The 63,373-nt window shown below is 35.7% G+C and overlaps 4 protein-coding genes across 9 annotated transcripts; 1 reads left to right on the forward strand and 3 right to left on the reverse strand.

Moving 5' to 3' along the window:
- Window positions 1-2,232: 2,232 nt before the first annotated feature.
- On the reverse strand, window positions 2,233-16,286 carry LOC129948808 (vigilin). 4 transcript variants are annotated; one of them, XM_056059858.1, is made up of 5 exons: window positions 16,234-16,286; window positions 15,667-15,741; window positions 7,199-7,279; window positions 6,977-7,128; window positions 2,233-6,902 (listed from the first exon to the last, which is right to left on the reverse strand). In XM_056059858.1, exons 3-5 carry the CDS (start codon window positions 7,227-7,229, stop codon window positions 3,396-3,398), a joined length of 3,690 nt encoding a protein of 1,229 aa, XP_055915833.1. In that variant the 5' UTR covers window positions 7,230-7,279; window positions 15,667-15,741; window positions 16,234-16,286; the 3' UTR covers window positions 2,233-3,395. The 4 variants fall into 4 exon arrangements, with proteins under 4 accessions (XP_055915833.1, XP_055915834.1, XP_055915835.1 ...); XM_056059859.1 differs by having other exon boundaries at window positions 15,667-15,738; window positions 16,234-16,255; XM_056059860.1 differs by lacking the exon at window positions 16,234-16,286 and adding an exon at window positions 16,124-16,208 and having other exon boundaries at window positions 6,977-7,125.
- Window positions 16,287-17,590: 1,304 nt separating this feature from the next.
- LOC129952086 (vacuolar protein sorting-associated protein 51 homolog) lies at window positions 17,591-20,488 on the forward strand. Its single transcript, XM_056064513.1, has 10 exons — window positions 17,591-17,749; window positions 17,813-18,439; window positions 18,498-18,622; window positions 18,675-19,180; window positions 19,244-19,371; window positions 19,433-19,579; window positions 19,635-19,997; window positions 20,055-20,167; window positions 20,230-20,333; window positions 20,457-20,488. The coding sequence occupies exons 1-10, from the start codon at window positions 17,669-17,671 to the stop codon at window positions 20,459-20,461; spliced, it is 2,199 nt and encodes a 732-aa protein (XP_055920488.1). The 5' UTR covers window positions 17,591-17,668; the 3' UTR covers window positions 20,462-20,488.
- A 4,635-nt stretch (window positions 20,489-25,123) lies between these two features.
- LOC129949946 (transcription factor grauzone) lies at window positions 25,124-27,358 on the reverse strand. 2 transcript variants are annotated; one of them, XM_056061695.1, is made up of 7 exons: window positions 27,156-27,358; window positions 26,813-27,095; window positions 26,662-26,742; window positions 26,202-26,604; window positions 25,935-26,138; window positions 25,506-25,881; window positions 25,124-25,444 (listed from the first exon to the last, which is right to left on the reverse strand). In XM_056061695.1, the coding sequence occupies exons 1-7, from the start codon at window positions 27,264-27,266 to the stop codon at window positions 25,214-25,216; spliced, it is 1,689 nt and encodes a 562-aa protein (XP_055917670.1). In that variant the 5' UTR covers window positions 27,267-27,358; the 3' UTR covers window positions 25,124-25,213. The 2 variants fall into 2 exon arrangements, with proteins under 2 accessions (XP_055917670.1, XP_055917669.1); XM_056061694.1 differs by having other exon boundaries at window positions 26,662-26,745.
- An 18,339-nt stretch (window positions 27,359-45,697) lies between these two features.
- On the reverse strand, window positions 45,698-50,928 carry LOC129951262 (odorant receptor 43a-like). 2 transcript variants are annotated; one of them, XM_056063346.1, is made up of 7 exons: window positions 50,583-50,928; window positions 50,377-50,515; window positions 46,495-46,765; window positions 46,334-46,433; window positions 46,152-46,253; window positions 45,943-46,050; window positions 45,698-45,875 (listed from the first exon to the last, which is right to left on the reverse strand). In XM_056063346.1, exons 1-7 carry the CDS (start codon window positions 50,877-50,879, stop codon window positions 45,774-45,776), a joined length of 1,119 nt encoding a protein of 372 aa, XP_055919321.1. In that variant the 5' UTR covers window positions 50,880-50,928; the 3' UTR covers window positions 45,698-45,773. The 2 variants fall into 2 exon arrangements, with proteins under 2 accessions (XP_055919321.1, XP_055919322.1); XM_056063347.1 differs by having other exon boundaries at window positions 45,761-45,875; window positions 45,943-46,061.
- Window positions 50,929-63,373: the final 12,445 nt, after the last annotated feature.

Here is a 63,373-nt window from a genome sequence, read left to right on the forward strand (position 1 = left end):
GCATTATGAGTTCCACTCTCATAAACTGTCTTTTTATAAAACGAATATTTTCTCGAATAATAAAATAGCATACTGTGCGTATGTGAAACGTTTAGAACTTTTAGCAGGTCAAAAACAAATCAATGTAAATTATTGGCTTTTTTCTGGTCTTCCTTAAACAGTTTATGGCTCATTTCTTTCTGTTGGGAACATTTTAACATAAGACGGGTATCAAAAAAGCAGTTAAAAAGCTTACATCGTTTACAAAGTGCTTTACTTAAGCTCAAAAAAGAAGCAAGATCAATTCAAATCTTCGAGGCAATTATTGTCGCCTGTTCAGGGAATATAACTATTTAAAAAAGTTTTTATATAAAAATTATTTATGATCCATTGAATCAAGGATCAAAGATGATTCTAAATCCTTTTGGAAATTTTATAATGAAAAAAGGAAATCGGTAAATCAAACATGAGTTACAATGATAATGTAAGTAGTGATATTAATGAAATATGTAATATGTTTGCAACGTTTTTTTCAATCAAACTTTATGGTTGATACTTCAATTAATAATATTTTGATGAATCACTCTGAAATAATCGATATAGGTTCAATATTTATATCTGAAGAAGAGGTTTATAATGAACTTTTAAGTTTAGAAACCTTTGCATTACATATTCAACTTATCTCTTCAAAGTGGTGAGTTTATGATGATTGGAAATTTTCATATATTACACCCATTTATAAATCTGGTTCAAAGCAACATGTGGAGCATTATCGACCCATTGCCAAGTTGCAACTGATTCCTAAGATCTTTGAATCGATTGTGAAGAATAAAATCTATGAAGTGGTGAAGAATCATATATCTGTTTACCAACATGGTTTTGTCCAACGTCGATCGACTGCGACCAATTTGACTCTTTTTGTAAAATTGTGCCTAAAAAACATAGAAAACAAATGCCAAACAGATGTAGTTTTCACTGATTTTTCAAAGGCATTCGATAGGTTTAGCCATCGAATTTTATTGAAAAAACTGTCATTCTTAGGTTTTCACTCAACACTCCTTAAATGGATCAGTAATTACTTAAGTATCGCTCACAGTTTGTTAAAATTGGATCTTAATTATCTGTCAAAATTAGAAATTTCTTTGGTGTGCCTCAGGGCAGTCACTTTGGACCCTTGTTATTTCTACTTTTCATTAATGATTTACCCACGGTGATTAATTTTTCAAGATGTCTGATGTGAAAATCTTTAAGTCAATTGCTGATAGCTTAGACTTACAAAAAGATATCGATGTTGTTTGAATACTTTAAACCTAAACATAAATAAATGCTCAGTTATGTCTTTTTCAAGATCCACTGTTCCAATATTTTTTTTAAGTACAAGATGGTAGATACTGCATTGCAAAAAGTTGTAAGTCAAAAGGATTTGGGAGTTATCTTTGATTCACAACTTTCTTTTAATGTACATATTGATTATGTTATATCGAAAGTTAACGCTATGATTTGTATTTAGGTACTCCCAAGAATTAAGGGATCCTTATACCTTGAAATCCCTTTTCGTAACATTAGTTCGCTCAATTTTGGAATATTGTTCTATTGTATGGTCTCCTCTTTTTAAAAAAAAGATTTGACTCGTATTGAGAAAATTCAAAAAATACTTACTAAATATGCGCTTAGAAGACTGAATTGGTCTGCTTGCTTGCCATCGTATAATAGTAGGTGCTTATTAAATGGCATATAGCCTTTATCTTGTAGAAGATCTTACTTTTCGATAGGATTCGCAAGGGATGTCATAACGGATCATATAGACTGTCCTCCTCTTCTAGCTTTGTATGGTATATATCCGCCTTTTAGAACCTTAAGAACTAGAAGTAATGGTTTTTTGTATATTTCTCGACATGCAACTAACTATGGTCAAAATGAGCCAATCACTAATGCTTGCATACATTTTAATCAATATGCAAAAGAAATATTTTCAAATCCATTATTATGGAAAACATTGTATACAGCTATTTTTCATTATAGTAGTTTTTAAGAAATACAGATATACTTAATCTGAGAGAGTTATCATACTTATAGATGTAAATAAATAAGTACTCGTAATAGGGGTATAAAAGAACAAAACTAACTCACCACTTTCAGAATGTTAAAAATTGTCTGTCCAAATTCTAATATTCCGGTCTTTTTGATGAAATAATCGCTGAACTATTGCTGATCTCTTTAACTTACGAACCACAATAACCATAACCATGAAAATAGATTTTTCATTACTTTTTGATTTTATTTTATTGATATAAAAAATCTGTTGAATTGTCCTCATAACAAATGTCTTTTTGCAGTCACAATCAAAATGATAATAATTATTTAATTATTGATATATATATTTATATAATAGTTTTATTTTGTTTCAAACAAAGATTTCTTTATTATTATATAATTTTTGTAGTATTAATTTCATTTTTTTTGTTTTGTTTTGTTTTTTCTTTTAATTTATTGTAGTTTTTGTTTTCATTTATTTGTATTATGTTGTTTTTCATACTCTCACATTCGGAATAGGAAAATAGATATTTTATATTATAACGAATTTTTTTATTTTTATCAATTACTTTCTTTCATTTTTCTTCTCTTCAAAAAAATAAAAAAAATTAAACAAAAAAACAGTTGAAGAAGGAAAACCAATCGATTTTTGATGTAACCTCGCAGGAGCATGAAAAATAAAATTGTAAAATATTATTGTATTTAGTTTTAACTTTTAAACTTTTTTGTTTGTTTTATTAATAGAAAAAGTTTTATTTCTTTTAATATATATATATATTTTTGTATATATTATATATAATAAATTGTATATCATTTTTTTTTAATTACATTACTAAACTTGTATTTTCGTATATAAATTTCGTTTAGATAAAATTAAATTTTTTAGCTTAATGAAGAAGTATATATTTTTGTTTTTATTAACTTAACATTAAGATTGACAAACTAAGAAGAAAATATAGATTTGGGATTTTATAATTTTGTTTTTGTTGAAAGAAAACATATTTTTTTCATAGGTAACGTAAAAAATTGCACAAAAATTGAAAATATTGGAAACTAAAAAAAAATTAAACAAATATAAAACATTTAATAATTTCGTGACAAACTGTTGGCAGAGTATCTGGATTGGATTCAAGACGGACAAAAATCATGATTGAGAGGTGCAAAACCGACCGGCGCTTCTTTTTTTCTAGTACCTAGTAAACTCTTGAACTCTTGGAAAGAACGAATTTCGATATTTTTAACGGGCTTTGTTGTTAATTTATGTTGTGGTGTATATTAGTGTGTTGAGTTTTTGAGGAAATTGGTGAGAAGAGGGAGGAGAGAGAAAAAGAGAAGGTGAGGGTAGGTTTGAGTAGGGAAGGGTGAAGAACAAGAAGAAGTTTTTAGCCCTTGGGTCCCCAAGCTGAAGATACAGGAGCTGGTGCACCAAAGTCAGGAAAATCTTCCTGTGATTGAGTATTTGGGGCTCCTTTGTTTCCACGTTCCCACGGCGCATCCTTGAGGATGAAGCCATTCTCGGTGGCGGTATTGTTGCCAAATATGGCATTCGTACCGGTGTTGGACGGTGGTGGGAGTGTGTCAACAAAATTGCTGATGTATTCCTCAGCGACGGAGAGGATGTGCTCCTTGGCGTTCTCGACATCCTCTTCTTTGCCAATGATTGTGACTGCGTCCTTGTTGGCGTCGGTGGCTGTTGGGAATCTAACATCAACCTTGTAGTCTTCGATGATGGCGCGAATATTCCGTCCACGGTGTCCGATAATATGTGAGTGCACTCGTTGGTCAATTTCAACAACCTCCTTGTACAAATCGTCCAGATCATGGACCATCTTTAAAATGGCATCGCGAGCGGCTTCGGCATTGGCTTCATAACCGACAATTGAAATGACGTGCTGGTTGTCGTCGACGCGTTTTGGCAGCGAAATATTAACATCATGGTCTGCGCGAAGCTTGTTAATGACGGCACCTTTGCGCCCAATGATCTTCGGGTGGTAGATAGGATCGACTTCGATCTTGAGCTCGAAAGAACGCAACTCACGATCCTTGCGATCGCCCTCGAGTTCTTCGACCTTAGCAAGCAATGCTTCCTTCGCCTCGGCAACATGATTAGGAGTACCTGTGATCTTGATTTGATCTAATTGAGACTCTGGGGGAGCCAGTTCGATGTGTACGTCGTAGCGACTCATAAATTCACGAACATTGCTTCCCTTTTGACCGATTATCAAACGGTGGAGGTCGAAGGGTACGCTTATCTCCTCCGTAATAGGAATAAGGTTGATCAATGCCTGCTTTGCGGCATCACACTTCTCAACACGACCTGTGATTCTGATGATGTCACAATGACGAACCACCTCGTCACCGCCATTGAACATGCCTTCGACTGGGTCGGTAGCTTCGCGATCAGGGAACTTAATTTGCACATCATACTCGGATGTCACATTCTGCACCTTAACACCTCGGGCGCCCATAATGGTACGATGTAATCTCTGTGGAATGACAACTTCAATAGTTACCTGTGCCTCTAAGTCGGCTACGATCTCCTGAATTCGTTGTTTGGCTGCTTCAATACAGTCCTTGGCACCTTTAAGCGTTACGCGGTCGCTATCTACTCCTGGTCGTGGGAAGGATATCATTACACCACCACACTCCTCAGAAATGCGATGAAGAATTTCTCCACGCTTGGCAACAAAATGTTTATGGTATTTGGGGTCGACGGCAATCTCACCCTCAAACACCTGATCAATATCCTTGATTATTGCTTCTAGCTGCTCCTTGGCTGCCTGTACACTCTCCTCCTTTCCAATGATGGTTATTACTTCCTTGTCTTCGTCATCGTTGTTGGGGAAAATGATTCGGGCACCGGTCGAGTCTCGGATCTTTCGAATTGAAGCTCCATTCTTGCCGATAAGGAATTTATGGTGTTGTTGTTTGGCACGTACTTCAGCAGTGAATGAAGCCAACTGGCGCTCGCTGGCCAATTCCAAAAGTTGACTCTTGGCTTTCTCTACATCATCCTTTGGCCCGCGAATAGTAACCTTATCGCTCTTCGACTCGCTGGTTGGGAACTTAATCGAAACACCACCGCATTCCTCCATGATGGAAGATATCAACTTGCCACCAGCTCCGATGAGTGAGTTATAGAATTTTGGAGAAATCTGAACGTCCTCGGTAACAATGTCCGACAATTCATTTTGGATTTTCTGAATGCGGTCTCTTGCTTCGATTACATTCTCCTTCTTGCCAGTGATCAAGATGACTTCGTTGGTATCACCCTCGTCGGGAAGATCGATCTTGGTTTGAGTTTCATCACGGATCTTCTTGATGTTGGCTCCTCCCTTGCCGATGATAAACTTGTGGAATTGCTTAAAGATTGGCACCTCGATGATATGCGAAGACTCTTGAATCTCCTTGACCAACTTCATAAGGTCCTTATAACACTTGTCGACTTCGTCTTTTGGTCCACGAAGCTTCACAATGTCGGTGTTCTCGTTTGGTGAAGGAATCATAATAGTCACCTGGCGGTAACGGTCCTTAATCTCACGAATTTTTTCACCCTTGGAGCCAATAATCGAACGGTGCAGACGACGATCGATGATAACGTCCTTGGACTTCTCGTTTTCCAACTTGTCGATTTTTTCTTGCAGCTCGAGGTGGGCTTGGGCAACTCCGTCTTTGGGGCCCTCAATACGAATGTTGTTTGTGCCCTCGCGTTCTTCAATACTTATGTTTACATTCAGTTCGTCCTTAAGGCGGTTCACATTGGCGCCAGCTTTGCCAATAATGTGCTTGTAGTAGCTTGGGTTCACGGTCATTACAACATAGGTATAGTTTTCCAAATAGTTTTTAATAATATTATCAAGGTAAGCAACGGCCCTTTCGACGCGTTCTGGATCGCCTTCGAGCTTGATCTTGTTGTCCAAGTAGTTAACATTGACATTGGGGCAATCTATTTCGAGCTCCTTCATGTTAGCGCCCTTCTTACCAATCACGTATCTGTGAATCCAGTTCGGCGCATCCATTTCAAAGGATTTCACCGAATTGGCTTTTTCATAGACAACGGTTAAGGCATTACCCAAGGCGTTTTGGGGACCACGCAGCGTGATCGTTTCGACGGGCGAATCGGATGGTGGCATTTCAACAGACACACCAGTTAATAGGAAGATCTCTTGAATGGTCGATCCCTTTGGACCGATAACGTAGCGGTGCTGTGCCTTGGCCACCTCAACACTAACAGTAGAACACTTCTTTTCCATCTCCTTGTAGATTTGTTCAACTTTAGCCTTGGCTGCCATTACGCACTCCTTCTCACCGGCTATGACAATCTCATCCTTTTGCACGTTCTGTGGAGGCACATTGATTTTGGCACCAGTTTCCTCGCACAATTTAATGAGATTTTCATTGCTTGGTCCCACAATGAAAGGATGATAGATTTTCGGAATGGAAATTCGCTCAAATGTCCTCTTGAAGTATTCCTGAGACATGGTACAAATTTCATGTTCCGCCTTCTCAATACCTTCCTTTGTTCCCGAAATAGTGATGGTATCACTTTCCTCACCAATATTGGGCACATTAATTTTGGTGGCTGTCAAACGCTCAAGCTCACGCAAACGATCACCCTTCTTACCTAAGATAAGACCATGGTGTTCCTTGGGGATAGCAATTGTCTTGCTCGCTTGAGTTTGGAAATGAATGAGAATTTTTCGTCGTGCATCGAGTACTTCACTTGGCTTGCCCTTAATTAAAAAGGTAAGCGACTGATTTTTACCGCTCGATATCTCAATATTGGCTCCGGTTTCCTTGGTTATATTTTGACATATACGCTTTGATTCTCCTTCGCCGAATTTTTCAGATTCGGTGGATTTACGCTCTTCTCCCGGCACGTGCAATACCTTTTTTAAAATAATTGAAATACAAATTATTAGAGCAACAATAAATTAACATTTGGAATTTTTTTTTAACATACTTGAGCCACAACAGAGCTGCCAACACGCATACTTGCTGGGGTTGCTTGACTTGCTACCGGGGCTGAAGTGTTTTGGGGTAAAGCCGGGAAAAGATCATCATAGCTAAATGCTGGAGTTGTTTCCTGGGTTTGAACAGTTTCGTTCACTACTACTATAATATTATTTTAAAAAAAAAATTAAATTAGTTTATTTAAAAAGAAATATGTTTTTGTTTTATATACCGTTAGATTCATCCATCGCTGCTGCTTGCATTACTTATAAAAAAGAAGAGTCCTTTTTCGTTCCAAGTCGTTACAGTACCACTAAAAAAAAAAAATAGAAAAAAAATGAGTAATCGAAAGAAAATGGTTTTAAAAAGGTCCCTAACAAATTGATTGTGCTATCACAGGCTGGAATAACAAAATGTTGCACAGGTGCCAACCCATCGACCATCAGATTCCTTTATTTGTGTTACTTAGTCTTACTTTTCAAACCCTACTAATGTTCTCGACATAAGTCCGGTCCTTGCTCACATGTTAAATTCAAGAGGTCCCTAACTACTTCCAAATTGAGTAAATCAATTGATACTATAGTCGTTAACTTAGCCATGACATAAACAAACAGGGAACTTTATGAGATGAGGTGTGGAAGTGACCTTGGTTAGGTTAGATTAGGTTGAAGTTGTTGTCATGGATGGAGTACGACTCACTTAGGCCATTGTTGGCCCTTTTTGAAACCCAATGATTCTTGATATTTTTTTATTTTTAAGCTCAATCAAACAAATTCTAGAACTTACGAAGCTTAAAAAAGTCTGAAGATTGTATGCCTGAGATCATTTTGAAATCTATAACAGAATTCTAATAGGTAAACCCTATGTTTTTGAGCTAGAGTGGTCTATGTACAAAGACGATAAAGGATTGCAGGTGTTTATGTTATTCCATCTTACATTGGTTCTCTTTACAAAAGCAAATATTGTTCCTTGAATATCCTTGTGACCTCACAGCAAGCAAAAGCAAATATTGAACTGCTGTAAAATCTCCATAAGAGTCTGAGTGCTTTTTAGGTGATCCTAAAAAGTGAAGAATTATGGAATGGCCAATGTTGAGGCATAAACTAAATGTAAATGGTCTTATTTTAAACTTATCTATATAATCACACAAATCAACTTTAAAACAGGTTACCAAATTGACAAGGAAATACCAGTTTCTAGTTTAACAATGAGGTTTTAGCCTTCAACTAAAAAAAAAAAGAAATACACTGGGCTTTGTATATGTTCTTTAACAAACTGTGCAACCAGTGCAGCATCTAATTTTGTTTTATTTAGGTCAGAAAGGCAGATGGCTACAGATTTGTTTTTGTTTAGCCGGTAGTCAAGAAATCACATTAATCACATAAATTTATGTCGTTTGCTGACATACATATATATATTTTATTTATTTTTTTTAATAAGAGATTAAAAACAAAATTCGATAAGATTTATTTTTTTATCTCATCTTGAAGATGGAAGTCTTTGGAAATTTATGTATCACGTTCTTCAAAAATCAACTGACTGCTCTTGGGTTTATTATCAGCATTTTATCAAATTAAAACCAAACTCTTACATAATAATTTGTCATGAATCTTTTGTGTGAATACATTGTGAAAGTCGAACGTGGGAATTTGCCCAGAGAGAGGGGCACAATTTGTTATTCAATAAAAAAAAACATTTTATTATTTATTTCGTGTGTTTGTTTTGTATTCTTAAAAAAGACATGCAGATCATATGAAGAAATTAGCAATTGTTAAAATGTTTTCATTTTTGGATACATTTTGAAACATTTGAATATCCGAAAAAATGTTTGGTTGGCAAAAACCACTCCCCCCGCCTCCTCTGGAATTCTATGGCAACACATTTGTTTTTAAAAATAAGCCCTAAATATTGTTTCTCTTTTTCAACAAAAGTTGCATGAATTTAAATTGTACACAGGACAAAAAAATTATTTTGTTTTGAAGTGACACAAGTTTAAAACACTTGAGCAAATATTAATTTAAAACTTTTATTGTCAGAATAAAAACGTTGCAAAAAAACACAAATTGTGTGTTTTTTATATGCATAAGTTCTTCGTGTCAAAATAAAAAACATTTTAGTGTTCAATAATTTGAGTTTTTTTTAATTAATCAAATAAATTTCTTATTGTACACATTTTTTCCATTTAACAAAAAATCAAACGATTTTCTTGTATGTGTATTTATTTGTCCTGCAGATAACAATGTATTTAAAAATGACCTTTGTTATCAGTTTTTGGTTTTGAGAAAAGATATGCTTTTTTTGTGGACTGATAAGTACCTATATTTTATTAATGCAATAATATTGTTATCTTATCTATATGTGAAATAAATCACTAAAAATCTAAAGCATTTTTTATTTTTTTAAAATCAAATATACGACTTTTTTAAAGATATTTTTTAGCTATACACAGATTGTGTGATGATTATAAAAATTTACAAAAAAAAACGCTTGTAAAGTCAGCCATATAAGGCTCCGAAATATTTAAACTTCTTGGATTTATTTTCTTGAAAGCAGTCTAACTCAATTGGATTTTAAATCCAAATATTTTCAAATACTCTACTCTGAGTCCAATCACCGAGTCAAATTGGTTCGGTAAGCTGTTAAAAAACTAATTCTTCATATGAATTTTAGTCTATTTTATTGATCAAGATCAAATTTACGTAAAAAGGAAAGTGAAGTTTTTTCTAATTTAAACAAAATTTGATATTTTATATTGAATAGACTTATTTCTGAAAATGCAAATCGTGCAAACTATTTTTTTTTGTATTAGTACCCTTTATATGTTTATATTTAAACACGAGCATTAGGAAAATATGGAAGGATTTAAAAGGAGATACCGGTGCACATTGGTCTTAAAGTTCTGAAAATCAAAATGGGAGAGAAAAACAGAGTTGGCTAAAGCATTCCACATTCTCGATGTGCGATTTAGGAAAGAATCTCTATACTTGACAATACGCCCGAAATTGAGCTCAAGGGCAAACTGATGAGCATTTCTGGAAGTGCGAATATTACGCCTGAATCGTTTAAGGGGTGGTATGCAACTGGACTGACTAGTTTGACAAAACATTGTTTGTAAAAATATCGATAAAACAACGAAAGGCATGAAATATTGCGGTGTTCTAGCGATGTAAATGTATCATTTTTAAAGCCCTTTTTTGTATTCTATCCAAGAGATTATAACTTGTTTTAGGGGCACCTGCCCAGATATGCGAATTATATTTAAGCTTTGGACGGATGAAGGCTTTGTGAATTACAGCCAGATCAGAAGGGACAAATTTCTTGCACCGTCGGAGAAATCCTAAGCTGCTGGCAACATTTTTGGCAATATCTGTGATACACATACCGAGTACTGTTGTCGGCGAAACAGTTTAATGGATTAGAATTGGCATAAGATCATTTATGAATATAAGGAATAGAGTCGGAGACGAAACGGAGCCCTGGGGGACACCAGCATTTATTTTATGAATTTCATACTTCAAACCATCCAATACAACTTGTATTGAACGGTTAGAAAGGTAATTTCGAATCCAACGAAGAAGAGATTCATCAATACCAAAAGCACGCATTTTCGATAAGAGAGCTTGGTGCCAAACCCTATCAAATGCTTTTGAAATATCAAGTGCAATAATCTTAATTTCTCCAAAACGATGTTAAGATTTGTTCCACTGTTCTGTGAGATAAACCATGAGATCACCAGTGGATCTATTGCAACGAAAGAAATACTGCAGGTCATTAAGGAGCTTGGGTTCTTCGAGATATTTCTTAAGCTGATAAATCGGTGTTTCCATGACCTTTTAAAGAAGGGACGTGAGTGCTATTGGACGATAGTTACAGGGGAGTAGGATTCGCCTCTTTTAGGGACAGGCTGTACAAATGCTATTTTCTATCCGGTCGAAAAGATACCTGTAGAATAGGACAGATGGAAAAGCTTATGCAGTGATTTTGCCAGCGTTGAAAAACACATCTTCAGAACAATAGCGGGGATACTATCTGGGCCAGCGGATTTGTGTATGTTAAGATCTTTCAGTACTCTTGCAACTACACGAGAGCGAAAGAAGATTCGTCCCATAGAATCATTTACGCTCTCAAGAACAGGAGGATCCATGACACTATCCGATAGGGTCGAAATAACAAACTGTGCTGCAAGCGAATTGGCTTTATTTAGGGAGTGTCATTGTGGAAGAGCGTTGGAACCGAGGATGACGTGGTGTTTCGTACGTTTTTTTACAAATGACCAGACATTTTTACTACCTTTGGGACATTGTAGTATTTTTTGCCTTAATTTCTGATCATGAAAAATTTGGTTCGTCGAATATGACCATTACAGGTCTTTCTAGCTTCTTTGAACTTATTCCGGCTTTGTCAGTCGGGTTGGTTTTATAACAACGTAAACTTACATCTCTGAACCTAATACCTTTTTTACAGCTCGAATCAAACCATGAGTTTTCTTTGGGTTTGAATTTCGGGATAAAATTTCTCATTCCACAAGTAATTAAATTTGTTACCATATCTGCGCTGGAATCCACGCGAATGCATCGATTTATTGAAGGAAACTTTTGTGCGGAGCATTTGTGGTTCTGTGACGTGGCCTCCAAGACCGTGCGATTTAAAACCACCCGAATATTTTTCAGCAGGGTTATATCAAATCGCTTGTCCACCCAGATAATTCTAAAACGATTGACTTCTTATATAGAAATACGACAAAAAGTGGTCGAAAATTCAGCCACTCGGCTTTAATTATTTTAAACCAGCGACTTGCCCGAAATCGTTTTTAAAACATAACGTCAAACTTTTATCTTCATAATAAAACTAATGTTTGTTCATAACGCTAAGTTGTACGTGTTTTATTTCTTTTTTCAAGATATGCTCTTTAAGAACACCCTTTATTATTTTCCATGAGCAATTTACTTTACTTTTATGTTTTTTTAGTTTCAGTAAAAAATGAAAGTAATCACAAACACTTTTAAATTGATGCGTTTGCCACGTGCGTTCTTTCAAATGGTTACTTATATTATACTTAAATCAAGTTATCAACTCAATACCAATTAATTTATTTTATGTATTGATGAACTCTTAACCTCATTTGTTGACTTTAAAGTTAAAAAAGCCATTGATGACATTTTAGTAAGGCATGGAACATTCGAAACCATTAATCAACTCACATCAGCTAGATCATAAAAACATATAAACCTTATCTTTGCGCATAGAACAAACTCTAACCTTCAAGGCCCACATAATCCGTCTTATTCTACTGTGGAGTTTGAATTGGAGTCAAACTGATTCCGTTTATATGTAGGGATGCTATATGCTTGTCTTTAATCTGGAAGGAAGAAGCGCTTACTTGCACCTCCACGTGGTGGCAAATTAGAGAAATCAGTGCAGCTCGATTATGAATGATACTGATAAATTCATAATTATTAAAAAAGGCAGAGCTTAGAACTGTACTGAGATTTACTTCCTTCCTATGATAAAATCTTACGAAAGATAGTAAATACAAGACTGTCGTCCTCCCCCTGGAGCAGGGGTTAACTTACTCAGTAAATATACAAATCGAATGACTATTCTCATCGATATTTAATATAAATTTAAAGAAAAATCTGAAGTGGTATTAAAAATCATTTTTAGGAATGATATAAATTGTAGATAAAGCTCGGCGGATTGCATCCCACAAGATGTCGGGCGACCACTTCTAGGGTTATCTTCCCTAGATGTCACTTTATCAACGACTAAATTAACATACCACTGAACATGTGGTACCACGGGATATGTTGAAGCCCCTGGTTAATTCAAGGAACATATGTTGGTATGGCCTCCTTGTAAGAGTATATCCTATATGCATAGGGTATTGATTTTACATTACTCAAAAAATCAATATATATGTATGTAGATAGACTAAGCCAATACCAAAGGTAACAAAGAGGTGAGTTTGTCATGTCTTGGTAGCTTAGAATGAGGAACTCACTCGAAGCATTTCGCCAAATAAAAGAGAGTAAAGGCCCAATATAAAAGACTCAACCAAAAGTAAGCTAATTTCAAAACCGAACGAAGTGTTATCAGAAGTTATCGTAAAAACAAAAAGTAACCATAATGGATTCAAGTAACTTAAGAAAATGCGTTTCAAATTTGACATTTGCTTAAGCTCGAGCAGAACATTTATTATTGTTAGTGACATATAAGGCTGCCTTTTTTTTCGTTCCCTTAAGCTTACTTAAGCTCGGTTAGGTCTATTATAGTTGGGCCTTAAATCTTTACCAAAATCCTTTTCGTTAATTTCAAAAACTAAGCGAATATACAATGCGAGGGGCAGCAAGTTTAACAATTTGCCGTCAAATTAAGGTTCATAGCCAGGAGTTGATGTTGTAAGCAATTATTCTCTGTGGAGTCTGAATAAAATTCAAAATATACAATATCTTGCGATGGACAGGTTTGTCGTGCGAGAATTTTTTTTTAGACAAAATTTAATCTGAAGGCGCCAACAACGTTTAAAAAAAAATAAAAATTAAAATCAAAACTAGGTGTAATTTAAGTTAAACCCAATAACTCTGTTTTTCTTGCAATTAATTCAGAGTTCGGGATGATTCAGTCCAGACCTAACCATACACAGTCTCCCATCCTTGCCACTTTTGAAATGTAATCATAATGCCCAATTGCTGCAATGCGCCCCGAAACCTAATCTACTTTAAATTCGATCTACTGCCGCAAATATTGATTTCAATTACTCCTCTATCTTTGTTAAAAATGTATGAAAATCTCCGAAAACATTTGCCCTTGCGACAACTTGGCAACAAATCTCTGTCTGAAGCCAGATTCTGAAAATTTTTAGTGATAAAAAAGAAATCAATAAATCATTGACTAAGATAGACTTAGTCTCTTATGTGCACGCTTATTTAAAGCAAAGTATTACATAACAAAACTTTATCAAAATGCTCAAACTGATTTTTGATAACCAAATGCATAGTTGGATGAAATGCTCTAAAAAAAACAGCCTAAAGTTAATGCTCGTATAGCTCGTAACAAAGCACTGATAAATTTGATAGGCACACAAATATTAAATAGGTACAATGCTCTACAATGGGCACGTCTACAGTCTACGATATCGTCTTATTGTACTGAGGTACCTTATCTTCTATGAAAGAGTCAACTGATGCAGAAAAAAACTCAAGGTTTCTTAAAAATTATTTGGATAGTCAGTTTGGAATCGCATAAAAAACGTGAAAGTTAAGCAATTTGGTGACCTAGCTACAAAAAAAACACAATTGTGCAGTGTTATAGAACTTCCACAAACTTCAACCTCCGGAAGGTATTCTATTGTATTCAACCAGTGAAATATAAAAATAATAAAATAAGCAAGAGCAAGTTAAACAAAAATAAATGCAGACAATCAAGAATATCTCCATGGATTTCATTTTATGGCCATTGAATCAATAGAGAGAAGAAAAAAATTGATTTATAACCTAAAATCAAATCAGGTTTATTAAAACTGCGAAGCCCGTCATCTTCATCATCTTAACAGAGCCAAAAGAAGTCGCAAATTAAAATTCAAAATTCACAAATAAAAATAACAACACAATTTAATCATCAGCCACAACAAGCACCAGCGAGTAGCGACCAGAACTGAGCAGAGCACTTCCAATAGCCACTGACAACGGAACGGAAGACACAGCCAGAGTCGTCACATCACAGTAACAGCCGGTAAATATTTACGTGCTCTGCTCACTTGTTCTGATTAGTGTGCCTGCGGTGATGTGCTGTGCATACGTGTATCGTGTTGTCGTACTTCGTATCCCCTTTCATCCATCTCTATCCCATTTACTCGACTGGATGGAACTTGGCCGTCCACTTAATGACCTAATTTAGAAAACTGTTTGATAACCGATTTGTGAATCACATGTACTCAATAGTCGCGCCAAGCTGCGGGTGCAACATTCCATTTCCACTCTCCCGGAGCAGAACAGAAACAAGAATACTTTCTTACAAAATAAAATAATACAATAACAAAAAAAAAAAAAGAAGATATAATAATAATGGAAGAAAATGCGGCCAATAGCCCCTACGCCAGCACCATCGCCATCGCCACCATCACCAAAAGTCACAGCAGCGAGCCGAGCGCTTCAACCAAAAGTATAGTGCCAGTTGTACAAAGGCAGAGGCAAAAGGCACAGAAACAAATGTGGGGTTTGGGAGGGAAACTTGCGGACGTGTCGTTCGAAAGAAAGAGGATGAAAGGTGGAACATTCTCTATTCGTGTTCCACAAGTGGAAAAGAGATACTTATAGCCCATACCTTCATTAAAACATATATAGCACATAAGCTAGAACACATTTTTGACATTTTCGAACTTTATTTTTTATTTTATTGTACTCCAAGCTCCCCTATCCCTTATTACTCTACGTTCTCTACGAGCCACTCTACGAACTACGATACGTAGATGAAGTGAAGAGTATATAAAATAAAATTGAAGGCGGCAGAGAAGGTGTAAGCAGAGTTGAAAGGGGGAAACAGAGAAGTAGGCTGAGGCTGATGGAACAGCAACGGAGAGATGGATGATAGACAAACCTACGAATAACGACGTCGACGAAATGGCTATTTTTGTTGGTTATGTGAACGAGCACGTTGTACAATATTTTCTTTTTTCTAATTTAATAAACTTTAAAAACTTACTGTACTGTAAATCCAAAAAATCCGGCCTATTTATCTGCTACCGTATAATCCAGTTTGAGCTTGGCGTGTCTTCTTCTGGAAAAGAATTTTATTTTTGTTAGAGAGAAAAAAAACTGTGCTAAGGTTTGTGTTCTTAATTTTTTGTATCTTTTTCTATAAAACCCGAATTAATATAAAATTTTGGAAAGACAAAGATTTCAAAAATTTCTTTCCGGTTAAACACGCTCCTTTCACACACAACAAGCACACCACACACAGCAATCACTTTGTAAATTTCTTTTAAAGTTAAGTTTTTTTTGTATTGCTTTTAAATTTCCAAAAATGAAATCTGAAAAATTCTGTATTTTTGATTTCGCGAAGAGGATTTAAAAAATTGCCAACATTATTGTGGCCGAGTTAAAATGGTATTATGATTGATTGTAATGCTTTAATCACTTAGAATTATGACAATAATTACTTTAATTACAAATGGACATTTATTATGAAGGAAAAAGTGAATTTTCTTCTTTCTTTTTTCTTAATTCAAATATGGAAAATCGCACCCCAAAAGAAAATCTACGTACGTACCGACTTCCAAGTGTTAAATGATGTCGTCGACGATGGAAAAAAGTTTGGCATATCACCGACTTTCTCCTCTTTTTCGTAGTCGACGTAGGCAAGTGAAGTTGGATGGGGTTGGCAAATTAAATTCTTATATCTAGGTGGCGTTACTCAGATATAGATCTAAGGCCATGAGCTCACTTGAAATTTATATTCTGTCGATCACGTAAATTTGGTTAGTTTTTGAAAAAGGTACAGAACTTCTTTCGATGAAATGTTGCTTTTTAACTTTTAAATCTTAAATTTACGTTTTATGGGACCATTCTCATTTTTCTACAAATGACATAGTAAAATTGAATCTCAAAACAAAAAATGAATGCAATGAATTTGATGCGGAACGTCAAATGAAAAGCTCGATAAATTCAGAAACGTAATTCCTGACTTAAAAGTGACGATTTACAAAAAGGAACAAACTTATTTAAAATTTAAAGACAAAACAGATTTATTGGTTAAATAAAACATAACTATTTTTTTGACTTTTGGGACTATTTCTTGTTACTGTATATTTTTCTGAAACGCGGAAACTCTCTGTTATGAAAATCTCTATAATGTATTCTTTAATAAAAACAAAAATTGGAATTTACAAAATTCAAATCATTTTTTTTTGTTGAAAAATGTACAAAATTGCGCAAATTAAAACCAAAAAGCTTAATGAATTGAAAAAACCGTTATTGTCTTTACGAAGAAGATAGCTTTAAACCAATAAAACTTATTTTTTGTAAGTTATAAAAGAATTCGCTCTAAAGTGGTTGAGCTTTTCAATCAACGTCGGCCACCATTACTTCTAAACCAATAAATATTTCATATTGCTCAGAATACAATACACAAATTAAAAACTTCCAAACCAATAAATATTATATATTAATCAGAATACAATACACCAATTAAAAAGCAACGTCTCTGAATCAATGTCATAAATTTGGTCTTGCAGGTGCTTTTTTTTACAACTTCTTATAACAATATTTTGTAAAACCACATTTCAATGTATGGCGCCTGCTTTTTGTTTTTTTTCTCACTTTTTTACATCAATACAAAAGTAACAAGTTGGAATTATCAGCTATAAAAATAACACCATTCCAAAGTATCAAGTTGAGAAAAATAGGAAATAATCTAGAACTTTAAACCGTTTACATTAGAAAATAAACATGTCTAATGGAAAAACATGAAAACTTATTTTACTGACGGGTGTTATTAGTCTTGATAAACAAAGGATATTAAAAAGAAAGTGGGAACCTTACTTTTATTATTCATATTTTTCTGTCACCTGAAACGTACCCAAAACCTGACACTTGATTTAATATGACATTTGGCTTGACAGCTGTTTTTTAGTTTCCAAAATAATATTTTTTCTTCATAAATAAAACTATTTCCTGAAGAAAAATAACAATTTTAAACATTTAAGATGACCGAAAAATCAGGATCTCCATACGATATGGACAGTACAAACTTCGAGTCTGATCGTTATTTGGAAAAACTTCTCAAAGTATGTATTTTAGCAAAAATAAACAAAAACTTCCCAACTAAGCAATTTCTATTTCTCTTCCAGGAATGTACCCTAAAACAAATTATGGACACGGAAGCTGTTGTCGTCAAAGACACCCAGACTCTTCATAGCGACATGCAAACCTTAGTCTATGAAAATTACAACAAATTCATATCGGCTACGGATACAATAAGAAAAATGAAGAACGACTTCAAACAAATGGAAACCGATATGAATTTGTTAAAGACCAAAATGCAAACTATCACCACGTTCAGTGACAAAATAACAGGTACCCTCCAAGGCACCAGATCACAGCTGTGTAAACTCTCTGAAAAACACTCGCTTCTCAAACGTTTGCAATTTCTCTCATCACTGCCGGGCAAACTAAAGGCTCTGATTGACGAGGAAAACTACAATCAAGCTGTCCAAGACTATATTCATGCCAAAAAAGTATTCCAGCAATATGGTAATCAGCCATCGTTTGATGGCATTCAAAAGGATTGTGAGAGTATTATTGAAGACTTGAAAGAGAAACTGCGTAGCGACTTCCAATTGGCAGGGAACACGGCACAGTCCCTGACTGAAATTGGAGAGTTGATGTTGCAGTTGGATGAAAAGCCTGCTGATCTAGCTAGTGATATGTTGCAATGCGCCTCGAAAAGATTACACGAACAAATTGTTATGCTTCAGGTTTCTATTGAAATTCCATTCATTTTTAGAAAAAGATCATTTATGTATATTTTTGTAGGATCAAAATGAACGGGATATGATCGAATTTGTAGACATGGGCATTGAGGGTTTCCTTAGCGATTTAACGTTGGTAGTCACTTCATATTTTGATATGTTTCTTGCCAAACCATATGAATCAGAAAGGTAACAGTGTTTTTCTTCTTCTCCAACTCTTTTATTTAAACATTTTTTTCAGAGACGACTTTCAAGAGAACTCCATGCGTGAACTTAACGATTTCCTCAACCGTAACATAGATAAATACCTGAGTTTGATTCAGGATCGTGTTGAGTCTGAAATTGGATTCGGCGATACACACATAATGCTAAGGGGCTTAGATCGTCTTCATAGACGTTTGATGGCAATGCGCAACATGTGTCGGGGAATCGAAATTCAACGCAACGCCCTGGAGATTATAATTGGTGGGGCACACCAATTGTGCGATGTTCATACGAAGAATTTAAAGGATCACTTCTCTGACAGCCTTAGTTCCGTAAGATTGTCACTGGTATCAGCAAAAAGTGAAAGTGGAACAACAAATTTGAATGATTTAATCACGAATCTTTACGTGTCCACGGTTGAGAAGGTCAAAGGAGTTCTGCAGGATCTATTGGTTTTCCTTCAAACCGAGTGGTCTTTTAACATCAAAACCGAATACAAGGGAACATTGTGTGTCGAAGGAATTCGCGAAAACTTATTAATTGGTAAAATTGATAATGTAGAGATTTTTTAGAATTTGAATTTGTAAGAATTGCTTTTGGAAAAAGGTTTCTTGAGACATGTTGCGAGGGTCATGTCATCTTTTGCTGATACATCTACTTCTAGTCCTCCAAATCTTTTACTTGTCTTGTCAAAAACTTGTCTAGAAATGGAACAAAACGGAGTTCATGTTTTGGTAAGAAATAATTCTCTGATTAAAATGATATCCTTATATCAAAGTGTGAGGTCTTTGTTAGATTTCCCTGGGTGACGATCTTTATGAAATCGACTCCGAAAACAGTGCAACTTTAACACATGAAACTGAAATTTGTAGTGAGATGAGGGAGACTGCTCAGACTCTTCTCGATGCCTATGTTCGTCTTCAAGGCACAAATATATCACAGGTAATTTTTTTTTAAATTGATGGAAACAAAATGATGAAAATGTTTGTCTCTTAAGATGTTGCGAAAAAGTGTCGAAACTAGAGATTGGCTCAATTGCCTTGAACCTCGTTCAGTTCGTGCTGTGATGAAACGAGTTGTCGAAGAATTGTCGAGTATTGAAAATGTTGTTGCAAATTTATACGAACCTGGTTCTAGGACTGCAGCTAGCAGTGATTCAAGTCGAAAAACTCACTTCAGCAACGTAACGCAATCCAAGCAACAATATCGATCCAATTGGTCCAATTACACTCCATCGCAATTGGAATCGAGTTATGTCTCTAATATTCATCGTCTGTTTTCGGAACGAATTGATATCTTTACATCTGTTGAGTTCTCCAAGGTTTCCATAATAACTGGAATCATTAAAATAGGATTAAAGGTGATTTCTTTTGAAGTTGTTTCCCATAAAAAAAAGTATCCTTGGTTTCCTTCTTAGACTTTGCTGGAATGCGTTCGATTGCGAACATTTAGCAAATTTGGATTGCAGCAAATTCAAGTTGACACTCATTATTTGCAAATGAATCTCTGGCGTTTTGTTACCGATGAAAAGTAAGCCGACACATTTTTTGTTGCTAAATTTGTTGTGATAAACTTTCACTCTTTTATTTTAGTCTTGTGAACTTTCTGTTGGATGAAATTTTGGGCTCAGCTGTCCATCGGTGTTTGGAATCGATTCTAATGGAACCAAATGCTGTTGAAATAATCTGTGAACGTGGTTAGTATTTTCTAATTTTTAAAGTTTTAATTTTTTCTCACATTCCGTCTTAAATTTATGTTTTATTTATTTAAGTTTTATAGATAATTAATTGTGTATTGTGTTTTTTATATATTTTACAAGCTTAATGGAAAATTAAACATAATAACATCTAATTTTGTATTGTTTTATCTGTATTGGGAAATTGTGTGTCTTCGAAATCATGAAAAATTGAAAAAAAGACGTGTGGCACTCGGGGACTGCCGCGGTAAAGCTATTGCATTTTTATTATTTTTTCTGCATTTATTTCAAATCTTTCTGACGAGTGTATATACAGCGGTGGACACGAATTTAAAGAAAAGAGTGCAAGTATTTTTCTTCTTTCAATTCTTTATTACTTGCAAGTAACGGTTCATTTTTATGTTGTTACTATGGCTACCTTATATGGTAATAAAAATGTGCAAATGATTGAAAAGTAAAATATCGTTTTGCGAAAAATGAAGATTGTTTGTGATTTGAGTTGTTTTTAGTTGGATATTAATTTAGCCCGTTTTGAAATCAAAGAGTGTATTTTTAATTTTTGTGAAAATTTGCTGTATACGAAGGTAGTGTAGACTTTATTCGTTACGATATAGTTAGTGGAGCTCCACAGGGATCAGTGTTGGGACCCATACTTTTCAATGTTTTTGTGTCCAACCTGCCACCTTTTGACGCAAACACTAAATTTGCTATGTTTGCTGACGACACAACACTTTTTTCGTCGAGCCTATTGCCTCAATGTGCTCTCAGTAGTCTACAATGCTCATACTTAATACCCTACAAAACTATTTTCATAAGTGGAAACTCAAGGTCAAAGCTCAAAAATCGCAAGCTATGTGGTTTTCTCGGCGAAGAAGATCAGATTTTTTTCACAAACTTCGTTACAGCTAAACTCCGTCGATGTTACTTGGTCTGCAAATACTTAGGGGTAACACTTGACAAGAAACTTACTTTTGACAAACATATCGCCAACACGATTAACAAAACTAATCTTTTAATACAAATTTTATAAACGTTCATAAACCGCAAATCAGGTCTTGGCGTGCATGATAAAATTTTGATATTCAAAACTATTTTCCAGCCTATACTTACTTATGGTGCTCCATTGTGGTTTGACTGCGATGAAACCTACTTTAAAAAGCTTCAAAGAGTGCAAAACAAAATATTAAAATTAATGCTAAATTAGCCAAGGCATTATTCTACAGTCAGGTTTCATGATAAGGCTAATGTTAAACAACTCAAGCTAGTAATTTATAATTTTCAAGACAATTTTTTTAGAAGATGTTCTTATTCTGATAATGAACTACGAGTTATTCTTGATCTCTTAAATTAGATATTTTATTTACATATATCGCCTTTGGGTTTATTTGCAATTTTTACTTTTTAAGTATCATTATAAGGGTTTTTTTCTTGTAGGTTTTCCCTTAAGAATAATTGTTTATCAGTTAAATTATTTTTAAATTAGTATTGAGTATTTATATTGAAGATGTAATGTAAAATATTATCCAACTACAATAATTAATAAATAAATTAATTAGTCATGGCAAAAGGAAAATGGTGCTCAAAGGAAAAAAGAAGTCTGATCTTGAAAATGAAGTCAAAAGGACGGACGGTAACAGACATTTCTAAGTTGTTAGAATGCTCCAGGAAGCTGGTCATTTCAAACAGTTTCGAGTGATTGAAAACGTTAAACAAAATTCCCTGGGTCAGAAAGACAACTACAAATGAAGGCTATTGACCAAGGATCCCTGTGGAGTAAATGTTTCCTCAAGAACCTAAAGACGCCGATTAAATGTAAACAATCTACCTGGGTTCGTTGCTCAGAGAAAACCGCTGGTATAAAAAAAATCTGAAATCTAGGTTACAGTTTGCCAAAGCTCACCTAGACAAATCAATTAGTTTTTGGAAAAACGTGTTCTGGGGCGATGAATCCAAATTCTGCCGGTTCGGATCGGATGGGAAAAAATATGTATGGCGTCCGAACAACAGGGAATATGATCCAAGGAACGCCATTAAGACGGTGAAAGACGGTGGAGGCAAAGTTATGGTCTGGGCTGCTTTTTCATGGCACGGCGGCGGCGTTGGCCCCATCGTAAAAATTGACACCAAAATGGACCAGAACGTGTACAGAGATATCCTGATGGATCATGTGATACCCTACGCAGAAGACAATTTACCGTTATTAAGGCGCTTCATGCACGACAACGACCCTAAACACACTTCAAAGTTAGTGAAGTGTGCCTTAGAGGTGAATAAAATCGAGGTTTTGAAGTGGCCAGCAGAATCACCCCATCTTAACCCGATCGAGAATTTGTGGAATGATGTCGAACATCACATTGAGCAAAAAAAACAACCAATTTAACACAATTGTGGCACGAGATTCAAAATGCTTGGTATGCAATTCCAATGTCACGATGTGAGGCTTTGGTTGAAAGTTTGCCAAGAAGAATTGCTTCTGTATAGCAAAATAAAGGGTTCCCTACCAAATACTAAGAAAAACTTAGAATTGATATCGGTAAGTAAATTTTTTTCAAGAAACTGTTGAATGTGCTAAATTCGTGTCCGGGCGAAAAATTGATGTTTCTACATTCCATACTTTCTTCAATAATAAATGCACTTTGTTTATTCATATTCAAAACACTTTCTGGATACGGTCTCCGCAGGCCCGCGAAAGAAGCTATGCAATAGATTAAAAACAGACTTTACATGTTTTTAAAATAACTCTATTATATATTTAAGAATTCGACTCTGAGATCTTAAGCTGATCAAATCAACCTGAGCTCATCGACGATGATTAAATAAAAATAACGATAGTAAAGGTCACTTGTTTAAAAAGGGCAGAACTGTCCTCTGGTTGTCTAGCCAATAATGGTGTTGGAAGATTATTGTGTGTTGTAGATATTTCAATAATTATAATTGTTGACAAAGATGAAATGTTTAGAAAAATAGTTTCAACTTTTAATTTCCAAACAAAAATTATTGAATACCATTTTTTTAACACTACTTTATAATAAACGAGTGTTCTAAAAATCAGTTCAGTGAACAAAATCATTAGAATTACAAAAATAATTGTTTCATGAATTTTCAGACTAAGATTTTTAACTTGTGTCTGAAAAGAAGACCTAAAATTAAGCACTAAGGTAGATAGGTAGGTAGAAATGGCGATCTCAAGGCAACCTAGCCTGAGATCCAATTAGCGCTGTAGTGCGCCGTTTTGATACCAAAAACTCGTTTGACCTGTGATTGAAAGGGATAGATTTGTAGAGAAGCTTCATAGCGATTATGTTAGAGCCATTTTGTCGCATTGAGAAAAAAGATTAGGTCTCTAATCTTTGTCTCAGATAGCTCATCAAGTTGGTGAAAGAATGTTTTTCCAAAGTATTTCATTCTAGTGTTTGCCAAAGCAGGACATTTGCAGAGGAAATGGATTATCGTTTCACTTTCTCTTTGGTCACTACAACTACGGCAAAAGGTGTTGTAAGAGATACCCAACTTCTCTGCATGAACTCCTATAGGCCAATGTCCGGTACAAACCGCAACAATCTTGGCTATGTCTTGTCTTGGCCTGCATGGAAGATCGTTTATACGGGTTTTATTATAGGTGGGCCATATCTTCCTAGATATAATGCAGTTCGGTAAATTGCTAAACCTTTGGTTTGATTCAGTTTGGTAGATAGAAAAGATTTTACCCTTCATAGCACCAAGAGGAATGTTAACCATTTCCGCTAGCTCATCAGCCCGTTCGTTTCCCACGATACCACTATGGCCCTGAACCCAGATCAGGGTGACACCGAGGTTAATATTCAGGCTCGCAAGCTCATCGCGACATTGCTGGACCAATTAAGATGGTTTTGGCAGCTGCCTGACTGTCTGTAAGGATAGCCTGTTTCTGTTTTGGTTTGGGCTTTGTTTAAGTATCTTAGATGCCTCCCTTATTGCTAGCAGTTCAGCCTGAAAAACGCTAGCAAAGTCAGGAAGCCTAAAGGATTTAGCTACATTTAGGGACTCAGTTCAGTTTTACTTTGGTTAACTCCTAGTCCAAAACTCATGGCCCAGCTGCTTACTTTCTTCAAAGCTGACTCCGTGATTTCACTAATCACAGAGGTGTACTTTCCTGACACCAATAGCACCAAATCATCCGCATAGGCTACCGCCTTCACTCCACATCTCTCTAATTTAACGAGAATTGTATCCATGACCAGAAGCCATAGAAGAGGCGAAAGGACACCACCCTGGGGTGTTCTCCTACTCACTAAACACACATACAAATTCTTCGTAAGTAAAATGTTCATATTTCTTATTTTTTTTGTGAAAAAGTTCAAAGCCTTCCAATAAAATCCTTCTCCCATAGATTTTTGCTTATATTTTTACTCAATTTTTTCCCTCTAGCCTTTTGATGCACCTTATACAAATGACCCTATATTCAATATGGGAACATCTATCAAACTCTCTCACCACCCACCAGTAGCCATTTGTATTTTTTTGTTTCTTTTTATCTTGACAAAAATAGTTGTTTATTTATTTTATCCAGTTCGTCCGATTTCGGAGCAGCTCGTCTCGATTCGTGCCTCTAGCAATACGTCTAATTGCACGCACACAAACACCGTGTCGAAGACTGCCGAACTGAATCGACGTTAGACGATGCATGGAATCCAAGTGGGTGGTCGGAGTGGGTAGCGTTAGGTTTTTTTTTGCGTTACGGAATTTCTGGATTCCGTCCCCGCGCTCAAGGCCCGCGATAGAATCTATGCAATAGCTTAAAAGGTTTCACTTTTCATTATTTTTTTTATTTTAATGAGTCTTCTTAAATAAGAATCTTAAAATTAGAAACCACATAAAGAGGAAGTCACTTTTCAAATTATTCAACTTTCTGTGTTTTCATCTTCTGGCATAACTTCGTCGTCTGTGGTTTGGGTTTTTTGGACTGTTGACGAAATACCAGCGACTTTGCCCTTACGATGTTTCCTATTTGCTTCCCATTCTCGAGGATGAATTTTCTTTCGATGAGAATGCATATTTGCATTTGAATTGAAAGTTTTCGGACAATGTGGGCAGGAATATAGAACTTCTCCCGTGTGCGTTGTCATGTGTTCCTGAAAAAAAAGTAATTTCATATTTGTGAAAGTTTTATTATGTATAAAAGATTGTAATTACTTTTAAATTGAGTGGTTTTTTAAATGACTTATCACATACACTACACGCATAAGTTCGTTCTGATGCGTGCACGTAACGGATATGACTTCGTAGAGCACTTTGATTGGGCGCAACTTTGCCACAAATATTACACGTGTACATTTTGCCTTCTTCGTTGTGACGACGCAAATGCTTTTGTAGGCTGTGTTTGTTCTTCAACCATGATCCACATTTTTCACATTGGATTTCGGGTTGTTTAACACCATTGTGTTCGAGTTGATGCTTTTCAAACATTGCTCTTCCACGAATGACTTTGGCGCAAATATGACACATTCGCCCGTTTTCCTGCAGGTGAGTATTTTTACGATGAGTATTTAAAGTGTTTTCACTTGGAAATCTATAAAAAAACGAAATTAGTTAAGTGTCAGATAAACCATTAGAGTGTCTTACACTTTCGGACAGAAATCGCAGGGAAACTTTCGCTCCTCTAATGGCACATGAATGACTTGATGCTGCTCTAGCAGGTACTGCTTGATGAATCGCTTTGAACAGGACTCACACTGAAACGGTTTTTCTTCGTCGGCCTGATGGATTATGAGCATGTGATTTTTCAAGCACTGTTTATCAGCAAAGACCTTATTGCAGCTTTGACATCTATAAGAGAAAAAATCATTCGAAAAACGAGAATTAAATAAATGATGATTCATTTTAACGAACTTGAAGTATTCAGGATCTAAATGCTTATTAATGTGGTCGACAAGTAAAACACGTTTGAAGAGCTTTTTGTTACAGCAAACAATATAACCCTTCTGACCGTGTGAGTTCCAGAAATGCTGACGCAACGAAGTGAAGTCGATCAGCTCAACATGACATATCTCGCAAGCGAGTTTCATGTGTTTGGCTATTAATTCGTCATATTCTTTGGCACGTATATTATATTTTGATTCTTTTTCTAGAGATCTTTCAGTGGGTGATTTTTTTTCCTGCTTTCTTCGGGTTTTATTTTGGGCAGATGATGTATCAGGTGAGAGTTTAACATTGCTTATGGTTCTCGTCCGAAGAGACAAGCAACGTTGGTTGGTAGAAATAAGTTCTTCCGTTTGTGGTTTGATGTCAACATCTTAATGGAGCATAAGAAGATAAGGGAAATAATTTATGTTGGTTTGTTTTACACTACCTTTTACATCTTCTTTAGTATCTTCAAGTTCTTCAATGAAAATATCATCACTTGGCGAAAACTCACTTCCTTCGGGTTTTTCTTCTAAATCGAAAAATAGATAAACTTCGAGAATAAATTCATTTGTGTTTTTTTAATAGAAAGAGTTTACCATCTTCTATAAGCGGATAACTGAAATTGACTTCTTGCACATCCCATTGTAAATGCTTATTCACATCACCATCTTTCAAATCCGAGGAGTTCTCACCGTCCTTTTCAATGTTTTCATCATCTATAACATCATTTACCAATAAAGGCGAAGAAGCTTTGACGAAAAATCTTTCGGCTAAAAGACGATGAGCTTCTTCTACTGATAAATAGTATTCATGGAAGTTCACCACTCTCAACCAGCAATCGTTGCATATTGCTGTTGATATAGGATCATCAATTTTTGGCTATAATTTAAAAAATGTATTGTTTTTCTAGTGAAATTTGGAAATAATTAAAGTATCCACCTCAAACCAAAAGTATTTCTTTAATATACCGACGACATTGAGTTCGATTCCAATTTCATCGAATATATTTATTACTTCGAGAATATCTTTTAGACAAAGTCTACAAATCATATTTTTGTATTTTTGTGGTGTGTAATGTACGGAAATACAATTGTAAAACCAAAATATTTTCGTTTTTCTGATAAACCACAGCGATAAACACAAAAAATTAGAGTTTAGAGGAAAGCAGCTGTCAACAATTTGTTTCTGTCAATCAGTCATATTGAAATGTCAACCAATACGGTCCAGGGATGTTGTTGATGTAGGTTCGTTTGATTTGGCATTTTTAGGAAGACTTTCAAAGCAAATACAAATTGTCTAACCAGAATTGTTTTGATCGATTTAAAAAAGATGATGGTTTTGAAGCCTTGAGAAAGGATGTCTTATTTTATAGAATTGGGTAAGAACAATTTTTGCTCAACACTCCTTTAGCTAAGTATGAATTTTCGCTCACCTATTATTTTATTTGGTAGATGTGTTGTGTCTAATAAAAGGCTCGACTTCTCTCTACCGCAGCACTAATTTCAACACGCGTTTTTTTTTATTGGAAAGATATGCGCAAATAAATTAGAATTATCCTTTTTTTAAGGCGAGCAAAGCCCAAAACCGGGTTTTCGACAGTAAGTTTCGTTCACACCGAACATTTACACGTTTTCATTTGACATTTAAATTTGTTTAACACCGGCTGTCAAATTTTGTATTGATGAACAAATTTGTGAGTAAAAAGTTAGGACTATTGCTTCTTCTCAAATTATTTGTGAAAATTTAATGAATTCTAACCAATTCAAATTAGATCTGGAAATGAAAGATACAAACTTAAGCTTTATGTAGGTACTTATCAAGTTGATTTTCATTGAGACAAAGATCTATACGAGCTCCAAAAGAATGAATGGGATCCCTTCATTGAGTGGTTTAACAAATGTTTCGATACGAACAAAAAACACAAAGTATATTACACCCACTGTCTCGAATGCGGATAAAATGAAAATATCCAAGTACATCCTTTCACACAGTGAAGAACATCTTCATATGGTAAGTATTTTCTCAAAATTCAACTTTTGGAAAATTCTTGAAGGGCAAACATTCTCCTAAGGATTTTCCGTCGACACCCTTAAGTCGATAATCCTTTTATGTGCTGTGATAAAGCAGCATATCAGCGCACACAAGGCCATAACACTAGCTCGTCTCGAAGAAGAGTTTCAACTGAAACTCTGAGGTTGGGTGAAATGGGCTCAAAACATGAACCAACAAGAACTACAAGCTCGCTTGGCTGCTGCTATCCTCTTTGTTTACTTCAACCGGTCCGAACATTTCACTAAGGATAATTGTGTAGAAAATATATCATAGAATCAACAACAAACAAAATTGTTACAATCAAAATTAATTTTATTTAAAACATTTTCTTCTTCTTTCGCAACAAATTCAGTCCAAAATACTAAGCTTCCAAATGTTGGCCAAATTTGCTTTAAAAATCGCCATAAATTGTGGCCGTCCGAACAACTTATAGGCGGGGTTGAGAATATTCTGAACGATTTCATGTAGGTCCCTATGGCCGGAGCAGAAAAGGTCAATTCCTAGTTCCAGATTCGTACCAAAATCACACTCATTCAGAGCGATCACTGAAGCTGTTATAAAGGGCTGCAATTTCTCCAAGACTATCTCGGCTTCTTCCTTTGAGGACTTGCCTGGTTTATCGAATGCACTGACTATCTTCTTGAAGTTGGCACCCTGTTCATCAAGTTGCGATAGCACACGTTGTGGTTTTATTCACTAAAACAACGATTCCGACAATTGTGGAATATTTTGGCGCAAATTTTCCTAGCACGCTGCGACTTAACCTCCACCAGAAATTTTCTTGCGTACTTATTCTCCTCCACAAATGAACTTATCGCCTTTATCATATCTCACAAATCCTTGTGATTGAACGGAGTTAACGGAAAGTCTTTCTGCAAGTAGTATGCCAAAGCGTTGAACATATTTGTGGCGACGAGTTGAAAGACGCATCCCTTGGAAACGTCATTACGAACTGTTAGCAAGTCTTTCTCGTCCTTGGGGTCGTCACGCCAGTACAAAAGAACCACCAGTGCCGCAAATAGTCACCGGGGTTTTTATTCTCGACGTTGGCAAATTTTCCCGCAATTTGTTCTGTTGCCACGCAGCTCCTTCAAATTTTCCGTTTTTTCTTTTTTTCTTTTCCACATTCTGTACATAAAAAACAAAATGAAATAATTCTTATTTTTTAAGGAAATTGTATTAATAATATTACTTACCACGACCAAATTTATTTCAAAATGAAATATTTGTTTTGACAGCAGCCATCAGCTGTTTTGTTTACATTAATTTGAGCGCTGAATGTTTCGAAAGGTTTGTTTGTTTAATTCAACTTTGAATTGCTACTAGCTTTCGAGAAGTTTCATATAAAAGTTGTGGTTTACGAAAACTTGTGGTTAACCAAAAATGTATGGGAAAACTTGAGTTTTCGATGCTTTCAGCCTAAAACGACAATTTCGCGAAAACCGGGTTTCGGATTTCTTCTTTTTAGTTCATTTTCAAAGTTCAGTTTTTCACATAAAACCCACGCAAAAATGTTTGGTTTTGTAAGTATTTTATTTTTTTACACATGGTTCAAGTTATTCTTAAATTTTAGGAACATTTTCAGGAAATTTAAATAGAACAACAACAAACAAAACGAAAAAATGTATGCCTTCTAGTATTGAAATGCAAAAGAAACTTTGCACATACCATACGTCACACCTGCTCCAAATCCTGTAATGTGCACAAGCAGGGAGGTTGCATCTGAAATCCGTCTCTGTTTGTACATTATATAATCCATTAAGCAAAACTTATTGCAGGCGTGAACAGTGAATCAAAAAACAATTTACTAAAAAAGTAGGGTTAAATCTAAAAAGTAAAACATTTTATTTTATGAATTCTTCTGTTCTGTTGAGAACCCCACCTAACTGTTCAAAATAATCAAAAGGATGATACTCGTGCTGCGATAATGGAAAGTCTTCTCCTTGCAATCAAATTTTAAGTTTAGGAAACATTCAATTGTGATAGTATATTTGTTTGTATTTTTAGTTTTGTTTTCCAAGTATGTAAAGCTCAGTTTCATTTTAATCACATTGAATATATTTTGAAATTTCAACTAGTTCTCAGTTTTGCCATTCAGTGTTTTTTTTATTTTCATTAATACTCGTATGTCATTTATACCTCTTTAACTTAATTATTCATCTCAACTTACTTACTTAAGGTGGCGCTACAGTCCGGGGCGGACCTGGGCCTCAACCAACAAGCGTCTCCAGCCAGCTCGGTCCCTAGCTAGCTGTCTCCAGTTTCGCACGCCAAGTTGGTTGAAGTCCTCTCCCACCTGGGTGCGCCACCTGAGTCGCGGTCTTCCTCTACTGCGCCGTCCCTCGGGATTGGATTCGAAGACCTTCCGGGCTGGAGCGTTGATGTCCATCCGCTCTACATGACCTAGCCATCTAAGCCGTTGGACTTTGATTCTGCTAACTAGGTCAGTGTCGCTGTACAGCCCGTACAGTTCGTCGTTATATCTTCTCCTCCATTCTCCATCTATGCGTACGGGACCAAAAAATCACCCGAAGAATTTTTCTCTCGAAGCATCCTAAGACGCTCTCATCTTTCTTTGACAGGGTCCAGGCCTCAGCGCCATAAATGAGAACCGGGATGATGAGTGTCTTATAGATGGTGATTTTACATGCTCGAGAGAGGACTTTACTTCTCAATTGCCTTCTAAGTCCAAAGAAGCAGCGATTTGCAAGAGTTATTCTTCGTTTGATTTCAGCGCTGGTGTCGTTGTCTGCATTAATAGCGGTGCCTAGGTAGACAAAGTCCTTAACTACCTCAAAGTTATAGCTGTCCATGGTGACGTTTTGTCCAAGACGTCGTCGTTCAGTGTCCTTTTTTGATGACAGCATATACTTGGTCTTGCCCTCATTGACCACTAAACCCATCTTCTTCACTTCCGTCGCAATGCTCAAAAACGCTCCACTGACATCACGCTTTGATCGTCCAATTATGTCAATATCATCTGCGTATCCGAGTAATTGGATGGATTTTTGGAAGATTGTGCCTCTAGTGTTGACGGTTGAGTTTTGCACAATTCTTTCCAGAACGATGTTGAAGAAGTCGCATGACAGTGCATCGCCTTGTCTAAAACCTTTTTTGACATCAAATGCATCGGTAAGATCTTTTCCGACCTTGATAGAGCAGCGTGCATTCTCCATCGTCATTCTGCACAAACGGATAAGTTTGACAGGGATGCCAAAACTAGACATTGCTCGGTAGAGCTCTTCCCTATACATGCTGTCATACGCGGCTTTAAAATCGATAAAGAGATGGTGGGTATCGATTTGAAGCTCCTGGGTTTTTTCCAAGATCTGCCGTAGTGTGAATATTTGGTCGATAGTGGACTTCCTTGGTCTGAAGCCACACTGATAAGGACCAATCAGGTTGTTGACGAATGGCTTCAGACGTTCACATAATACGGCAGAGAGGATCTTATACGCAATGTTAAGGAGACTGATGCCTCTGTAGTTGGCGCAGTTTAGAGGGTCTCCTTTCTTACGTATCGGGCACTTTATGCTGAGATTCCACTCATCGGGCATGCTTTCTTCCGACCATATATTGCAGATGAGTTGGTGCATGCTCCCTACCAAGTCATCGCCTGCTGCTTTGAATAGTTCGGCGGTGATGCCGTCAGCTCCAGCAGCTTTGTTTGACTTAAGTTTAGATATAGCTATCTTCACTTCGTCAAGGTCGGGTAGGCGGAATTGTTGATCTGCGTCGCCGAGGTTGAGTGGTTCTATCTCCCTTACAGCGGAATTTGGTTCTTCATCGCCGTTATATAATTTGGAGAAGTGATCTTTCCATATTCTCAGCATCGACTGTGGTTCTACTACGATGTTCCCTTGATCGTCTTTACAGGCTTCGGTTCGTGGCTGGTACCCTTGGGAGGTTTTTTTTACCTTTTGGTAAAATTTACGAACCTCATTCCTGTTGTGACATCCCTCTATCTTCTCGATCGCGCGCTTCTCATGCTCTCTTTTTTTCCGTCTAAGAAGCCGGTGTTCCTCTCTCCTCTTCTGCTCGTAGAGCTCGCGAGCAGCTCTAGTCCTTTTGTGCAGCGCCGTTTTGTATGCCTCTTGTTTCGCTGCGTGAGCTTGCCGGCGTTCGTCGTCAAACCAGGGGTTTCGCTGTGGTGGCCGTGTGAAACCTAGCACTTCAGAGGCGGCATCTCTGATTGCTGCAAGGCAATGTTGCCACTGGTTTTTTAATGCTTAATGCAGGAAGCATAGGACTCCTTAGGAGGTTATTAGAGACTCCATCGGAAAAGGACATGGCAGTCTCTTGCGATTGTAGCCGTCTAACGTCGAATCTTCTCACAGTACTTCCTTGTTTTGGCTTGGATCGGGATATCCGTAGCCGTACCTTGGCTACAACGAGGTAGTGGTCCGAGTCAATGTTGGCCTCTCGGAATGTTCGGATATCCTGGATACTGGAGAAGTGTCGTGCGTCGATCGCAATGTGGTCAATCTGGTTGACGGTTGATTGATCAGGAGATTTCCATGTCCCCTTGTGGATATTGAGATGCGTGAACTGCGTACTAGCTACCAGAACGTCTCGCCCCGCAGCGAAATCGACCAGCCTGAATCCGTTGTCGGAGGTGGTGTCGTGCAGGCTGTATCTCCCGATTATGCCACCAAAGATGTCTTCTCTTCCTAGCTTGGCATTAAAATCTCCTAAGACAATTTTAATGTCATAGCCAGGGCACTGCTCAACTAATAAAACATTTAAATATTGATACCTTACTCATTTACTGTGAGTTGCATGAAAGTGAGAGAACCTTCGAAAATTAGTTTACCTACCTAACTACCACAAAACGGTATCTAACGAACGTAGAATTTTTAATAAGTTAAAAACGAAAAATGTTTTTTTCATTCAGCCCTATCATGAATTCCATCGTAATCGGATATTTTTACGAATCCCGAAAAACTGTATCATGACATCCGTTCGTAATGCAAAATTGTATGAGATTTTCCACTACGAACGGATTTCATGATACAATTTTTCGGGATTCGTAAAATTTTCATTATTTTCATTATTATTTAAATTGTCGTGGGTAGATTTTAGCACCCCGTAGTGGCCATTTTGTTTTGGTGATATCTGTCAAAACTTTTGTTTATGAATCAATTGTTTATGCCCAATCATCATGGCAAGTTACACGTTCAAATGATAAAACTTTATTATCAAAATTAGTGTTCCTTTACGCAAACGTTGTGCCTATTGCGGATAGACGTAGTGGCCCTTTACAGTCAACTCTTTAACGTTTGGTGGCCAAGTTTGATGAGACGACTGGTTCAGTAAACAATCAGCTAACACCCGTACGTTCAAGGAACGCAAGACCAGTCGAGAAAATCGCAGCGGACCATGAAAGTGAATTTTGCGTCGGGACTTAGGTCTACACCCGAACAAGATCCAATTAACCGAGGACCATAGACAACCCCGTTTTTTCACTGACTGGGTTTCGAATCGTTTGGAAGAGGACCCCAATTTTGGCTGAAAAAGCATCTTGAGTAACGAGGCGCATTTTTGGATGAATGGCTTCGTTAACAAGCAAAACTGGCGTATATGAGAAGACACCAACCCATTCGAGGTTCACCAGGTGATAATGCATTGTTAAAAAGTTACCGTTTGGTGTGGTTTTTGGGCCGCCGCCGCCGGCGTAATTGGTCCGCACTTTTTTGAAAACGATGTTAGTGAGATGGTCACCGTCAACAGCGAGGGCTACATAACGATGATAACTATTTTCTTATGGCCCAAATTGAACCAGCAGGACGGCCGCTGCGGCGAAGCAGCGACATCTACACACAACCGTTCCCCTCCCTTATTGGAAAACCTTATATAAAAGAATAAGGTATGCCTTTAAGAGAAGAAAACCATATCAGCTAAATAGCCGCCATAGCTACGTTTTGCATTCGTTCATTTGCGGTTGTATGTTTTCGATAACTACGAATTCCATCGTTAAGCATTGGAATTAACCGTAATGATTAACTTATCCCAAAAGAAAAGTCTTAGGCCTCTTTCACACATGACGATTTTCTCCGTACGAAAAAAACCGTACGGTTTAGGTCTAAGACCTCTTTCACACGAGACGGTTTCGTCCGTACGGTTAAAATCCGTACGTTTTTTTTTCCGTACGGACTTTGTTTTCACACATAACGTATTTTTCCCGTGAATCGTCTACGTTCAGTTATATTTAACATATTTTTTGATTCTAACTCAATTGACTTTCAACATGTTCAACGGACGGCAGACGAATAAAAATCGTCTTTTGTGAATGCGTCCGTGCAGTCACGCACGCCACTGATAAGACTGATACGGCACGGTCGCCGTATATTTCAGTCGTTGAGACGGCTGTTTTAAATCGTCCTAACGGAAAAACCCCGTCTCCGTCCAGTGTGAAAGCTTTAGTTAATTTTATAAGTTTACTATTAATGGCTGACGGATAAAAAACGTACGGATTTTAACCGCACGGACGAAACCGTCTCGTGTGAAAGAGGCCTTAAGTTGCCAGTTTTAGCTATAATTTAAACCAATAATTGATTTTTTTTTAAATATATCAGAAATTTATCACTATATAAAATAAAAAAGCTGTTTGACAAAATAGAATCATCAAAATAAATTTCCGCCAGGAAAATAAAAAAATGCACAAATCTCGAAAACAATTCTTTGGGCTATTTTCAATCAATCAACATATAGTTTGTATTTTTTATACAAATCACCAGATCTCGTTGACTAATGGTGATAATTTCTTCGAAAAATAAAATTAACATGAAACTTGTCTTGTAAAATTGCGATTGTTGCGTTGTTTTTTTGGGATGTAGCATTGGACAGGTTCGGCGACATAAGGCAAGTTTCTTCTATCTCATTGGCCAGCTGCCAAAAAATTGCCTTCCAATTAATTAACTTTATTGGAAAGTTCACTGGAAAATAAGTCAAGAAAAATCTCCCTTACTATTAAGTGAAGCCTACTAATGTCAAAATGACAATTGTTCATGTTTTTTTCATTTAACTGAAAGCTGGACTTTATTACTCTTTGATTTACTTATTTTCTGCACAATTCCATTAAATGTTTTGTGTAAAAGGGTTCCTTGTCAAATTCGGAAAAAGTAAGTAATATTTCTTTACAATACAAAATGCAAATGGTTGCCTGAGAAGTATTTTGTAAACAATAATGTTTTTTTTAAAGTTTTTGTACGATGAACTCAAAGGTAGAGGTTAGTGAAGTAAAGTTCCAACTTTGACATTTATGGCACTTGAAAAACAAACACACTGCTTTGTCAAAATGTACGTTCAAAGAATGCAGTTAAATGCAAATAAAGACCCTTACGTTGCCTGAACCTACCCATTAATAAATAAATTAGGCGCAACAGAGAACAAGGGCCTAGTGACTTACAACTTTCAACCATTCCTGTGTGCGAGTAATTGCAGGGTAGAAGGGGACCTACAGTTTATATGCCGAATCCGAACGGCTAATTTGACAAAGCAAGAATTATTCTTAGAGAATTTATCAATTCCTCGCAAGAGGCAGTACCCGTGAATAAAACTTTAGGTGGCACAGGCAGGGATCGAACCCAAGACCTCTCGCATGACAGTCCAGCGCACTAACCATCATGCCACGGGTACTACCTGCCCATTGTTTTGTCGAAAATAAACGTAACGTCGTCGTTCACATCAATACTTTCCACTTAAAAATCATTAAGTATAGCTCAGCAGCATTCCGCCAGTCTTATTTTCGAATTAGTAATGCCCGAAAATCACACCATAACCAGCCTAAAATTGATATTAGTTGCTTGTTTTCCGAACGTAAAATGTGACAATTCTGCTTATTAACGTAGCGTCCAAGGTGATTGACTGAAGATGGTTTGTCGATGAAGACCCGGATTTTTTTGTTGCACTTTGAGGGCCCAATCAGAGAATATTTGAAGTTGGTGACGACCGAATGGCCTGAATTCTTGTATTATTCGAACCTTGAAAGCTCTAAGATATATGTAGATCCTTATGAAAATTACAGTGCAGTGTAAAATACGTTTTTCCAAAAATTGACGAGGATTTGATAAATCTGGCTTTTTGGCACAACACACTCGATTTCAAATTTCACATTACTAACTAAATGGCTTTTCACAGAAGTCTTAAAAGACAGCAATTTAAGAAACTTATCATACAAATTAAAAATGTGCCTATCAATGAAACAGTCTTAGTCTCTCTATGCCACTCAGAAAAATATATTTTCAAATGCTAAGGCCAGAACTTAAAATTAAATCACAAGGTCTTATGTTCTTATGTTCTTATTTCATAAATCTAATAATCTTTCCAAAGTTTGTGTCTTTTCTTCGCGTTTATCTATGTTATAAAAACTAAAGGTTTATAAATTCCATCAATTACAGTAATGAAACTATAATAAATACAACCAAATATCGAAACCAAGAATATATCCTTCGAATAGTTTCAGAAACTGTCGTCCAGACAAGATAAATCTCTTTAACGGCTGCAATCAATTTTCTTTTAAAAGAGGCAATAAGTCCTTAAAAGTGCAATTTACTCCCATACAGACTTATTGCTCTTGCCGATGATTTAGAGTTAATCAGTTTCGGTATTTTGATTTCAAAACAAATAATCAAGTCACTTACAATACAATATGGGGGAAGAAGGCTGAGCTGAATACGAGGGCATACAATGAGACGGTGTCCATTTAAATTAACAATGAATTCGAAACCAACCCTTTCAACGTTTTGTTAAATTAATATCCCTCTATTAACAGCAGATTGAATCTGATTTAACCACCATTACCCTTAGTGACGGAAGTAGAGACAAAACGAGCAGTCAAACCAAACAACTGAAGCGCACGACCGGACAAATAAACAAAACAACCCCCCGAACCGCAGTTATACATCAAACCTAGACTGGAGAGGTAGACTTTTATCCTGTTTGGTCAGTGTTATCATTTTCATCCATTCAGCAATTTTGTGTTTACAATCAGCTTTAATGTCTGTTTGAGAGAATTTATTACACTTTTGGTTTTGGCCACCCGGCACCCATTACAATCAAACGACAGAAAGAGAGAGAGAGAGGGAGAGGAAAGCACTTTGTTATAGACAAACCAAAAACAGAAAAAATAAGGACTTCAAAGCATTACAAAAAGTCATCTAGGATAAATGTAATGTAGATGTGTATTTTGAACTTATTTACAATGCCATATTATGTGTTAAAAAGTTGGAACAATCACCTCTCTCTCATATATCAAAGGGGGCTATTGTTTTATTATTTTATCGTATTATGGTCAGTAAGTGCTTAATGAGATTTTGGGTTTTGAGGTTTTGTATTTGTGTTTTTGGATTAAACTGATAAAGGATAATGTATTTTTTCAAACATTTACATAATGTTCGTTTTAGGAAATTATTTTATCAGCAAAATTAAGAAATTCAAAAATGATAAAATAGTTAATAGTACCCCTTATATGTTTATATTTAAACATAGTGCGAGCATTAGGAAAATAGGGAAGGATTTAAATGGAGATGCCGGTGCAAATTGGTCTTAAAGTTCTAAACATCAAAATGGGAGGGAAAAACAGAGTTGGCTAAAGCATTCCACATTCTCGATGTGCGATTTAAGAAAGAATCTCTAAACTGATGAGCATTCCTGAAAGTGCGAGTATTACGAATAAATAGTTTAAGGGGTTGAATGCAATTGGCTAGTTCGACAGCACATTGTTTTTAAAAATATCGATAAAACAACGAAAGGCATGAAACATTGTGGCGGTGTTCTAGCGATGTAAATGTTTCGATTATAGTCCTATAGGCTATCATTTTTAAAGCCCTTTTTTGAATGCTATCCAAGAGATTCAAACTTTTTTTGGGGGCACCTGCCCAGATATGCGAATTATAGTCAAGTTTTCTACGGATGAAGGCTTTGTAAATTACATCCAGATCAGAAGGGGTGACAAATTTCTTGAACCGTCGGAGAAATCCTAAGCTGCTGGCAGCATTTTTGGCAATAACAAATATAAGATATTCCAAAAAAGGTTATCTGCGATACACATACCGAGTATATACATGCAAGTGCAACTCATAGATAGTGGCATCGGAAGAGTGTTACGCTTCAACGGCAGGAGACAGCATTGAGTTTTCAAAGCATTAAATTCTACACGGTTTCTGGCTCCCCATTGGACAATGTTGACAAGATCAGAATTTAATGAGCTCATCATACGCTGCCGTTTAAGTTCCACATCCGAAGGACAAGGATTTGAATCTAGAAACGAGTATGAAAAGCTGAGGGTACCTACTGTCGTCGGCGAAACAGTTTAATGGATTAGAATTGGCATAAGATCATTTATTAATATAAGAAAGAGAGCCGGAGACAAAACGGAGCCCTGGGGGACACCAGCATTTATTTTATGAATTTCAGACTTGAAACCATCCAATACAACTTGTATTGAACGGTTAGAAAGGTAATTTCTAATCCAACGAAGAAGAGATTCATCAATATCAAAAGCACGCATTTTCGATAAGAGAGCTTGGTGCCAAAAACTAGCAAATGCTTTTCCAATGTCAAGTGCAATAATCTTAATTTCTCCAAAACGAGATTTGTTCCAGATTTGATATTTCTTAAGCTGATAATAAATCGGCGTTTCCATGACCTTGGAAAGAAGGGACGTGAGTGCTATTGGACGATAGTTAGAGGGGGAGTAGGATTCGACATTTTTAGGGACAGGCTGGACAAATGCTATTTTCCATCCACTCGGAAATAGACCTGTAGAGTAGGAAAGATGGAAAAGTTTAAGCAGTGGTTTTGCCAGCGATGAAGGACACCTCTTCAGAACAATTGGGGAGATACTATCCGGGCCAACGGATTTGTGTATGTCAAGATCTTTCAGTACTCTTGCAATTGCACGAGTGCGAAATAAGATTCGTCCCATAGAATCATTTACGCTCTCAAGAACAGGAGGACTCATGACACTATCCGGTAGCGTCGAAATAACAGCTAACTGTGTTGCAAGCAAATTGGCTTGGCTAGGGAGTGTCATCGTGAACGAGCATTGGAACAAAATTTGGTTAAAATTTTAGGATTGTGAAATAGGAATTATTCCCTTTCCATTGTTGTACCCATTTTTGAATAAGACCAATTTTACAACAAGTTATGCGTCCTACGGTATCAAAAGTCGGCAATTTTTGAACTCCATTATTTCTCGATCTAGAAAACTTAGAGGGCTGAAATTTCAGGATTGTGATCTAGGAAGAATTCCTTTTCCATTGATGTACCCATCTTCGAATAAGACCAATTTTATAACAAGTTATGAGCAAAAATTCAAGTTCAAACTTTAAATGCGAATATCTCGCTTAATATGCGTCCTAGGGTATCAAAAACCGGCAACTTTTGAACTCCTTTATTTCTCGATCTAGAAAACCTAGAGGGCTGAAATTTCAGGATTGTGATCTAGGAAGAATTCTTTTTTCATTGATGTACTCATCTTTGGATAAGACCAATTTTACAACAAGTTATGTGCAAAAATTCAAGTTCAAACTTTAAATGCGAATATCTCGCTCAATATGCGTCCTACTGTATCAAAAGCCGGCAACTTTTGAACTCCATTATTTCTCGATCTAGATTACCTAGAGGGCTGAAATTTCAGGATTGTGATCTAGGAATAATACCCTTTCCATTATTGTACCCATCTTTGAATAAGACCAGTTTTACAACAAATTATGGGCAAACATTCAAGTTCAAACTTTAAACGCGAATATCTTGCTTAATATGTGTCCTACGGTATCAAAAGTCGGCAATTTTTAAAATCCATTGTTTCTCGATCTAGACCACCAAGAGGGCTGAAATTTCAGGATTGTGATCTAGGAAGAATTCCTTTTCAATTGATGTACCCATCTTTGAATAAGACCAATTTTATAACAAGTTATGAGCAAAAATTCAAGTTCAAACTTTAAATGCGAATATCTCGCTTAATATGCGTCCTAGGGTATCAAAAACCGGCAACTTTTGAACTCCTTTATTTCTCGATCTAGAAAACCTAGAGGGCTGAAATTTCAGGATTGTGATCTAGGAAGAATTCTTTTTTCATTGATGTACTCATCTTTGGATAAGACCAATTTTACAACAAGTTATGGGCAAAAATCCAAGTTCAAACATAAAATACAAAAATCGCTTAATATGTGTCCTAGACTGTTAAAAGTCGGCTCCCAAAGGGCAATTTGGTAAAAATTGAATTTCGACTCCAATATCTTTTTTAAAGTCTAGAAAATGGTTTTAATTTGTTGTATCTTATAAGAAATATTGCTTTCAACCTTCAGTAAAATTTTGAGAAAATCAAATTGACAGTTTCTTACAAAAAATAAAAACCTAAAAAAGCCATTACTAAAAGTTCGTAAAAATTAATTTTTGACTCAAATATCCTTTTAAAAATTTGAGATTTAGGCTTCAAATTAATTTTATTTTATAAAAAATATTGTTTGCAACTTTCTGTAAAATTTTGAGAAAATTCGAATTGACAGTTTTATTGCAAAAAAAACCTAAAAAAAGCATTAAAGGGCGCATTAATTCTTCGCTAACGCCTCAAACAATTCGAAATATTCACCACTAACAGAAACTAAAATCAGGGATAAGGCATGGGTTGGGGCAAGTTCAACTTTCAAAACAAATAATCTTTCCAAAATTAATGTAATACTTTTATGTTGTAAAAAATATCATGGCGTCACATAAATAAAATATCATCACGCCATCATTTTAATCGACATATTTTAAGCACGAAATTAGAAACTACAAAAATATTTCAAAAATGCTAAAACTAGTCAAATATTACAATAGAAAACAGATAAAACTTCAATTCAATCTTGAAGTTCTTAGCTTAATTGCTTACCCATTTTCATTAAAATAATATGTTTTCTAAAAAGAGACTTCAAAAATTTACTTCTTTGTCAACACAACCGGGACCGATCGCATTACGAGACACCACATGATTCATGCCATTTTTTAATAATCGTACTTTTATTTTTATTTACTTTTTTACTGCACAATTAAAATAAATTTTCTTATTTTGCTCTATGGAACTTTACACTAAAGATACTGAATTCAAATTTTCAAATTGAACCGCCAATTAACATTACCAACACTACAGAACAAACCAACCAACCAACCAACCAACGATGACCGAGCTAAGGAATGAATGAAAAAGAAAATAATATTACTGCAATTCAGATTTTACAAGAAAAAACACTTAATCTCCCAATTAATCGATATTTTTATCGCATTAGCTTAAACTTAACAACTAACTTCACATTTTGTTTAAATTTTTTTTACCGCAAATTGAAAATAAATATTTTTAATTAATTTTTTTATTTTGAATTCGAGACAAACGCGAACACAAGAATTTTACAAACAGTTGAGAGCTGAGAGGATATATATTAAAATATGTCATGGCGGCCGATAGCAGCGAAAAGATGTAATGGTCGTGTTCTTTGGGGGGATTCCAAACTATTGGAATTATGGTGAACTAAAACCCCGATTACAAGAGTGGATTGAGAAATCGAAACGAATCCAAATTTAGATTTCTATTCCCATATTCATATATGGCTACGTTGGATCGAAAGGAGACTGCACGATTGAATTTAAAAGAAGTCGTAATGAAATCCATAATAGAAAGTTGTTAATAATTTTACAAAAGATAGACTTTAAATAAAAAATAACTAGAAAGGGTATTATATTAGTTCAATTTATTGTAAACTAAATATATTTGCTGGTAATAAGCCAAATCGTCATTTGAAGAATTTGTTAAATCAAGCTGTTTTCCAAGTTTTTCGGGACGTTAAGCCAATTTAGTGTTGTGTTTTTGTCAGGTTTTTTACAAAACAAAACAGTCGATTGAATTTTGTTATAACTTTTTCTAAGCATCAAAATTTTATAAAATGAATTAAATTTTATACTTTTTCAAGAAATGTTAATCAGAAATTAAAATTTCATTAACAGTTTTTTTTTTTGAAAGTTGTTTGTTCAATTTTTGTTTTTAATTTCACTGGGTCTCAAAAACATTATTCTTTGTTGAATAAGATTATCAGATAATATCATGTTTTGATTATAAAATAATGGAGATGACAAATATTTTTAATTTTCAGTTCTTCATTATTTATTTTTTCAAATTATTTATTTGCACTTCCTATTTTTTTATAACGTCACAATATATATATATATAAATTACGGGTCACTATGATTTTCCGCGATGAACTTCTAAACTGTACCTAACCGATTTCAGCCAAATTTGTACACCTATGCAGTTTGATCCAACTTGAAAGATGGGATAACTTACATTTATGATCGCAATATTATTTTATTGCAAGTTATTTGTCTATTATTTGACAGTTACAATTATCTGTCAGGTCCAAATGATAGATGGAAACATCTGCCATCTATCGTTTGGATTGAGTAAGTATTCAATAGATGGCGCATTGCCAAACTTCCAAACGTTATGCATGAGCTACAATTTAATAGCATCACCACTATGCATCAAACAGAGCTATGCCAGATTTAATAAAACTTTTCGGACAGACTTTACCAGTTATACGTTGCTCTACTTTCACAGATGAGATTAACGCACTTTTTTAGCGAAGTGTTGAAAAAAGAAAAAATGTATTCATTCAGAGTATTTTTTCGGATATAGGTACAGAGTAATTACTTGAATCACTGCGACAAACCAAAATACTTCAGTTTTACAAACTGCGATTGCAAAATGTTCACCATTTTTGTAGTGAATGTCCAAAAATAACAGCTGTATTCATGAAACCCCTCTAAAGCCTTGAACTTAATAAATTTAATTCTGAGCCATTTATGTATACACTTTTATATGATATTTATTGATGGCAAGGTAAACCATTACCAACACTGTAATAACGGCAACGACGAACCGAATTCCGCATTCAGGCAATCCCATCTTCTTAACTTAGACGAAGTAAATATTGCCACTTCTAAGCTGAAGTCTAACAAAACCACTGCAGCAGATGGCTTGAATTCCAAACTCTACAAAGCAGTTGGAGGTAATTTGGTTAAAAGCGTGCACCTACGTATCTGTAAGATATGGTCGAATGAAAGCATGCCCGATTATTGGAACCTTAGTATTGTTTGTCCGATTCTGAAAAAAGGAGACCCTCTAAATTCCAACAACTATAGGAGCATCAGTCTACTTCTTCATGGTAGTCAGTACGCGTTTTCCACGCCTCAACATCCACAAAGGAAATAGGATTTCTACAGATCAATCTACCGTCAACCAAATTGACCATATTGCGATCGACGCAAGACACGCTTCCATCATCATGGATGTCCAAACTTTCCGAGGAGCTAACATCGACTCGGACCACTACCTCGTTGTAGCCAAGGTAGCATTTCGGGTTTCCAGACCAAAGGCAAAACAGGGAGGTGCTGGGAGAAGGTACAACGTCGAACGGCTACAATCACCAGAGATCGCCAAATCCTTTTCCGACCGAGTTACAAGTAACCTCTCTCGAAGTTCTCTGCCGCCAACACAATGTATCGAAAACCAGTGAAAACAATGCCAAAATGCAATCAGAGAAGCCGCCTCTGCTGGGTTTCAAGCAGCCACCAACAAGGAACCCCTGGTTTGATGAGGAATGTCGGCAGGCGAATGCAGCCAAACATCAGGCACCCAAAGCGGCGCTGCATAAAAGGACGAGAGCTGCTAATGAGCTCTATGAGCAGAAGAGGCGATCAGAGGAATGCCGACTTCTCAGAAGGAGAAAGAGAGGGCATGAGAAGCGTGCGGTCGAAGATGTTGAGAGGTTTAAAAGCAGTAATGAAGTTCGAAAGTTTTATGAACAGGTGAAACGAAATTCACAGCTACATAAACCTAGAACTGAAGGCTGCAAAGGCAAAGTGGAAACATCGTAACGGAACCGCAGTCAATGCTGAGGATATGCAAGGACCACTTCTGTAGACTGTAATACGGTGACGATGAACTGAGTTCCATTGTCAGGCAAGATGATCCATTCAACATAGACGACGAAAGCAATCCCGTCCCCCCGAATAAGACGAATTAAAGATTGTTATATCTAAGCTGAATGCCAAACTCTTTAAAACAGCTGGAGATAAGTTGGTTAAGGCTGTAAGATATGATCGGAAGAAAGCATGCTCGATGAATGGAACCCGATCCTGAAAAAAAGAGATCCTCTAAACTGCACCAACTATAGAGGAATCAGTCTACTTAACATTGCTTCTCTGCCGTAATATGTGAACGTCTAAAGCCTATCGTCAACAACCTGATTGGTCCTTATCAGTGTGGGTTTAGACCAGGAAAGTACACAGTCGATCAAATATTCACATTGCAGCAGATCCTGGATAAAACCAATAACATCAAATCCACACCCATCGTCTTTTCATCGATTTCAAGGCCGCATATGACAGCATCTACAGGGACGAGCTGTATAGATCCATGTCTAGTTTTGGCATCCCTGCCATAGGATGAACTTGGAGAAATAATTTTACAGACCAATCGTTGTCAAAAAAAGGCATTAGGCGGTTTGTTAGCATCATACTTGATAGAATAGAGCAGAACTCAAACATCAACACTAGAGGCACCATCTTTCAAAAGTCTGTCCAAATACTAGCATTTGCTGATGACATTGACATAATCGGAGAACTCAGCGTGATGTCAATTAGGCTTTTGTGAGTATTGAGGCAGAGGCAGCAAAAATGGGTTCAACGGTTAATGAGGGCAAAAATAAAGTACATGCTGCCGTTAAGACAGGATCTACAACACCAACGTTTTGGTCAAAACGTCACAATCGACAGACGTAACTTTGAGGTAGTCAAGGACTTCGACTACCTAGGCTCTACTGCAATCGCAGAAAACAGCACCAGCGCTGAGATCAAACGAAGAATAACTCTTACTAACCGCTGTTTCTTTGGGCCAAAGTGTCGCTATATAAGACCCTTATCATCCCCGTCTTGCTATACGATGCAGAAGAATGGTATATGACAAAAGGGGATGAAAACATCTTGGGCCGTTTTGAGAGAAAAGTTTTTCGTGCGATTTACGGTCCCAATGCGTCGAAGAAGAGTTAAGTAGACTTAGCCAGAAGGTTAAAAATCCAACATGTCTGGGTCACGTAGAGCGCATGGAAACCAATGCTCCGACCCAAAAGGTCTTCGAATCCACAACCACAGAACAGCGCAGTAGAGGAAGACAGCAGATGATGTGGCGCGCACAAGTTGAAAGTGACCACACTCAACTTGGAGCGCCAAACTGGAGACATCTATTTAGGTACCGAGCTATATGGAGAAGTTTGTTGGGTGAGGACTTAGTTCACACAGGATTGTAGAGCCACCTTAAGTAAGTAAGGTTGACCACCATAAGGACCTATTCGTTATTCAAATAAAATTCAACCAATGTTATTAAAACAATTTTCATTTTTATTATTGAAGCTACATAAGTTCGAAACTCATAAAAATAATATTAATAAGAAGTTTAAGATTCGGACAGTTTTACTTATAAGCTTCTCGTAACAAAGTAAAATATGAATATGATGCATTCAAAAGTGATTGAAAAGTCTCAAGAGACATTGGATAAACATTCCCCAACATTATCTGCAAAAATAAAACAATAAAATAATAAATGTATTTAATTAAAAACAATGTTGTATATTGTGTATACCACCAATGGTTTTTGAGTCCTCATTATAAAACAAAGTAACGTCTTTTTAAATCGTCCACTGCAATGAAACCATTCAACATCATATGCTGCAACAGACACCTTAATGCTCTTTTAGACCCCTCACCCAAAATAAAGTAAACCAAGGTAGATTATATTAATGGATAACATTAGGAATGCAAAAAATATTTCAAGAATTCAAGAATTATTACCTCAGTCAAAAGTTCGTTAGCTTGCCAGTAATATGTGAAGAGGACGTAAAGCATCGTCATGATGTACATTATGACTGCAATTTTCTGCATTACCGACTCAATCTGAGAACAATAAAATTATAATTTTTCCTCATTAACTTACTTCCTTTTTCTGTTTATACTCGCAGTAATAAAACTCTTACAATATTCAAACAAAAGAGTAATGCACAAAGAATCACGGAGTAAATCATAAACTCTGCAAACAGGATGTAAGTTACCAAGGAATTTAAGTCCTCGACAAATCTATTGTTAAAAGTAAAAAATAGTATTTTTTTATCTCATATGAATATCTACATATTTTTACCTCATAATTCTGGCATGATATGAAATGCATGCGATTAGGTCATGATACATTTGTTCTTCGGATTGATTAAGGCTGTATAAATTTCTGAGCTGCATTTGGATGTTTTTTAAAGCTGCTGTTCCAAACATTGCAAACGATACGAAGAGACTCACGAATGGCATATACATTGATGTGAGGATGACAGGAAATGAAAGCTGCATAAAATATATGATTTCGTAGAAAGGGAATAAGGTAACATCGATGCCAGGAATTGCCACTCCAAACGGGTGAACTTAAAATATTAAAACAACAACAATTAATATGTTACATAAAACGAATTAAGCATTGTACAAAAATCAAGCATAAATACTCGTATTTCAACAAAAAAAAATTTGTATTATCATAAGGTACGTGTCCGCCACAGTGGCCTGAAATGTGTGTCCTCTAAAAAATTACGTATACGGCACAATGCACAAAAAAAAGTTCATATGACATTATAAAAAGTAACAAAAGAGGCTGGGATGATTTTAGTGGGATTTCTTAAATTATTACAAATACGAAATTAATTTGAGAGATATCAAGAACTGAACATCAATTTTTACCAACTTTGCGTACTATTTTTTTATGAGAAAACGGACAGTTGTTTTTTATAAAAAAAACTACTGAATATCGAAAACAATATTTTCGGTGAAATTTAAAGAGCTTGAAGACATTTTTTTTATATTTAAAAGATTTTTGAGTCGTTAGTAAATTTTTACCAAGTTTAAGTATGTTTTTTTTTTGTCGGTTTTTATTTTTTGTAAAAACCTGTCAATCCAATTTTTCTCAAAAATTTTCCGAATTTTGAAAACAATATTTCATATAATTTAAAATTAGTTGAAAGTCATAATCTTAAATTTTTGAAAAGATCTTTGGTTCGAAGTTTATAAGATTTGATCGAACTATAAATCATAAATCACCGCTCCTTATCTTTTTGACAAATTATCACAACAGATAAAAATACCACAATTGTAGGTCAAGATAATATTGAATTTTTATTCAATTTGCAAATGTGCGCTTATTTTTACAAAACTAATGAGCTTTAAACACGTGCGCAAAAGTATTAAGTTTAAGGATGCCATAGTCTGTCATTATTGTGGATTTATCTATGTTCATCAGTGTGGCCAACAACCAAAACAATATTTTTTTCGTTCAGAAGTTTTTGAGATATCTATAGTGTCCGTTAATTAATTGCAACTCTCTTGGAAATATAATGCTTATAGGGGACCTTAACGCTCGAATTGGCGAATATAAAAACTCTATATCCCATTATACAGATTCTGGAACGGTTTTTAATACGAGAAGAAACTCTAAAGATGGTTTGGTCTAATCTAAACGGGAGAAGTCTGATAGAGCTCTTCAAAACTTTGGATTTTTTGTGTTGAACAGGGTTTCCAAAAGTGACGCTGGCGGTGAATTAACTTTTATTATCGGTTTCGATCCGGTGTCTCAACGGTAGACCACGTTTTTCCATTATCAAGACGACATTTGGAGAAAAAGAAAAAGCTTTACAGCTGCTTCATTGACTTCAAAGCTGCTTTTGATACGGTCAATCGACAAGCATTGATTTACAAACTATCTTCTATTGGCCTTTCGAAAAAATGTCTACTTTTTTATTCTAACTTTGTGAGTTCAACAAAAGCCTCAGTATGGGATGACAACAACTTATCCGAAAGTTTTGAGACAGCGGCGGGAGTTCCCCAAGGATGTAATCTAAGTGCCATTTTGTTTGCACTTTTTATTGATGCAGTTTGTGAAATCCTACCGGGAATTGTAATATTTGGCGAATCTTTGAATAAAGTTGCACTGTATGCAGATGGGGCTTACGATTCAATGCTAGAAAAACCAAGATTATGATATATGAACCTAGGCAGCGTGCACGACGTGCTGAAGAATCATGGAACATCAACAACGAGCGTATTGAAATTGTGAGTGAGTTTAAATATCTATGTGTATTGCTGACCTATAACCTTAACTGGAGCAATCATGCGAAAGAGAAAACCAGGGAGGCCAAACTGCCCCTAAACCTGATGTGGCCCAATTTTTTTAGCAACCAATTTATCGACTTCTCATCAAAGTACAGAGTCTTCAATGCAACAATAAATACTTGCTTATGTTACCGGGTTCAATCTTTTGGATATGGTCAAATAGAGGGGAAAAGCACCGATATATATTCAGAATCTGAAACGGCATTCCGACTATTAAGCTAAAATTATGTAAAGAGAAAATGGGCTTGATCTTGATAAGACTGCTCCGTTCAAATGCATCTCCCTTCAGAGAATGGAACGCGCTTGCTGCAGGAGTTGATATAGTACTCTCCTTAAGGGAAAATAATAAAGAGGAATGGCAAAATATGTTCACGGTTTTGATAGCTAAAATTGATGAAAAAACTTTATTTAGAACACCTGCAAAGAGCATCCTCATCGGCAAGCAGAAACATATACAAGCGCTTAAACCATAAATTGTTCTCAACTTCAAACTATTTTTGTAAAGAGATGACTCTGGAAGCTATCGGCCCCATTTTTAAAGCTAGAGACGAGATCCTTAATCTCACCTTTGTCCCCCATATATCAGACCTCTCACAAATTTTGCACTCTGTGCATTGGTCTATGGACCAACTTATTGACATTCTTAACGGGCTGAGTGGTTGGACCAATTTCTTTTAATTTTGCAAACATGCTTTAGCTTATAGAAGTAGCTTGTGATCAGTCATGTATCCAGTTATGGCAAAATAGAACTTGTTTTCATCTACAAAAAGAGTTTTTAAAAACGGTAAAGTTTATTTTAAAGATTTTGTGTTTCAAATCACGGCAAAATTGATGTTTTAAGTCTCGAATCACTGAGTATGTAAAAACGAAAAAAAAGAAAAAACGAAAAAAAATAGAGCTATTTAAACTCATATTTTTTGTGTTTCAAATCATGTCAAAATTGTATAGATATCTTTAAAGATTATAAAATCATTCAAAACTTTTTTATTTATCTTCTTTTTTATAAATATTCAAGTAATTAAACTATTTATCTGTTATATTTGAAAATTGTTATGAAAATCACAAAAAAATACCGTTTTTATTTTCGTATACTAAACACAAGAAAAACAAATAAAAAAACTCATAATGTTAAACTATTTTTAACTAAAATGTCTATCAAGCAGACGGCAAGAACGCTATGCCCTTATATTCTTAGCATTAAATTAATGTAGTTTTATTATTGAAATAAAGAATTTAATCTAAACTTATCTAACCTAGTGTCCGTTTTATAACCCGTCCGTTTCATACAAATCAAGCATAAATATTTCAACAAAAATTATGAATTAACATAAGGTACGTATCCGGCACAGTGGCCTGAAATGTGTGTCCTCTAAAAAATTACGTATATGCCAAAATGCACACAACAAATTTCATATGACATTATAAAAATTAAAATAAATTAGGTGGTGAAATAGTCCTTAGAGAATCAGGTTCTAGTGACTTACAACTCTCAACCATTCCTGTGTGCGAGTCGTGCGAGATGAACTTTTTATCACAGTAATTACTCTTGGAGGATTTCACAATTCCTCGAAAGAGGCTGTACCCATGCACAAATGTTTAGGTGCCACGGGCAGCGATTGAACCCAACACCTTTCGCATGGCAGTCACACGCACTAACCACCATGCCACGAGTACTACATATGATATTATAAGTCTGATTAAAATCGGATGACTTAATCTTGAATGAGACCATTTTTGTAAAGACTTCAAATTAGGCATTAAAGTCTAGTTGCTCAACCATCAAAATCAAGGTTCAATACTTGATCCTTACTTCAGTAGTTTTGACTTCTCAAGTTTCGTGATCAATTGTCATAAGTTTATTTTATAGAACTCCTACCTTTGGTTTTGCTAAAGACTGGATAAAGAAGTGCTCCAATCAGATCAAAGAACGAAGCAGTCAAATTAAAAGTTGATATTTTCCTTGATTCCTCAGTTGCCTTTTTTAAGGTTTCTATCGCTGATTGATTGTTGCTTTCCTTAAGAAAAAAATATTTTAAGAAATTTTTTAAAACACTTTCCAAATAATTGTCAGATTCTTCTCACTTCAATATCAACATATAGGGCTGCCAATTCTGTCATAAAATTTTCAAATCTCGCCCGATTGAATATCACCATTACAGTCCGCAGCAAGGAGTTAAAAATTGCCATCGCGTAAAATGCGTTCAGTATGAACGTATCCACTTCGCCCCATTTCTGATACAAAAATACAAATTGCAGTACATTCATAATGGCAATTGGTCCGACAAAAATATATCGCCTCCAAGTATGTGACAATATTACAGACCAAAATTTCCAAATCTTAACGTTAATTGACAAAATTGGAATATTTTCAAATGACATTTTTTTAATCCTTCCTTCAACTCGAAAAAATAGAAAAATAGAATTTAACTCAAACAATTTCACTGTCGAAATATTTAAAATCACAATAATTCAACATAATTTATATACTTTTTTATTTCTAGGATTGAGTCCTTCGTGAGCCGATGGGATTAAAATGACAATTTGTTGCAAAATTTATGTGGCAAGGATATGCACCTGCTAACTTATAATAACAGTCGTTTATTTGGATATGATATGAAATTTATTACATGCCATAGAACAGGGATTAAAATTGGCACTTTTCTGATGGTGTTTTTAACTATTGGTTATCGTTAGCAATTGAAATAGTTAAACGGTGGCGGCGGCGGTAGCATTGTATAGAAATGGGAGTTATATAAATACGTAGGTTTTCAATAATGTTATTTGGTTATGTACGTACACATCCCTAGTGGTTAGGATAAGCGTTTTATATCTGTTAACTTACGGACATTTTTAAAATGCAAAAAATATCACTAAAGTTATAACATGAAATATGAATGGTTTTAGTGTTGATTTAAAAATAATAGTAGACACATATTTCGTCTATAGGGAATTTGTTGACTTTTGTTATATTCAAAATTAAGTTACACGTTTAAAAGCTTTTTTTCTACTGTAACATTATATTTGTAAAAGTGAGTAAGGCCGGCAATGGGACGGGACCTGGGGAAACTTTTGCTAGTCTCTAGTCAGTTTCGTCGAATTAGAGAAATATCAGTCCAGTCTAATGTATCGTCTTGATCTCACAGATATCACTTCACCTAGTCTATTCTAGATTTGTTTTTTTTTTTTTAATTTTGTCTAAAGTTTTAAGTAGTACCCGTGGCATGATGGTTAGTGCGTTGGACTGTTATGCAAGGGGTCTTAGGTTCAATCCCTGCCTGTGCCACCTTAATTTTGAAAAAAAATAATTTTCGCGGGTACTGCCTCTTGCGAGGAATTGACAAATCCTTCAAGAGTAATTCTTGTCATGAAAAAGTGCTTCCTCAAATTAGCCGTTCGGATTCGGCCTTAAATTGTAGGTCCCTTCCATTCCTGACTACAGTACTCGCACATAGGAATGGTTGAGAGTTGTAAGTCACTAGGCTCTGGTTCCCAACGGACTGTAGCGCCACCCAATTTAATTTAATTTAAAGTTTTAAGATTAAACTTAAGTCTACATACTGAGATGCTCTTTTTTTAATTACGTTTGACAGTTTTTAGGAATTAATATTATTTTTTTTTAATCTGGACAACTTTTTTCCATCAAGAACGTTTTGTATAAATAAATAGAATAAAATATTAAATAATATGGCTAGTCAACGCCGGAAGGAGGGTATGTTGAGGTCTTTGCCGAGATAAATCAATTAACTCAGCTTGTCGATGAGCCAATTCGAATCCTTGACGTTGCAGTTTAATCCGCCAATACCCTAGACTTGTTTCTTACTTCTGATCCTTATAAATACACAATCAGTGTATTACCGCCACTATAGGCACATCAGACCATTGTAATTGTATCGTATCTGCAAAATTCTTATGTCTAAAAACCCAGTTAAAGAAAAAACTCCTATGAGAACCGTTTGGCAATATAAGAAAACGAACTGGGACGGTCACAATTAATTCTTCAGGAACTTTAATTGGTCGCACTCGTGCAGTTGCAAGAGTACTGAAAGATCTTGACATGCACAAATCTGCTGGCCCGGACAGTATTCCCACTATTGTTCGGAAGATGTGTTCTTACACGCTGGCAAAACCACTGCGAAGGCTTTTCCATCTTTCCTACTCTACGTCTACAGGTCTCTTTCCGAGCGGATAGAAAACAGTATTTGTTCCTTTCTAACTATCGCCCAATAGCACTCACGTCCCTTCTTTCCAAGGTCATGGAAACGCTGGTTAATTTTCAGCTTAAGAAATATCTTGAAGAACGAAAGTTTCTTATTTACCGGAAGTATAGGTTTCGTAGCAATAGATCCATTGGTGATCTCATAGTTTATCTCACTGAATAGTGAAACAAATCTTTACATCGTTCTGGAGCAAGTAAAATTAATGCACTTGATATTTCAAAGGCATTTCAAAGAGTTTGGCATCAAGCTCTCTTATCGAAAATGCATGTTTTTAGAATTGATAGATCTATTCTTCGTTGGGTTAGAAATTACCTTTCGAACCGTTCAATTCAAGTAGTGTTGGATGGGTTCAAATCTGATATCCACAAAAAAAAAACACTAATGTGCCCCAGGGCTCCGTTTTGACTCCGAAGCTCTTCCTTATGTTTATAAATGATCTTTTGTTTGAAACTTCTCACCTGCTAAATTGTTTCGCCGACGAAAGTACCCTCAGCTTTTCATATTCGTTTCTAGATTCATATCCTTGTCCTTCGGATGTTGAACTTCAACGGCAGCGTATGATAAGCTTATTTAATTCTGATCTTGACAGCATTGTATAATGGGGAATCGTAAACCGTGTAGAATTTAATGCATCGAAAAATCAATGCTGTCTCCTGTCGTTAAAGCGTAACCCGCCCCCAATGCCGCTATCCATAAGCGGCACTTGCATTCAGGAAACTAATTAACTTTCATTACTCGGTATGTATATCACAGATCACCTCTTATGGAATGATCACATATTCGATATTGCCAAAAATGCTGCTAAGTGCTTAAAATTTCTCCGACGGTGCAAGAAATTTTTCACCTCTTCTGATCTGGATGTAATTTATAAAAGCTTTCATTCGTCCAAAACTTGAATATAACTCGCATATTTGGGCAGGTGCCCCTAAAACAAGTTTAAGTATTTTGGACAGGATCCAACAAAGAGCTTTGAAAATGAGATGCGATAGAATTTTAAAAGAACCAATTACGTCACTTGAACACCACCGCAATTTTTCATGCCTTTCGTTTTTCTACCGATATTTTTATAAACAGTTTTCTGTCGAATTAGCCTCAAACAATTCAGCCGTAATACTCGTACTTCTATTAATGCACATCAGTTTAACCTTGAGCTCAATTTCGGACGTACTTTAAAGTATAGAGATTCTATTTTAAACGCACATCGAGAATTTGGAGTGCTTTACCCAGCTCTGTTTTTCCCTTTCATTTTCATATTCAAAACTTTAAGACTAAGACTGTATTGAAATCACCTCTTTAATTCTTAACTATTTTCCTAAAGCTCGCACTGTGTTTAAACTTTAAACATGTTAAGGGTATTAATAACCCCTTGATTGCCTGTTTATTATATAAAACAAAATAAGCAATTTATTTAACAATCCGAAAAGTTTCACGAGATCAGTCTCAGTGAGTCTATGTAAATTTTGTCTCGGAAATTTTTCTCATCTAGTGATAATCCGTATCTAGGACTTTATAGTATTAAATCGAAATTGATGAAAGTTCAACAAATCCTTTCGAAATATGGAATTAGTACCTATCACACTGCACATACAAAATATGACTTTTGATTTGATGGGAGGGGCACTCTCAAAGATACGTTTATACTTGCGACGCACGCGGGCAAGCGGCCTTAGAAATATCATGGACGTGAAAAAGTATTATGTCAAAAGTTTTACTTCAGCCTTTTAAGCATTTGTTTCTTTTGTTTAAATATGGTCTCTCCAGTACTCATAACAGATGCAAGACTTCGGGTTCTTTGTAAAAGGCATTCCAGCCCACGTTTGGACCCGTTGCAGTGGTATGGATAACTAGTGGCTAATCATTTTCCACAGAGGCTTACATTAAGCACTTTAAAGTATACATAGATGCTGTGATTTAGATGAACACAAAATTAGGTCATCACATAACTGTCATGATCGCTTATAGCTTATTTGTATACATGGGCTTAAAATAAGAATTTGTGGTTTGGAGTTTGAAAGGCTGTTAGAGCCAAAATTTCCGGTTGTAAGGCTAATGATGATAATAATTGTATAGTGTTGTTTCAACTTCCCATAAGAAGTAGTTGTGATTTTTGACAGACATTTCTCAAAGTTTCAGGGTCCCTAGAATCTAAATAAAAGGTTATAAGAAAGACGTCTATGTATGTGGGTTCGTACGTTTGGAATACCTTTTTTCGTCAACCATATTTCAAGAATCAGAAGAGATATCGTCTAAAAAATAAAATCAGTTTTACAAATAATAACAAAAAAAAAAAATGGAGTAAGGACTCTAAAAAAAGCTGAGACAGTGGTTTTGTTGCAATTAAAAAAAATGTGCTGACCTTAAATATCTCTCGAACTAATAATTCTAATTACTTTAATTAAACTGTATATTATACATTGTTACGTCAGTCCAAATTGGTATAAATTGAAAAAAAAAACGGTCCACTATTTTTCCAACAAATGAAATAAGAACATTAAAAAAATACTACAAACATTGGTTTTCGACTAAAAATTTCAGGTACAAGAAGAATATTCAAACATCAAACTTATTTTAGCAAAGTTTTGTTGTTAACTTTTAGAAAAATTTTATCATAACAACCAAAAACTGATAAAAAGCAGTTTCTGACTGAAGTATCTTGAGAACTAAGAAAGTCATTGATATCTTGTAAATATTTTACAAATATTGACAGAGGGGTAATGGTAAGTTATCCATGTGAGTCGCACTCTAGCATCATTTTCATCCTAAAAGGCTGTAGCCTTAACTAGCTAAAATGACCAGCTCAAAATATTTTTTTTCTTAGAACAACTTATTCTAACATTAATAGAGAATTAAGGGGTTTTCAATAAGGGCGGGTAAATGTTGAAATGGAATTAAACAAGCTGTGTGTGAGGTATTAACAAAATTATTTTTTTTTTATAAAAAGGCCATTAAGTGTGGAATTTGACATCCTTCAAATGCCCCCCTCGGCTTCGGATCCGAGTGGTCAAATTTTCCATGAATCTAGCGCATAGATACGTATAGCTGAATTTAAGCGATAGTCTGTGATGTATTTAACTTTAGGGCATCGGTCGATTGAGATTTTGTTGCACAGATCTACGACTCCAGGAAACCTCACAGGAAAATATCTAGCGGGGTCAAATCACATGACCTTGGGGAAAAATTCATGTTAATTGATGCGTTTGGCACGTAGTGCCTAGCCTACCTGCTGAAACCACATGTCGTCTAGGTGCATATTTGATTTGGGCCATAAGAAATTAGTTAACGGTGACCGCCTCACTAACGTTGTTTATAAAAAAGTATGGACCAATTACTTCGCCGTAGTAGTAGTACCAGAAGCATGATGGTTAGTACGTTGGACTGTAATGCCATAGGTCTTGGGTTCGATCCTTGCTCAAGCCATCTAAAGTTTTTTTTCGGGTACCGCGTCTTGCGAGAAATTGACAGGTTCTCCAAAAGTAATTCTTGTCATGAAAAGGCTTTCTCAAATTAGGTGTAGGTCCCTTCAATCCCTGACAAAATTACTCACACACTGGAATGGTTGAGAGCTATAAGTAACTAGACCCAAGTTCTCAACGAACTGTTGCGCCCAATTTATTTATTTAACTACGCCAAGGGCCAAAATACACACCAAACGATCACTTTTTAAAGGGGCATTGTCACCTGGTCAACCTAGCGTTATATGGTTTCTTCCTATATATGGCAATTTTGATTGTTTACACAGCCATTCGTCCAAAAATAGGCCTCGTCATCAGGATCCTCTTCCAAACGTTTCGAAGCTCAGTCATCGAAAAAAGTCGAGCGTTCATGGGCAGACCATGTCCAACAAACATGAATATGTTTGAGTTTGTAGCGTTTTATTTAAAAAAAAGAGTTCATTTTATTAAAAAAACATTTTTGATATTTAAACATGTAAACATTTTAATGTTTGACCTCAAATCTTTGTTTGACACTTATTGTCAGATATGTTGATGAAAATCCCACCTCTGTTAGAATGTGTCCTTATTGTCTTGACTTTCTCTTTTTCAAATAATTCCTATTTAAAACCAATATATCATCTGGTAACTATAAATTGCAGAGGCAAACAAAATGTAAGGGAAATAAGAAGAGTTTCAACAAGAAAGAAAAACTTTCAGTTTCACATTTTTCTTTTCGAAATTGCTGCAGCATACTTTCCTGACTTTTGTCGCATCGTTTAAAGTTTTCTGTTTTTGTAATGCCTAGGTTAAAGTTAAACATATGGGTAAATCCTTCTAAGGATACAAAAATTCACAATAAAAGGACGAGAATGAATTAATTAAACTATTACTGAAAAGACTCGTCATCTTCATAATGACAAATTTATACCTTTTCTATTTTATCAGCAAAAAGTAGAAGTATGAGAGAGTCCTTAGACTTAATTCGTTTGCAATTGGCACTCACAGTTTTTATAGTCGCTGATGAGCTAAAAGGTTAACCACCAGAACATATTTAAAATAAATCTTTTGAGATGAAAATGCGGCGAAGACGTATTAAAAAAAATGGTTATTGCTAAATTAAAAATAGGAATCGTCCACCGGAAAATTAACAAAATATGCTGGAAAAACCAAAAGAAAATGATTTTGTTATCATTTTCATTTCCCCAGAGGAGCTTTCTTGATGGAAAGAGTCATCCTTGTGTTCAAATAATAACGTTTTTCAGAGTGGGTGTTGGTCGGTATATAGCGGTTGGCTGAATAGGTTAGGTCCCTAAGTAAATGTTTATTGACGTGTACCAAAAGGCTCTTCGTAGGTAGGTACATATAGCCCAGACAAAAAAGCTGCACTATATATGCACTTAAATTGGAGTTAGCGAAAGAGAAGAAAAAAGGACGAAACAAACTTTTATTATAGAGCAGTTGTCTGGTCATGCTTTTGCCTTTGAGGTTATGTTTTGGTGCTTGGCAATATTATTACGGAAAAGTCAACATTTCATCTTTTCGTGTAATCATGAAAGCAAATAAAAATAAAATCCTAAGCATTCTGTTTAACTTTTATCTAAACAAGGATGTAGACCATAAAAAGGATTGGCGATATACATCTTTTGCTTGATACTTACCTACAAACCATAGCTATGCCAATCCCATATGGAATGTTATATACAAAAAGCTTGTTGGTTTAAAGAAGACACAAGACAAAATGCAGGGATTTCCATTGCAGATGTAGACTATTTGCATTTCGATTAGGATAATGCAAAACAAGGGAGGTCCTACGTACTAGATAGGTAGGTATACACTATACAGTAAAACAAAAAACTGAAAAAGAGGGAAATTATTTAGGTTGCCATAGGGAAAGTTTCTATAAAGGTACTTAACCTTTGAAATTTTGTTATGACGTTGTTAAACACACAGCTTTTTAAGGTATTACTCTCATATGCAGTAAAATAATACATTAAATTTTGTTTGTTTTTTAAAGTGTCCTTATTTTCTTTTCTTTGTGCCAAAAGTATGGAATTGTATAAATTTATTTAAACTTAGTTCTTGCATGAAAATATTATCCAGTATCTCATGAGGAACTTACATAGACTTAAAGCTCCCCCTATATAAATTAACATCAATCTATTGACACATGACAAGAGTTAGTGCTTTTCCTGAGTTCTTATATAACTCCCAAGTCCCAAATATACCAAAATATGAAAATTAGTCTATAGTACCTATTTTCTCTTGTTAAAATTGTTCCTCAATTCTGGTTGATAAAATCAAAATTACTATACGAACCTCTCACAAGTTTCATTCAAACCCTAAGCCAGTTATATAAACGATGTTATAATAAATGAAGATTTATAGGAATTTTAGCTAGGGCTTTTGGCAACTTTTACTAAGAAGCATTTCATTTGCTCATACTCTCACATATCTTAGCATTTGTCATTTAGAGAATTTATGAAAGGTTTAATTAGTTTCATAAGCGTAAATGTCGTCTTCTTCGTAGTCATAATATTAACAGGATTACTAACATACTTCCTTTTTGATATATGACCCCTAAATGTGTAGAAAGCATCTAAAAATACCGAAGAGAGAGAGAGAAAAAAATTAATTTCATCAAGACTTTTATTAAGGCAATTCAATTAGCAGCAAAAATTATGGAATATATAACAACCATCACCACATATTATAACCAAAAGAATTTTAGCCACCCCAACCAAAATATTGTTCTAGGCAAAGCCCTTCGAATGAATCAACCCACCAAAATAAGGAGACTTCGTCCACGTGGCTTAGATGGACATAATGATGGAAGAAAAAAAAACTAACTATGTACGTGGTGAGGAAATCTAATTAAAAGATGGTACTATAAGACGCATGTGACTTAGGCCAGCCATCATGAGCCTTTATGCCCGACATAATAACAAACAATAATCGTAAAATATATTTTATAAGGTTATGACAGAGTATGAAGCTATTATTTGTAACATTTTCAGGACGATCGTTGGTCGTTGGTCGTCGCTCGATATGCGTGGTGTGGATATGAACTGAACTGACGACAACTTGGTCGAAAAGAGTAATAGCCATTTATTGTACCTATAAAATAAACGAACCTATAGACGCTGGTTTGGCAATAACATCATAGATATTATATTCACCACACGAACTGACCATAACTGAAGATTTAACGAAACGCGTGTCTGTATTAAGAAGTTACTTATTTATTATGAATGATTGATTTTTGTGCGTATGTTTCCTATTTTTATTTATAGGTTATGGATGTTTTGTGCAGATATGAAGACTTATTTTCCACATACCTATCAAAATATTTAAGCTTCGTCTTTTGGGTGTCTTTTCATGACACATAAACACCAGCTTTGATTTTTCGTTATCGTCGGCCTCATAAGCAAGCCTCGTAACTTACAAATTTCACCTAAAAACGGATCTAAATACACTTTTATAAATTTCGACCTCTTGGATTTATGGAGTTATTTTAGTATTATTATTATTTAGAATAACAATTATGAAGGTTTTCTATAGCAAATAGATTGCAAATATCATTTTTAATCAGGAGTTTAAAGTTCTGCTTGGGCTTTTTGAACTTTGAAATAAGGCTTAAGCTATGGATAGTAATTCCCCATTAACAAAAACAAAATGTAATTTTTTTTAATGAACAAAGAATCAAACACACTATTTCCCTATTAATTATTATTTGCTGGAGTTTGAATAGTTACTTATAAATTGTGCGTCTAGAAGACCATTTTTTAAACATTTTACGAACATTTAAAAAAACGTTAAAGAAATAGATGCACAATGTCGTGAAAAGTTTAGAGCAACGAGAATTTTAGTGAATTGATAAAAATGTATGAAATAAAAAAAGTTTCGCAAGATTAACTTGATGAAAGGTTTAGAAATAAAATCAAAACAGCCTATCAATTCCTTGTCTCGGATTTCCAAACACACAAATTATGAAGAAGAAAAAATGAAACATTTCAGAAAGTTTATAAAAAACTAATCAGAAAAACTTCTGAAATGTTCCTGCAAAGTTTCTGAAAGTTTTTTTAAACAATTGGGAACGTTTCTGCCGTGTGAACACACCTTAAGAGACTTTTTGGATTTTCAGAATTTTGGTTACCAAAGTTTCACCTAAATTTACTTCTTATTCTACACTAATTATTGCAAACACGAAATGCAAACTTGATTAATCTTTTGAATTCTGATTTATATACAGTTTGCAAAATAATTTCATCACATTTCATGCTTATTTTTTAAGAGAAGACGTAGTACAAGGAATAAAAAATCTTTTGTTCCCTGCTTTCATATTAATTAAGCTCTTACTAAAAAGAGACTAGGCTGATATATTCCCAAATATGTCAAACCTTTCGATATTTTGAAAAGAATTTAAAAACATTAATAACAACATTTTGTGTAAGAAAAACAAGATCGAAGTTAATATTTTTCTTTTTATATATCGCACGTACTTAGAAATTGAAAGTACACGAAAGTTATATCCAAGATGGAAACGGACACACTTAGGCCAGTTTAATGGCCCATTTTGATACCACATGAATCTTGAGGCTTCATCCTAAGCTCAATGGAACCAGTTTGAGTCCCTTACGTGCCAGAGCAAGGCATGTACAGAGAAGATGAAGAACTGTTTCCTCCTCTTTCTCGTCCATACAGCTTCTGCAAAAGTCATTTGAGAATACGCCAGTGTCCGGTTATGACACCTATTATCGAGCTTATATGCGATTTGCTTAGAGCTAGCAAGCACCTTGAATGTTTTCAATCCAGTATTGGCCAGATGTTTTTTGTGACCTGACACGTGATGATGTTGTTCCACCTGGTGCCTGCCCTCCCAACAGCGTCTTGCATTAGCAACAGTTTACAAGTAGCGATTGGTATGCCAGTATGTGCCAAACGTGGTAGGATGGACTACCCTGTAGCATTCCTGGCGAGTTCATCTGCCTTACAGTTACCTGGAATGTCTCTATGCCCCGGCACCCACCAAAAGCGAATATTAAACTGTTTTGCCATCTCCATTAGAAGTGATCGACAGTTATGGACTGTTATAGAGTTTGTAAAGACAGAGTCCAGAGATTTGATAGCGGCCTGACTATCTGATGTTGATATCACGTTTTCTTTAAGCCAGGAAAAGAATTCTTTTATAGCCAAAAGTTCCACCTGGAACACGCTACAATGATTGGGAATGCGGAATGAGGGACTTAATTTCAATTGTTCAGAGTACCTCCAACAACCCCTTCTTTTTTTTTTTAGCCATCTATAAACAAATGAATTGACTCGTCTTCCAGGAATGCCCTATCCTCCAGAAAGATCAGGGAGGTACATAAATCTGGAAGTTTCTGTCGTTGTTAATCCACTGCGACGAAGCTTTGAGGCGAATAGCAGAACTTAAATATATCAAGAGGTGTTAGGTAAAGTGCCTCAGATGGGGTCGTGCGAAGCGGTCCGCTTATACATAAGCAAGCTGAACGTAGGACTTTATTTAATTAATCCCGGTTTATACCTTTATCTAAAACAGTTCACCATATTTCCACACCGTACATTAAAATTGGTCTGAATACCGGTGTGTACAGCCAATGCGTGATTCTGGGTTGAAAGCCCCATTTATTACAAATAGCTTCTTGCAAGCAAAGAGAGGTACAGAGCTATCTAAAATAAGACCCAAGTATTTACCCTCCTCTGAGAATTTAAATCGTAATATAATTTTGTAACTCCTCGAAAATAAGACTAAATCGGTTTTGTGTCGGTTAACACCCACCTCACACCGATCAGCCCAAAGTATTAGTCTGTCTAAGGTATTTTGTAAAAGTTCTTATAAGGTGTTAAGATGCTTACCTGAAACCGTTTGCATAGGCGATCACTCTGAAACCCTCCGCATCCAGACTAGTTAAGATTTCATTCACCACTAGGTTCCAGAGGAGAGGGGACAGAACAGCACCTTGAAGTGTCCCTCTACTAAAGAATCGTCTGCCAGAAGAGTTGCCCAGTTTTGAGTTAATTATTCTGCTAGTCAGCATTAAATTAATTAACTCCCGAAGCGAACTCTCTATACATTTAGAAATCTTAGTGCAGATGTGATTGCAGATGTGTCCACGTTGTTAAAGGCACCTTCAATGTCAAGGATAGTGAACCATAGTGAACTCTTTATGATGAAGGGAATATTCGACGGTGTGTAACGCTGCATTCATCGATTTACATTTACTTGTATCAATACTTGCCCTTAAATGGATATCTATTAATCTTTCCAAGGTATTAAGAAAGATCTTTAGGATTCACTTGGGTATAAAAACAACTTTAACTTCTCTCCATGCCGATGGAACATTGACCAGGACAGCTGGTAAAAATTGCCTCAAGGATTGGTGCAATTATATCAGAAGTCTTTTGTAGCACGGCTGGTATTATTTCATCTGGTCCTGCAGATTTAAATAGTTTGAAGCTATTGAGAACCCATTGTAGCTTGTCCTCTGAGATCAAACCTATTGGATATGTTGTATTGGGACTTGAACGTATATAACTGTTGCAAGTTTTGGTAAAGAACTACCAGGAAATGAGTATCCAATAGTAAGTTCAGCGATTCATTACTTGAATTTGTCCAGGAGCCTGCATTTTTCAAGCAGCTTGATATCGGTGGATTAGTTGAAAGAAATTTTCCGTAACCTATAGGCTTCAGAACTTTCTTCTATCGCTTAGATTTTCTAAGTGCCCTCTTGTAAATTCTTAGGGATTCTTTGTTGGCTCGGTTGAAGAGTTTCGTGAATTCTTTCCTGAGTGAGTCAAGCTCTGAGGTCCACCATTGCGGTTTCCTCTTTACTTTGATGTGTATAAGTGGACAAGTAATTTCCAGCGATCTGTTCATAGCTGGGGTGAGGTCATTGACTTTGTTGTCAAGTTCATTAGCATTAGAATAAGGACTAGATAGTCCAGATTTTATTTAACTCTGTAATGAGTTCCTGTATGAAGCCCAATCAGTTTTCCGATAATTTCGAAAAGTCAATTGACTCGGGTTTTTATCCACGTTGATATTGAACTGGATATATCTATGATCAGAGAACGAGTGTTCTTTGAATACTTTCCAGTCCAGGATCATATCGTGTATAGTATTTGAGACAAAAGTTATGTCTGGGAATTCTTGTCGAGTTTTAGTGATGAAGGTTGGTTCATTTCCAACGCCGGCACTAGC

This window comes from Eupeodes corollae, chromosome 3, assembly GCF_945859685.1.
Source record: "Eupeodes corollae chromosome 3, idEupCoro1.1, whole genome shotgun sequence".
Taxonomy (NCBI): Eukaryota; Metazoa; Arthropoda; class Insecta; order Diptera; family Syrphidae; genus Eupeodes; species Eupeodes corollae.

Bases quoted from the DNA above. Each gene is read 5' to 3' on its own strand.
- LOC129951262 (XM_056063346.1), bottom strand. From the start codon at position 50,879: ATGTCATTTGAAAATATTCCAATTTTGTCAATTAACGTTAAGATTTGG. The intron at 50,516-50,582 runs GTGAGAAGAATC...TTTTTTCTTAAG, and splicing joins CCCTATATGTTGATATTGAA to GAAAGCAACAATCAATCAGC. The intron at 46,051-46,151 runs GTAATAATTCTT...GGGGTCTAAAAG, and splicing joins CTAACGAACTTTTGACTGAG to AGCATTAAGGTGTCTGTTGC.
- LOC129949946 (XM_056061694.1), bottom strand. From the start codon at position 27,266: ATGATTTGTAGACTTTGTCTAAAAGATATTCTCGAAGTAATAAATATA. The intron at 26,746-26,812 runs GTAAACTCTTTC...TTTTCGATTTAG, and splicing joins TTATCCGCTTATAGAAGATG to AAGAAAAACCCGAAGGAAGT. The intron at 25,445-25,505 runs GTAATTACAATC...CTTTTTTTTCAG, and splicing joins AAAAACCACTCAATTTAAAA to GAACACATGACAACGCACAC.
- LOC129948808 (XM_056059858.1), bottom strand. From the start codon at position 7,229: ATGCAAGCAGCAGCGATGGATGAATCTAACG. The intron at 7,129-7,198 runs GTATATAAAACA...ATAATATTATAG, and splicing joins AGCGATGGATGAATCTAACG to TAGTAGTGAACGAAACTGTT. The intron at 6,903-6,976 runs GTATGTTAAAAA...ATTTTAAAAAAG, and splicing joins GCAGCTCTGTTGTGGCTCAA to GTATTGCACGTGCCGGGAGA.
- LOC129952086 (XM_056064513.1), top strand. From the start codon at position 17,669: ATGACCGAAAAATCAGGATCTCCATACGATATGGACAGTACAAACTTC. The intron at 17,750-17,812 runs GTATGTATTTTA...TTTCTCTTCCAG, and splicing joins ATTTGGAAAAACTTCTCAAA to GAATGTACCCTAAAACAAAT. The intron at 19,580-19,634 runs GTAATTTTTTTT...TTGTCTCTTAAG, and splicing joins AAGGCACAAATATATCACAG to ATGTTGCGAAAAAGTGTCGA.